General features: G+C 46.8%; 1 protein-coding gene across 1 annotated transcript; it reads right to left on the minus strand.

The window, feature by feature from the left end:
- Positions 1–8,137: 8,137 nt before the first annotated feature.
- Positions 8,138–21,289, minus strand: LOC141164040 (securin-like). The gene is made up of 5 exons (XM_073649205.1): positions 21,265–21,289; positions 12,187–12,356; positions 11,625–11,700; positions 9,468–9,626; positions 8,138–8,211 (listed from the first exon to the last, which is right to left on the minus strand). Exons 1-5 carry the CDS (start codon positions 21,287–21,289, stop codon positions 8,138–8,140), a joined length of 504 nt encoding a protein of 167 aa, XP_073505306.1.
- Between the last annotated feature and the right edge of the window lie 50,800 nt (positions 21,290–72,089).

Raw genomic sequence — 72,089 nt, forward strand, 5'->3', positions numbered from 1 at the left:
TAACTTATAAATAATGTAAAATACTATTTGTTGAATTCTAATAGCGGGCGCACGTCTCATGAAATCACATCCACTTTGCTTGGACAGTTAAACATAGCAGAATTATTGTGCAACCTGGTGGTGGGATGTACGTTACCCCAACGCGCGTTTTGCGTCGGCTTCCTCGGGGGGTACCTACATCCCGCCACCAGGTTGTATATGATTACACACTATGTATGCATTTTGTTTCCCCTGAGAATTACTTGTCATCTTTACTGGACTTATGAAATCATTCCTTTTGTCCCTCTTGATACTATAGCTGTTTCATCAGGTTATATATGTTTACATTTAGGTGATAGGTCTAATCGTATATCTGATGGTCTATATATAAAAATTACCTTTTTCTAACTTGAAGCATAGTTCATACCGTCTGATACTGATTGGCCTGCCTTTTATACCTCTGTATTTTCTCTATTTGTTGGAGCGGTTTATGCCCTGATTACTGAGTGAGGAGTGCATGAATTTGGGGCTGTTTTACCATTGGATCGCTGTCCTATAATTATTGTTTGCTGCTTGTGGGAACCTGTATACCTGTGGTGGTGTGGCACTCTGTCACTTCTCCTTTATATCAATTTTATATTGCTAATGTTTCAATAAAGAATCAGATTTTATTTGGATTAATCCTTAGACGCATCTCTCTGCTCCCCTTTCTTTCTTTCGGGTAGATCTATTCGGAAGGGCGTATTATAGTGGACGGCATCATTTGTGTTGGGATACTTACTGATCACACAGGATGGCGCACTGCTGAAAATGACTTTTGTGCTGCTCAGATCATTTCACCCCATTGAGCGTTTTGCTCCTTGCTTGGCAGCCTGTTTGCAGGATTAGTCTGCAAGATTGTGTGTGAAAAGCTTAAAAGGGTTCTCCAAGAAATGTAATAAAACATTTACAAACTATTCCTATTTCTGAATACCTTCATTTAGCAGAGGTTTGCTTTATCTACTGCACACTCAGGATTTTAAACATGGCAACTGCCAGGACACGAAGTAGGACCGACACAGTAAAACGGTCAGGCTGACTGAACGGGGGCATGTGCGATCATAATGCCGTTGCTCTGCCCTTGGTCTTGTGCCTGACAGCCTTTCCTACTCAGAGCGCGTGTCCTCAGATCTAGGACAGGTTGTAATTGATGGTAGCCGCCATCTTGGAATCCTGAGTGCAGTAGACAAAGCAAAAAGGTATTTAGAAAAGTGTTTACTATGTAACCCCTTCATGACCTTGTGATTTTCTGCTTTTGTTTTTCCCTCCCCTTATTACAAGAGCCATAACCCTTTAATTTTTCTGTCCCCAGAGTCATATGAGGGCTTTTTTTACCCCATGTTCACTATATGGTAAGACTGACCTTGTTATATTATTCTCCAGGTCAGTATGAGTACACAGATACCAAACATGTATAGGGTTTGTTAGTTTTTCCCTCAGATTACTTGTTTTTATATTTAGATAAATAGGACATTTCTGAACGCTGATACCAAATGTGCACTTTTTCAAATGGTTTTTAATGGAGCAAAAGGAAGAGGGTTTAAACGTAGGTTTTAAAAGTATGAAAAATAGAACACATCGACTTAATAGTCCCCTTAGGGGACTTGAAGCTGGGATCGTCTGATCGCCTGTGCCATGTATAGCAGAAGTCACGATCTGCTATATACTGTACGCCGGCTACGGGCTGGTGTTCACAGGAGGATTGTAATGACTGGCATGGAGGGGGGGGGGGTTTGCAGACCCTCAGTTGTCATAACAAACCATCAGCACCCCATAATCACGTGACAGGGAGACCAATGATGCAATTTCTGCCAGCACATGTTAAATCCTGCCATCAGTGATTGACAGACATTTAACCAGTTAATAGCTGCAAGTGGATAAACTGCTCCACTCATGGCTGTTAAGGCACATGATGACTGATTAGATCAGCCATCATGTGCAAGGAAAGGTGTGGGCTCGGTGTGCAAGTCCACATTAACACCTTTACCCCCAAGGTTGTTTGCACATTAATGACCAGGCCACTTTAAGGTAATACCTCTGGAACGCTTCAACGGATCCCACTGATTGAAATTGTTTTTTCGTGACATCTCGTACTTCATGATACTGGTAAAATTTGATATGACTGGCTTTTTTTGTGAAAAAAAGAGAAAAAAAAATCAGAAATTTGGTGAAAATTTTGCAATTTTCAAACTTTGAATTTTCATGTCCTTAAATCAGAGAGATATGTCACACAAAAGTAGTTAATAAATAACATTTCTCACATGTCTACTTTACATCAAAAATATTTTGGTTCCGAAATTGTGCTGGTTAGGAAGTTATAAGGGTTAAAAGGTGACCAGCGATTTCTCATTTTTCCAACAAAATTTACAAAACCATTTTTTTTTTTTCGAGACCACATCACATTTGAAGTGACTTTAAGAGGCCTTTATGACAGAAAATGCCCAAAAGTGACACCATTCTAAAAAATGCACCCCTCAAGGTGCTTAACACCACATTCAAGAAGTTTATTAACCCTTCAGGTGCTTCATAGGAATTTTTGGAATATGGAACAATTAACATTTAACTTTTTTTCACAAAAATTGTACACATTTTTAATTTTTTTTTTTTTTCGCAAGGATAACAGGAAAAAAAATAGACCCCAAAATTTGTTGTGCAATTCCTCCTGAGCACTCCGATACCCCATATGTGGGGGAAAACCACTGCTTGGGCACAGAAGGGAAGGAGCGCTATTTGACTTTTTGAATGTAAAATTTGGTTGAATAATTAGTGGACGCTTTGTCGCATTTAGGTGCATCAGAGGCTTCCCAAACAGTGGAAACCGCCCACCAGTGACACCATTTTGGAAACTACACCCCTCAAGGATTTTATCAAGGGGTACAGTGAACATTTTGAACCCAGAGGTACGACACAGAATTTGATAACTGTCAGGAATTCCAACACACACAGAGGGACGACACCGGGGAGATCACGCAATATCTCACCGTGCCGTCATGCTGTGTGTATTTTGTTCGGAGTCGTGAGCACGCGATCCAGACTACTCTTTACGTTGGTATCGGTAAGCAACCAGTGAGTGTATGACGCAACACCCTGGGTTCCACAGCCTTGAATTCGTGTTTAACGCCCTCCGTACGGTCATTGTCAGCTTCAAGATAGCCCAATTATTAATTCTCTCTGCCACCACCGGCCGAGTTTGAAATATCATACAGTCCGGACGCCTACATTTTGGTAGCGTATATGGCTTCGGGGAAGGGAACTATTACAGAACAAAAGGAACAGGACTATTAAATTTTATATTTAATCCAAAAGGGAGGCAGTGTTTAGGAAAAATATATACAAGGATGTTACAAAGGGGACATTAAAATACATATGCAGTTACATAAAATAAACAGGAGGAAAGAAGAAAACTTACACTATACGATCGCTGAGACGATTCAATAAAGGTGGAGGAGGGGCTCTCCAGTTAGATTATGCTGTTATTGAAAATAATTCTTATTCCGCCCCTGGCAATGAGTGCTACTGTCTTCTCCATGGATTGTCTTATACCTAAGGGGAGATCTGCCCACACGCTCCTTGTGGTGACCTCATGTGGGCCGGTCTCCAGCCTGTACATTTTTATTAAAAACGCTAACTTCTGTGATAACTCATCGCTCGTTGATCGCAGAAGCTTGCAAACTACGCCATTTTTTCCCTTATGATTTTATCTTTATTTAGATATCACACATCACATAGCTGCAGTCTGCTATTCTGGTGTTTTTGCGCTACAGCTCCCTGATTTTGGTTACAGCCCTGGAAAACTACCTATACATTCCTGGGCTGATTTGGTCACTACACATATGGGTCTCATTACTGTCGGACGTATGGAACTCATAATATTTCATATCGGAGTCGATCTGGCTATGGCTGGTGGCCGGGAATTGTTTGTGAGTGCCTTTGAACTTAACGAACCATTTCCTCTTTCCTCCAAACTCTGGCCTGGGAGAAGGTGTCAATCTATCTCAGGTCTGTGTTTTAATTACCTCCTGCGTCTTTCAGAGACAAGATGCTTGCTTCCTAACAAAGTTATAACACTCCTTGCCTGGCATCGTTTGCATTAGCTATTTCTCAGGCGTGTGCTAATTGGGGCTTTTGTGCTGAGCACAAGGGGAATAAGGGAGGGGGGTGAACATCTATGTCAGGCAGATATGGAAGAACATTTTCCTGATACTAATATTTTCCTGACAATAACATTAGGTCATCATGTTGAATAAGTTGTCATTAGTTTTGCGCGCAAGTGCTCGTTACTTGAGTTTGCATCGGGTACTCGGATATGCACCAAGTATAGCGGGTGCTCGAGTGAGATGCTCGAATCCAAGCATTTTCACTGTTAGACACCCCCCAAAAAGAAAAGTGTGGGGGATTGCTCGTGTATGGCAGGCAATCTCCCGTGTTTTTTTTTTTTTTTGGCTGTATAACAGACGCAAAACATGTGGGGCGGAGACTTTTTTTTTTAAAGTCCTAATACAACCCTAACTCCAGGGATCCATTCACTCTAATGAGGCAGCAGGGTTAGTCTGGACTCCGTCTGGCCTCTGTTTAGTGGTGTCCTTTTTTCTTTTTTTTAAATAAAGGAGGTTCACAAAACTGTGGCCGAAGGCACTTTTATGCATGCCTAATGAAAAGACGGACACCGTGGGATCACAGGCCAGAGGGCGTCTCCATTTGCCTCCTTACAGGGAATCTTCCGCCGAGGGTTCCATCTGAAGCACGTATTTCAGAGATTTACACGGATACCCCGGCATAAGCGTTCAGAGCAGGATAAATGTGAGCCCAGCTATACTGCGATCTTTGGGAGGCTTTTTTTTTCCGCAGAGACTAGTTTTTGCATCGCCATATTTTGAGAGCTATAACTTTTTTCCATATTTTGGCTGACAGTCATGTAAGGACTTGTTTTTTTGCTGGACAAGTTGACATTTTTATTGGTACCATTATTGGGCACATGACTTTTTATCGCTTTTGTGACCACACAGCTTCTAATCTTAATTAGCCAGACTTCTAAATTTGTTAAGCCAAGAGAAATACACTATTATCTTTGTGTTGACAATATTGACTACTCTTGGTTTGGAAACAATGTTTGTTAATATGCTGATTATCAATTGTACTAAAGTCAGCTAGTTTATTTACAAGAGCAGGGGATTTAGCTCAACCAATGAGACCTGAGCACTGTACCCCCCCTCCCCACGTGACTGATGACCTTAGCCACATATATAAATATAAAAAGGGGTTTTCTATCCTGCTGAAAAGGGAATCATGGAGAATCAGATAGACATTCTTCAGGACAGCAGATGGATAGCATGGCTCAATCCAGATTTGCATTCTACATGATTCCGGCCTAAGGGTATACGACCATGACTGGAAGGATATAGATCTGCTCCATTGACCATCAGAGAACCCATGGATACATTTGGGGGAACCAGGTTGGGACGATGAAGTCATCTAGCCCCATGGATATGTTGTTTGGAGTTGCCAGGTGGGACCCTCTGGTCACCTGGAACCCATGGAGACGTTCGGAGAAGCCAGATTGGGACCAGCCGGTCATCTGACCCCATTGAAGCTCTTGGAGAAGCCCAGGTGGGACCATCGGGTCTCCTGCCCTGTACCTCGGTGGACTGTCAGCTTCCTAAGCTTGCTGCTACCTCCTCTCTGTGGCAGCCCGCCAAAAGTGGGGAGCCACTAGTGAGGTAGCTGGCCCTGGAAGTCCCGAAGTTGCAGCTGATCTATTCTAGGCGGGCCAGCGGCCGGGTGAGACTGTGCAATGTTGTGGCATCTTGGGTGTTTGCTGGGACTGTTCTATATGTTTGGTGGTTCAATAAAGTATTGCCACACTGTTTTACCCTCACCCTGCGTTGTCTGAATAGTGTTATGCCCATGGAAGACTCAAGATCTTCACAGCATTTAGGGGGTTAAAGTGCGGAGAGCGGTGCAGGCACTGCTCCTGGCACAGAGTGCCAGCTGTCAGAATCAGCTGACACCTGGCGGCTATCACATCCGCACAACCTGTGTGCGATCGCCATGTCGTAATACCTCCCTGGTCAATAAAGCCAAGGGCACAGGAATGTATTACCATGTCAGAAAGGGGTTAAAGGCAGGGAACTTTACCTGTGATTAAAATATACTGCAAGAGAGGAAGGTGTTAAATGTGTATTCATCTACATTTCTCAGAGATCACCTTTAACAATGCTCAAGCACAATTAGCTTGTAGTGAAGTGCAGTCATCGTTCTAAATTAGAGATATACAGTGCTGGCCAAAAGTATTGGCACCCCTGCAATTCTCTCAGATAATACTCAGTTTCTTCCTGAAAATGATTGCAATCACAAATTCTTTGGTCTTATTATCTTCATTTAATTTGCTTGCAAGGAAAAAACGCAAAAGAGAATGAAGCAAAAATCAAATCATTGATCATTTCACACAAAACTCCAACAATGGGCCCGACAAAAGTATTGGCACCCTCAGCCTAATACTTGGTTGCACAACCTTTAGCCAAAATAACTGTGAACAACCGCTTCTGGTAACCATCAATGAGTTTCTTACAATGCTCTGCTGGAATTGTAGACCATTCTTCTTTGGCAAACTGCTCCAGGTCCCTGATATTTGAAGGGTGCCTTCTCCAAACTGCCATTTTGAGATCTCTCCACAGGTGTTCTATGGGATTTAGGTCTGGACTCATTGCTGGCCACCTTAGAAGTCTCCAGTGCTTTCTCTCAAACCATTTTATAGTGCTTTTGGAAGTGTGTTTTGGGTCATTGTCCTGCTGGAAGACCCATGACCTCTGAGGGAGACCCAGCTTTCTCACACTGGGCCCTACATTATGCTGCAAAATTTGTTGGTAGTCTTCAGACTTCATAATGCCATGCACACGGTCAAGCAGTCCAGTGCCAGAGGCAGCAAAGCAACCCCAAAACATCAGGGAACCTCCGCCATGTTTGACTGCAGGGACCGTTTTCTTTTCTTTGAATGCCTCTTTTTTTCCTGTACACTCTATGTTGATGCTTTTTACCAAAAGCTCTACTTTTGTCTCATCTGACCAGAGAACATTCTTCCAAAACGTTTTAGGCTTTCTCAGGTAAGTTTTGGCAAACTCCAGCCTGGCTTTTTTATGTCTCAAGGTAAGAAGTGGGGTCTTCCTGGGTATCCTACCATACAGTTCCTTTTCATTCAGACGTCGATGGATAGTACGGGTTGACACTGTTGTATCCTTGGACTGCAGGGCAGCTTGAACTTGTTTGGATGTTAGTCAAGGTTCTTTATCCACCATCCGCATAATCTTGCGTTGAAATCTCTCGTCAATTTTTCTTTTCCGTCCACATCTAGGGAGGTTAGCCACAGTGCCATGGGCTTTAAACTTCTTGATGACACTGCGCACGGAAGACACAGGGACATTCAGGTCTTTGGAGATGGACTTGTAGCCTTGAGATTGCTCATGCTTCCTCACAATTTGGTTTCTCAAGTCCTCAGACAGTTCTTTGGTCTTCTTTCTTTTCTCCATGCTCAATGTGGTACACACAAGGACACAGGACAGAGGTTGAGTCAACTTTAATCCATGTTAACTGGCTGCAAGTGTGATTTAGTTATTGCCAACACCTGTTAGGTGCCACAGGTAAGTTACAGGTGCTGTTAATTACACGAATTAGAGAAGAATCACATGATTTTTTCAAAGGGTGCCAATACTTTTGTCCACCCCCTTTTTTAGGTTTGGTGTGGAATTATATCCAATTTGGCTTTAGGACAATTCTTTTTGTGTTTTTTTCATTGAAGACAAATTAAATGAAGAGAATAATACCAAAGAATTTGTGATTGCAATCATTTTCAGGAAGAAACTGAGTATTATCTGACAGAATTGCAGGGGTGCCAATACTTTTGGCCAGCACTGTATACACGGCTCCGGAAAAGCTACATTCCTCCAACACATGGTGAATTTACACTTTAGCAGAAGTAGAGTAGAAATTCCCAACTGTAATGCCATCCTTCAATATATGTAACAAGCAATACATTCATTAAAACATTTTTTTTTATTATTTAAGAACAAGCGCACTAACAAAATGGAGGACAAATAAATAAGTGACGTTTCACTGTTTAATCTGTTCAGTCAGTCAGGGGCATCTCCACAGCGATCTCTTCCAGCATGGCAAGGAAAGATGGAAGACTGTCAGCAGCATCTGGAATACAAAGTTATTTTGACTAGTGTAGAAAACCTATTTGACCTGCTATATAGCAATTCAGTGGTGTCCAATGACCCACATTAAGCATATAACGGCAGTTAAAGATCCGGTGCCCCCACCGTTATAGGAGGTATACTTAATGAGTACCCCTGGATGTGACCCCATCAGGTATTCTCCCATCACCTCTAGCTTCAAGCGCCCTCTAACCGGCAGTATCATTTTCTCTCAAGCTTCCCACCCATCTACACATCCAGATCTGCTGTTCTTTGCAGGGTTCTTCACAAGTCACCATCTGGAGACCTGCTCTTTATGGCTGTTCGCTAGACCTGATGTAAATGCACCCAGCTGTAAGGCACACGGGGGGTCTGAGCCCCAGAATGCGGACCCCTGCTGTAGGGAATGAGGCTAGTGACACTGGATAACAGTTATATGGGGAGAGTGAGGAGAACAAGGAAGCTAATGGTCAAGTCACTCAAAACCCAGCCCACCAGTCTAGACATGGATGAGGATTGTAGCCTGTTACCAACATGGCCGAGATTACTACTTAAATGGAATCTGCCATCAGGATTTTGGGACCTAATCTGAGCGACCGATTCCAGCGATGTGACACTTATCGGACTGCTTAGTGTAGTGCTGATAAATATCAATAATTATCAGTAGGAGACCACCACTAGAGGACTAGTAAACCTGCTGCCATGTAGTCCTACAGAGCTCATCCTCATCACTGATTAGCAGCTTTGACCATGGGTACAATTAATGGTGGGGTTACACAGAGCTCAGCATTCAGAGAACTGCTAGACAGAGAAAAGTGATGTCGCTTACTGTCATTTTTATGACCACAGGAATCAGGGTCTCTGCTACCCCATCTGAGTGCAGCATAATGTAGGGGCAATCACCTGGTGACAATTTTAACCCCATCAGCTGTACTCCTTCCCCTGCTGCTAGTTATAGGCTGCAGCAGTGACAGTGCAGGGGAAAGGGAGCGAGCTGTAAACCCTGCATGGCAAGACAGCGGGGCTCTGATTCATCCAGACTGGTGTTATTAAAGTATTTGCACCATAATTCTGGCGTCATATCTAACTGCTGGCAGTCACTGTTTTCACCAAATGGTTTTAGGCTTTTACAGTGCTTGGTATGAAGGTGTCAGAACTGCAGTCACCCGTATTGATGACAGTACCATGATGTGTAGTGATCTCTGCAGAGTAAGGCTGGCTTTCACCATCTTATCTGCCATTTCAATTATAATCACCTACCTGACACCCAACTAAGTGCAGGGATGTCCATGAGGGCCGGCTCTAGGCTTAGTAGAGACGCAAACCTTTTAGCATCATTCACATTAGCTATAAGACCGACACCAGCCAGGGAGAGGTGACTCAGTTTATGTTCTTCTGGGACATCAAAGGTCTCAAAATCTACAAGGCAAAAAAATATATAATATAGTTTTAGCATAGGTTGATCTTTGGTAAAGGAATAAGCAACTGGCTGCTCAAAGATACCCAGCAATCTTGCTGCAAGTCCACTCATATCTTATGGTTTAAAAGGGCTTTAATGTGGTGCTTAAGATTAGGAGGCATTCCTAGATTGTAGTAAGATACGGCACTAAAATCTCTGTAAATACTACACCAACATGTGTGCTAGTTAGAAATTCACACATTCACCAGACATGTGGACAGGACAGTTTGGAAGAAATTACAAAGAACCAATCAAGAACCGAATATAGAAAATGTATGCATAAATAGGAAAAAACCTTTAATGAATACACGGTTAGGTAAGAGAGTGACACTAGAGACCGGCGCTCACACCAATGTACATACAATAGTTAAAATACAAAAATATAGAATAGATCTCACAGACACAGGGCAAAGTGTGTGGTATGGAATCCAATATATAATGTATCTGAGCAAAGATTATAGATCTAACCATGCAATAGCTCTGTCCAAGAGTAATTGAATAAATCTACTATATGACGAGATAAGAGTGCTTGTGCATAATCTAAATAGGGATTCCCAACACTTGGGTGGGCTCCACACAAGTCTCTGGACCACACAGGTATTAATGCTTTATTCACTACCGACCTTGAGATGCACTAAGCACCTTTACATACTTCCTGTGTTGGGAATCCCTATTTGGATTATGCACAAGCACTCTTATCTTGTCATATAGTAGATTTATTCAATTACTCTTGGACAGAGCTATTGCATGGTTAGATCTATAATCTTTGCTCTGATACATTATATATTGGATTCCATACCACACACTTTGCCCTGTGTCTGTGAGATCTAGTCTATATTTTTGTATTTTAACTATTGTATGTACACTGGTGTGAGCGCCTGTCTCTATGGTGTCACTCTAAAAAACCTTTAATGAATACACGGTTAAGTAGATTTCCTATTTATGCAGAATTTGACTATTTTGTTCAGTTGTTTTTGATTGGTTCTTTGGCATTCCTAGTTTACCTTTGGGCTCAATGCACCAAAATGGGTCATCTAGCATCAATGAGCTTGAACCACCTTCACTGCACACGTCAGTGTTGTGCCCTCCTCTCCCCACCCCCAAATAGCTGCAGAGTCCCACCTGTATAGTGGAGCCCAAGACCACACTCTGGATCTCTGGCACTCCTGATGTCACGTGCAGGGGCCCCAGGAGCCTCCGAACACCACACTGACATCTGTCTGCTCTCCTCCACAACTGAGCAGCAGCAGAAGCCCAGCTAACAGACATTGCTGTCACTGCAAACACTCATTGGATTAACTGACACGATGTCAGCGAGTTTCTGAAGATCCGGATACTGCAGCCATGAGATCTGTGGCTGCATTAGACAGATGGGACATTGCAGCTAATAGAGAGTAAGAGTGTAACAGAGATGGCCCTAAACTGCATTTAAAGGGAATCTGTCACCAGGTTTATTGCCACCTGATCTGAGAGCAGCACAACGTGGGGACAAAGATCCCCAATTCCAGAGACGTGTTGCTTTCTGGGCTGACTGCTGTAGTTTTGATAAGTGATCCTCCACCAGCAGGAGACTGCCACCACAGGACTAGTAAAGCTGCTGCCATGTAGTCCAACCCTGTCCCCACAACTGATGGATAGCTCTATACACCGTGCATAGGCAGAAAGCTACCAATCAGTGGTGTGGGTGGGGTTATACAGAGCCCAGCATTCAGAGCATTTGTAGATCTGCAGCAGACACAGTTACTCTGAACTGCACCAAGCGATCCATCACTGTAATCAGGGTCTCTGCCCCTAAATCATGCTGCTCTCAGATGGGGCAGCAAAATCCTGGTGACAAATTCACTAACCCCATCCAGCTTCAGGTGCAAATATTAGAATTGATTCTGATGCTCAAAATTAAATGTAAAGGCAAGTGGCTAATGGCAGGCAATAGGTACAGCAAGGTGTGGAAGAGTTACCTGCAGGATTGTAGGGAACAAACTTCTCAATGTCGGGGTACTGCTGCTCATCTGTCTTATCAGAAGTGTCAGAAACCTAGTGGGGAACGGGAACCAGGTCACAAGCTTCATTTATCCAGTATTTACCATTAGGTTCTCCATATATGATCTGAAAAGGAGTCAGCCAAGCCCTTGTGGCCTAGCTGTGGTCTGGCCATACACTGTTTGGCTAGCAGCCATCTCTCCCAACATACAGATGAGCTCTCATGTGTTCTGTGGGGAGGAGGGTAATCTGCTGCCTCTAAGCAATGTGTGCCTAGAGAACAAGGAGCGGGTATTTGAACTGAACATTTGTTAGGGCAGCCAGGAGACCCCCATACACATTACACAACTAGATTAGCCAGATATTAGCCCACTTTAATCCAACAGATAATAATGGGACTTGTAATAGTAGAAAATGCCATGTGATCTTCTTGCAGATGTTCCTGTGGCATTTTAGGATTATGTAGATACAAGTTTGTACACCAGTACAGGGCAGAACACAAGAGCGGTGTATGATCAGAGCTGCGGTAATACATTATACCTGTATAACAGCTGGCGCAGGCTTTGGCACTTTCCGGTCTCCTTTCAGAGGCTGCCCGTTCTTCTGGGTCATTACTTGCTTGTTGATATTTCCTAGAGCTTTTCTTGATGTTTTCCCACATGATACAGAACCGTGCACTTTGTCCTGGAGGCTTTTGACAAGCGACTTTCCTTTTTTTTAAAAAAAAATCAGATACCTTTTATTAAAAGGACTTTTTTAACATTGCACATAAACATTGAGGCATCACCCAACTGGCAATGCCCTTCAAAACCCACCCGTTCCCCCTCCCCCCGCCCATTACACCCCCAAAAACCATATGGCAAAGACAAATTTAATTACAGACGGCATATTATCATATAGCTTATCTAACTGTTAAAGCATTGATAATTTGATCCATGGATACAGAGCATAATATCTAATAGTCAGTGATTAGTTAAGTAGAACCTGAGAGACCACAACATTTCAGACTCAATTGATATTTAAAATGGACATAATATGATAACCATGAAACGTGCTCCATCTACCCCAGATTTGATCAAATTTCCGTATAGCCTTCCGCTTTTTGTACACTCCCTCTTCTAATCTTAATAAAAGACGCAATCTATCCAAGAATTCCTGGAACCTGAGAGGGATCCAACCAATGTGCAGCTATAAGCTTTCTGATCTGATATAGAGTCCTCTTAACGGCTATTATTTCATCCTCGTCACATCCTATTATTTCTACATGGCCCAACACACACTTTAGGATATAAGGGTAGATTACACTCAAACACATTATTAATGTACTACACACACATTCCAGAATACCGCGACCCTCCTACACGTCCACATCATATGCATAAGATCTGCTCCTTCCTCTCCACATTTTGGACACACACTGTCATTCCTTGCTCCAATGCGCTGTAGAAATTTGGGAGTTCTATATACCCTATGCAATAAGTACAACTGTGAGAGTCTATGTGCCGCACATGTAGATAGTATCGGAACGCTCCCCACCACATCTTCCCATTCTTCCGAGGTTATAGTACCAATGTCATGCTCCCACCTCTCCTTAACATTTAAGGGTCTGTCCCACTGAAATTGCTGCATAAGTATCCCGTAGATTCTGGAAATCAATCCCTTCCCACCTCTATGGCATAATAATGTGTTAAACAGTAGATGATGTTGGATTTTACTCTGCATATGTCGCGGCTGTACAAACCATGCATGCCTTATTTGGAGATAAAAGTAGAAACTAGTTTGTGGAATACAGTATTCTTCTTTCAGCTGATGGAACGATTTAAATATTTCCCCCTCTAATATTTGTGCCACATTAGTTATTCCCAATTTTTCCCATATTCCGAATCCTTTCAATTTATGGATCTCTGGAAGGCCCGCATTATGCCACAATGGGGTAAAACCCTCTATTCCCAACAACAGTTTGATTTTCTGCCACGTTTTCCCCATAAGTGCTAGGGTCGGAAGATGCCGCCTAGCATCCCACCCCGAGATTCCCGTTTCTAGAAAGGAGGTAATTGGCAAATTGTGTTTGAGTAGACGTATCAGTTTATCTAGGTTCCCCTGAATTAACCAGAGTTGTTGAGTCTGAGAGGCTAGAAAATATATCCATGGATTAGGTGCGGCTAGTCCCCCCTGATCTTTGGGCCTTTGAAGTGTATCCAACCCCTTTTTTCCAGATCAATTCCTGAAATAGTGCTTGAAATTTATAAAATTTTCTCATGGGGACCCAGACAGGTGAATTATGAAGGATATATAATAATTGGGGCATTAACACCATTTTAATGAAGTTAGTTCGACCTACTACTGATAGGGGGAGTTTGCTCCAAGTATTGGCCTTTTGTTGAAATCTGGTAAGCAGTTCAAGTAAGTTTAAAGGAATGTAATCTCCGATAGATGTGGTCACTCTAACTCCGAGATATTTAAATTCTCGCACAATCTTCAATCAAGTATTCCCTGCCCTAGTATTCAGAGACAAACCATCCACCGGCATAAGAACGGATTTATCCCAATCAATCTGTAGGCCAGAATGATCTCCAAACTCCCTTATTAAATTCATAGCCGTCGTCAGAGATTGCTCCGTGTCGCCCAAAAACAACAGAAGGTCGTCGGCATATAGGGCTACCCGCTCCTCCAGTGTTCTATAGCGGAACCCCTGTATTTCGCTGCTGGAGCGAAGCTTAACAGCCAACGGCTCCATAGCCAGGGCGAACAGTAAGGGAGACAACGGGCAGCCCTGACGCGTGCCTCTGCCCATTTCAATGCTACCAGAAAGATTGCCATTAATTTGAATCTGAGCTACCGGATTGTTATACAGAAGCCGCGGCCAGGCCCGAAATCCAGTACCAAACCCCATCTTTCTCAAAACAGCCCATAAATACTCCCATTCGACACTATCAAAAGCCTTAGCGGCATCAAGTGATAGCACTGCCCTACCACCCGCATTTTGTGACTGCATTTGCAGATTAAGAATTAATTGCCGTCGACTTGGCCGGTATAAACCCAGTCTGGTCTTCTGCAACCAAATGTGTGATAACCGCCACCAGTCTGGTAGCCAAGACCTTAGCTAAAAATTTTTACATCTACCGAGAGTAAGGATATTGGCCTATATGATTCAGGGTTTAATGCATCCTTTCCAGGTTTTGTCAAAAGAACTATGCTAGCCTCCCTCATTGAAGTCGGCAAAGCCCCCCCCCTCCCTCGCCCCCTTAAGCCCTTCCAGTAACCCGGGAAGCAAAACCCCCCCAGCTTCCTTATAAATTTCCGCGAGGATCCCATCAGTACCAGGGGCCTTGTTATTTTGAAAATCTTTTAAAGCTTCCTGCATCTCCTCCAGTGTAATTAATTGGTGCATCTAGTTGCTCTCTCTGGCCATCTGTCAGACATGGTATTTGCATATCATGAAGATAGAGATCTATGTCCCTTTGCGCCTTAGTCAGTTTGGAGGAGTATAATTGTCTGTAAAACTTCCAATGAATCAGTAACTACCACACCCTTAGTATCCCTGATAGGTGCAATCATAGGAGCCCCAGTCTGGACCTTGGCTATGGTGGCCAGCAAGTGCCCTGTACTCTCTCCCTCCACATAAAATTGCTGTTTAAGAAAGAACCGTTTATGCTCCGCTTGTTTCAATATATGATCATTTAGTGTAGCCTGTGCCCGTGTCCAGTGTTCCCTATTCTCTATGCTTGGGGACCCAACATACCTCTGTTCCAATATGTCTACTTCCCTCCGCAGCTCCTGAAGACGGGCCCTGTTTTTGGATTTGATCATGGAAATTTCCTTAATCAGGATCCCCGGTAAAAATGCCTTCATGGCTTCCCATACCGTATTTAAAGGGGCAGAGCCTATGTTGTCTTTAAAGAAATGATCTAATTTACCTGCTAAGTCCATCTGTTCCCCAAATACATCCAGCCAGTAGGGGTTAAACCCCCACAGTGCCCTTCTGTTTATGGTGCCAGGATCGACCCCCAAAACAACCAATAATGGTGAATGATCAGATAACAATCTCGTGCAGTATTCTACTTTAGTAACTAGAGGGACTAGATGACTATTTCCCAGAGCCAGGTCAATTCTGGACAGAGGAATAGGATGGCGAGTAACACGAATACTGCTTAACATTTGGGAATCGAGCCCGCCACACATCTACCAAGCTAATTTCCTGCAAGACCCTTGCCAACGACGTCTCTTGATGAGCCCATCCCTCCACATTACCCCTATACTTATCAAGCTCAGTGTGTAGGTACATATTAAAATCACCGATGACTAACAGGGGTATGGTAGCAAATTCCGTTATCCACGGGAATAGCTGGCGCACAGTCTGTATAGAGAAAGGTGGAGGAACATACAGAGCAATTAGACAAGTTCTAAGCCCAGCCACTCTGCACACTAGACATACATACCTTCCCTCCCTGTCACAAATACTTCCTTCACATTCAAAGGGTAAATTCGGATGAATCAATATACTAACCCCCCTAGAATAAGTACTATGTGTAGAATGATAGTCCGGCCCCCTCCAAAGCTTGCTCAGTGCCGCAGCGGCCCCCGTATCGCAATCCGTCTCCTGTAAATCTTTAGTTGTGATCTCCCATACCTCTAATATTCCAGGATACTACATTAACCTGCTTAACCATATTTTAACGATTGAAAATGAACTGTCACATGCCCCCCTCTGTACCCACTCCTGCGTCTGACCATCAACATTATAACATTGTACTAATACACAGTCTGTATTAATCAAAGTAGATTTTGTTCTTTTACCGCCATCACTCCCTCATTTAACATCCCCCCCCCTTAATTAAATGAATACCAACAGCCGTAACATGAAGAGCCGGATATTTAGCCTCATGCAACCTAACACGCCTTAGCACACGAGGCGCCGTGGCATAAGGTGCATCACAGACTCCCCCATTTTTCCCCCACACAGTGACTTTCCTTTAGGGAAATCTAGATCATGTGAGGACGGTTCCTGAGCCAACCATGTGGACCATCAATGGGCATGAAAGTGAAAGATTGCCAACACCAAAGCTGCAGAGGCAAAAGTCTTCCAATACACAAGGAACAGAATTATGCCCACCTGGATGTCAGGTGTACTAGTAATCCCAGCACCCAGCCCTCATGCCCAAAAGGACTACGTCATTTCTACACTAAAAGGATTTCACGTGACAAAACCCCACTGGAGTGGCACTTTAACCTCTTACCAACATGATTTGCCGTTACATCATATGCCAGATGTGACTTCACGCCTGGAAGATGATGGCTGTGATATTTAGCCATCATCTGCCTTTAATAGCCACATGTAGGCCAGAGCTCCACCTGTTAGAGATGGACAGCAGCATTACCAGCGAACTGAGAAGGGAGTCATGCCATGTGCCCATCTGTGCCCCTGTAACACGATCATGGGATGCCATCACTGCCAGGAAGGAGTCTGCTGAAAAGACCCATGCCTGTCATGACAGATCTGTGAATGCTGGCTATATACTGCAGTATTGCTGTACATAACACAAGAAATCAGATGATTGCATGTTCAAGTCCCCTAAGGGGACAAAAAGGAAAAAGTAGAATCTGAACATTCAAATCACCCCTACCCCTCTATGACCCATTTTAAAATAAAACATATGGGCGTTACTTCTGTAAAAGTCCAATCAAAATATAAAAATAATTTACCTGATCAGTGAACGGCATAAAAACAAAAACCCTCATATGGCTGTATTGACAGAAAAATAAAGTTACTGCTCTTAGAAGAGTAAGAAAAATGCAGAGACGGGAAATAACATGGTCAGGAAGGGGTTAAATTCTGCCACTTCTATAGAAAACTGAACCCATTTCGCTGACTGCCTTCAATGGCAGCCAAATAAGGCAGGGGGTTAGAGGAACACCGACCTTATATTGTAGAGATCAGGGGTGGTCTTGTAGACTTCTAGGATGCTTAAGAAGTGGACATTCCCTTTAAGCTACATTGTGCAGACAAAGCCATGGCAGTGTAGAAGGCCGACAAGATCTCAGAGGAAAGGCTGCAGGTTTGCGTCTGCATTAGGCAAGTTATAGAGGTAGAAGTGATGGGACCTTGTTGCTGTGCAGGTAGAATCTGGAGCCTCGGCACCGTGCTGCGTAGCCCATACTACAGGGAGGAGGAGCAGCGCCATGTGTAGTAATCTGAGCAGCATAGTCAGTGTTCAGCCAGCACTGATGGAGACTGACACCCCAACTCATTACCCAATACATGACAGGCTTAAAGACCCTCTCCCATCAGAGCTTATCCTCTTAGTATATTGTAATCAGATTATACAGCACTGTACTTACAGCTGCTCATTATACCTTTCTACTGGGCTAATTATTCTCTTTTCTCTGCTCTATGTAGAATTAGGAAGACTCTTCCCTGCAAAAATCATTCCCCTCCTGACCCAGCTGCTCTCATCCCCCTGCCAGGGACTTTTGCAGTGACTTATGACTCATACAAGGAAAACTGACCTCCTGTTTCTACATACAGCTTATAAATATTATCAAAAATGTCCAATCACATTGTAAATATAACGACATCCAAAAATGGGTGTGTCGCAATGGACACATGGACAGTGTAGAGCAGGGGTCCTCAAACTACGGCCCGTGGGGCTTTTATCCGGCCCGCCTGGCTATGGGCGGAGGAGAGGAGAGCGGTGCCATTGCCCGCCTTTCCGCCCGCTTGCTCAGGGCCCCGGCAGGCGGATACTTACCTCTTCCCGTGCCTCCGCAGATCCGCTGTCTTCCTGCTGTGCGCTTCCTGTGACGTCTCAGGTCAGAGGGCGCGGTGACGTCTTTACACCGCACTCTCCCGAGTGCTGTCACAGGGAGAGCAGAGCGGGACGACGCCGCCGCGACGCTGGAGTCCAGACCAGACCAGAGCAGCGGCAGCAGGTGAGGAGGAGTGAGGTGAGTATTGGATTTTTTTTTTTTTAATGTATGGAGGCATAGGTCATTATATGGGGGGTGACATCCTGCATGGGGAATGATATGGGGGGTGACATCCTGCATGGGGCATTATATGGGGGGGTGACATGCTGCATGTGGCATTATATGGGGGGGTGACATGCTGCATGGGGCATTATATGGGGGGGTGACATGCTGCATGGGGCATTATATGGGTGGTGACATGCTGCATAGGGCATTATATGGGGGGGTGACATGCTGCATGTGGCATTATATGGGGGGTGACATGCTGCATGGGGCATTATATGGGGAGTGACATGCTGCATATGGCATTATATGGGGGGTGACATGCTGCATGGGGCATTATATGGGGGGTGACATCCTGCATGGGGCATTATATGGGGGGGGGGGGACATCCTGCATGGGGCATTATATGGGGGGTGACATCCTGCATGGGGCATTATATGGGGAGGGAAGGGACATCCTGCATGGGGCATAATATGGGGGGGTTGACATGCTGCATGGGGCATTATATGGTGGGGGTGACATGCTGCATGGGGCATTATATGGGGGGCGGTGACATGCTGCATGGGGCATTATAAGGGGTGGAACAGCCTGCATATGGCATTATAAGGGGGAAACAGCCTGCCTATTGGGAACATTTACCTGCCCATTGAGGACCTATGCTGCCTATTGGGGATATTTACCTGCCTATTGGGGACATTTGCCTGCCTATTGGGGACATTTACCTGCCTATTGAGGACCTATGCTGCCTATTGGGTACAGTTACCTACCTATTGAAATACCGGTTGATTTAACTTTACTTGTTCTTCATTTTAAATATTGTATTTGTTACTGTATTGTTTTTTTAAACTACAAAATAAGATATGTGCAGTGTGCATAGTAATTTGTTCATAGTTGTTTTTAAAAACTATATTCCGGCCCTCCAATGGTCTGAGGGACCGTGAACTGGCCCCCTATTTAAAAAGTTTGAGGACCCCTGGTGTAGAGGGTTATGTAAAAGAATAGGAAGCCACTAGGCGGCAGCACAACCTCACATAACAGGATTTTTGATCCAGATGGCTGTGAATCTACTAGTCATTAGGTTACCTGACTCAGGGTCCTTCTAAGAATGAAATAATCATTCATAGATCCCAACAGCCAAATGTAGATGTATTGAAGTACAACAGTGAGACATAATACCTGTGTAGGATTGCATTGCCAAACCCAGGAAAAAAAAACCCAACTCAGACGTACATTTCGCCTTCTGCCTTCTAAAATTTTAAGTGCTATACAATATGATGATTGCAATATATTGAGAATAAAAACTTTGATTATTGCTTCTGTAAAGATGGGTGGGCAGTAGAAACCAAATTCATTATGAAGTGGACCCCCAATTAACACTTGTGGGGAGGCGCAATTAATTTGTAAAAAACCAAAACACTGGAGGGGTGCTTTTTTTTACTGCATTGCTGGAGTGGCACATTATATACAATTGCCCGGTCTCATACTCACTTGCTGCCGCCTTTGTTTTCCAGAGTTGCTCCCATCGTTGTCCGGTGAAGAGTGACCTGTTGGCTGCTCCAGTGTTTCATGGAGCTGCGGAGGTCACTTTCCCATACAAGTCTATGAGAGCCTTGTTCTGGCTTCCATAGAGTTGCATTGAGATCTTGTGTCGTAGCTTCTGACTTATGCCCAGTCAGCTGCGCTCACAAGATAGTGCCATAGGAACAGAACAGTGCCGAAAAACAGTGAAGACGCCGGAGGGCGAGTATATGACCAGAGGCCCTACATTTAAAAGAGCCATCCCAGCGCTGAAAACCAAACAAAAAAGCTGGAGTGGTGCTGTAAGTCCCAACTTTCCATGAGTATCAGGCGGCTCCACCATGCCCTGTCCATGCTCCACCTACTTGGCAGAGCTGGCTGACCTGGCATGAAAGTGCTAAAAAGGTCACAATTTTTAATCATTAAGTTGCATAAAAGTTTTGACTTGTCAGAGTTCTGCTAGAAATCTATTAAACCCCTTGATGAATTGGGGCCAGATCGGCCGTTACCTTTAGAAACCACTTACCGGCACCTGATAGTTGTGCACGATCTCTGGACAACAGCGCAGCATTAACATCACCGTTCTCCTGGTCAGTGTAGATCACGGTCGCCATTATAGTCAGATTCTGCAGGCAAAATATAAGAATGAGCCACGTTTCATTGTACAACACACAAACAAGTAGTGTCCTCCTCACCAACCCCTGGACAATCTCCTCACACCACAACTCAGGAATATTAGAGGAGCCCTTCATTATGATGGTCCTTGTCAGGAGGAATATAGCATAAGCTCAGAAGAGGAAGCCATTCCTGGTAAGCAGGTGCCCAGTGTTATAGCGATGATCCTCCTACAGATGCCAGGACCAGAGAATAGAGGCCTGTACCTCCAACCACAGCAACAACCCATTACAGGGACCGGACAGATCCTTAGTGCTATGAGCAGCACTGATCAGCCGCCATGTCTACACTGCAGCAATTACCCATTACAGGGTCCTGACAGATCCATAGTGCTATGAGCAGCACTGATCAGCAGCCATGTCTACACTGCAGCAATTACTCATTACAGGGTCCTGACAGATCCATAGTGCTATGAGCAGCACTGATCAGCCGCCATATCTACACTGCAGCATTTACCAATTACAGGGACCTGAAGATCCATAGTGCTATGAGCAGCACTGATCAGCAGCCATGTCTACACTGCAGCAGCTATCCATTACAGGGTCCTGAAAGATCCATAGAGCTATGAGCAGCACTGATCAGCAGCCACGTCTACACTGCAGCAATTACCCATTACAGGGACCTGACAGATCCATAGTGCTATGAGCAGCACTGATCAGCAGCCATGTCTACACTGCAGCAATTACCCATTACAGGGACCTAACAGATCCATAGTGCTATGAGCAGCACTGATCAGCAGCCATGTCTACACTGCAGCAATTACCCATTTCAGGGACCTGACAGATCCCTATGAGCAGCACTGATCAGCAGCCATGTCTACACTGCAGCAATTACCCATTACAGGGTCCTGACAGATCCATAGTGCTATGAGCAGCACTGATCAGCAGCCATGTCTACACTGCAGCAATTACCCATTACAGGGTCCTGACATCCATAGTGCTATGAGCAGCACTGATCAGCAGCCATGTCTACACTGCAGCAATTACCCATTGCAGGGTCCTGACAGATCCATAGTGCTATGAGCAGCACTGATCAGCAGCCATGTCTACACTGCAGCAATTACCCATTACAGGGTCCTGACAGATCCATAGTGCTATGAGCAGCACTGATCAGCAGCCATGTCTACACTGCATCAATTACCCATTACAGGGTCCTGACATCCATAGTGCTATGAGCAGCACTGATCAGCAGCCATGTCTACACTGCAGCAATTACCTATTACAGGGTCCTGACAGATCCATAGTGCTATGAGCAACACTGATCAGCAGCCATGTCTACACTGCAGCAATTACCCATTACAGGGTCCTGACATCCATAGTGCTATGAGCAGCACTGATCAGCAGCCATGTCTACACTGCAGCAATTACCCATTACAGGGTCCTGAGAGATCCATAGTGCTATGAGCAGCACTGATCAGCAGCCATGTCTACACTGCAATAACCTATTACAGGGTCCTGACAGATCCATAGTGCTATGAGCAGCACTGATCAGCAGCCATGTCTACACTGCAGCAATTACCCATTACAGGGTCCTGACAGATCCATAGTGCTATGAGCAGCACTCATCAGCCGCCATGTCTACACTGCAGCAATTACCCATTACAGGGTCCTGACAGATCCATAGTGCTATGAGCAGCACTGATCAGCAGCCATGTCTACACTGCAGCAAATACACATTAGAGGGACCTGAGAGATCCATAGTGCTATGAGCAGCACTGATCAGCAGCCATGTCTACACTGCAGCAATTACACATTACAGGGACCTGACAGATCCATAGTGCTATCAGCAGCACTGATCAGCAGCCATGTTTACACTGCAGCAATTACCCATTACAGGGTCCTGACAGATCCATAGTGCTATGAGCAGCACTGATCAGCCGCCATGTCTACACTGCAGCAATTACCCATTACAAGGTCCTGACAGATCCATAGTGCTATGAGCAGCACTGATCAGCAGCCACGTCTACACTGCAGCAATTACCCATTACAGGGACCTGACAGATCCATAGAGCTATGAGCAGCAGTGATCAGCAGCCATGTCTACACTGCAGCAATTACCCATTACAGGGTCCTGACAGATCCATAGTGCTATGAGCAGCACTGATCAGCAGCCATGTCTACACTGCAGCAATTACCCATTACAGGAACCTGACAGATACATAGTGCTATGAGCAGCACTGATCAGCTGCCATGTCTACACTGCAGCAATTACCCATTACAGGGTCCTGACAGATCCATAGTGCTATGAGAAGCACTGATGAGCAGCCATGTCTACACTGCAGCAATTACCCATTACAAGGTCCTGACAGATGCATAGTGCTATGAGCAGCACTGATCAGCAGCCATGTCTACCCTGCAGCAATTACCCATTACAGGGACCTGACAGATCCATAGTGCTATGAGCAGCACTGATCAGCAGCCATGTCTACACTGCAGCAATTACCCATTACAGGGTCCTGACAGATCCATAGTGCTATGAGCAGCACTGATCAGCAGCCATGTCTACACTGCAGCAATTACCCATTACAGGGTCCTGACATCCATAGTGCTATGAGCAGCACTGATCAGCAGCCATGTCTACACTGCAGCAATTACCCATTGCAGGGTCCTGACAGATCCATAGTGCTAAGAGCAGCACTGATCAGCAGCCAAGTCTACACTGCAGCAATTACCCATTACAGGGTCCTGGCAGATCCATAGTGCTATGAGCAGCACTGATCAGCAGCCATGTCTACACTGCATCAATTACCCATTACAGGGTCCTTACATCCATAGTGCTATGAGCAGCACTGATCAGCAGCCATGTCTACACTGCAGCAATTACCTATTACAGGGTCCTGACAGATCCATAGTGCTATGAGCAACACTGATCAGCAGCCTTGTCTACACTGCAGCAATTACCCATTACAGGGTCCTGACAGATCCATAGTGCTAAGAGCAGCACTGATCAGCAGCCATGTCTAGACTGCAGCAATTACCCATTACAGGGTCCTGACATCCATAGTGCTATGAGCAGCAATGATCAGCAGCCATGTCTACACTGCAGCAATTACCCATTACAGGGTCCTGAGAGATCCATAGTGCTTTGAGCAGCACTGATCAGCAGCCATGTCTACACTGCAGCAATTACCTATTACAGGGTCCTGACAGATCCATAGTGCTATGAGCAGCACTGATCAGCAGCCATGTCTACACTGCAGCAATTACCCATTACAGGGTCCTGACAGATCCATAGTGCTATGAGCAGCACTGATCAGCCGCCATGTCTACACTGCAGCAATTACCCATTACAGGGTCCTGACAGATCCATAGTGCTATGAGCAGCACTGATCAGCAGCCATGTCTACACTGCAGCAATTACACATTAGAGGGACCTGACAGATCCATAGTGCTATGAGCAGCACTGATCAGCCGCCATGTCTACACTGCAGCAATTACCCATTACAGGGACCTGAAAGATCCATAGTGCTATGAGCAGCACTGATCAGCAGACATGTTTACACTGCAGCAATTACCCATTACAGGGTCCTGACAGATCCATAGTGCTATGAGCAGCACTGATCAGCCGCCATGTTTACACTGCAGCAATTACCCATTACAAGGTCCTTACAGAGCCATAGTGCTATGAGCAGCACTGATCAGCAGCCATGTCTACACTGCAGCAATTACCCATTACAGGGACCTGACAGATCCATAGAGCTATGAGCAGCACTGATCAGCAGCCATGTCTACACTGCAGCAATTACCCATTACAGGGTCCTGACAGATGCATAGTGCTATGAGCAGCACTGATCAGCAGCCATGTCTACACTGCTGCAATTACCCATTACAGGGCCCTGACAGATCCATAGTGCTATGAGCAGCACTGATAAGCAGCCATGTCTACACTGCAGCAATTACCCATTACAGAGTCCTGACAGATAAATAGTGCTATGAGCAGCACTGATCAGCAGCCATGTCTACACTGCAGCAATTACCCATTACAGGGTCCTGACAGATCCATAGTGCTATGAGCAGCACTGATCAGCCGCCATGTCTACACTGCAGCAATTACCCATTACAGGGTCCTGACAGATCCATAGTGCTATGAGCAGCACTGATCAGCAGCCATGTCTACACTGCAGCAATTACACATTAGAGGGACCTGACAGATCCATAGTGCTATGAGCAGCACTGATCAGCCGCCATGTCTACACTGCAGCAATTACCCATTACAGGGACCTGACAGATCCATAGTGCTATGAGCAGCACTGATCAGCAGCCATGTTTATACTGCAGCAATTACCCATTACAGGGTCCTGAAAGATCCATAGTGCTATGAGCAGCACTGATCAGCCGCCATGTTTACACTGCAGCAATTACCCATTACAAGGTCCTGACAGATCCATAATGCTATGAGCAGCACTGATCAGCAGCCATGTCTACACTGCAGCAATTACCCATTACAGGGACCTGACAGATCCATAGAGCTATGAGCAGCACTGATCAGCAGCCATGTCTACACTGCAGCAATTACCCATTACAGGGTCCTGACAGATGCATAGTGCTATGAGCAGCACTGATCAGCAGCCATGTCTACACTGCAGCAATTACCCATTACAGGAACCTGACAGATCCATAGTGCTATGAGCAGCACTGATCAGCTGCCATGTCTACACTGCAGCAATTACCCATTACAAGGCCCTGACAGATCCATAGTGCTATGAGCAGCACTGATAAGCAGCCATGTCTACACTGCAGCAATTACCCATTACAAGGTACTGACAGATCCATAGTGCTATGAGCAGCACTGATCAGCCATCATGTCTACACTGCAGCAATTACCCATTACAGGGTCCTGACAGATGCATAGTGCTATGAGCAGCACTGATCAGCAGCCATGTCTACACTGCAGCAATTACCCATTACAGGGACCTGACAGATCCATAGTGCTATGAGCAGCACTGATCAGCAGCCATGTCTACACTGCAGCAATTACCCATTACAGGGACCTGACAGATCCATAGTGCTATGAGCAGCACTGATCAGCAGCCATGTCTGCACTGCAGCAATTACCCATTACAGGGACCTGACAGATCCATAGTGCTATGAGCAGCACTGATCAGCAGCCATGTCTACACTGCAGCAATTACCTATTACAGGGTCCTGACAGATCCATAGTGCTATGAGCAGCACTGATCAGCAGCCATGTCTACACTGCAGCAATTACCCATTACAGGGACCTGACAGCTCCATAGTGCTATGAGCAGCACTGTTCTGCCGCCATGTCTACACTGCAGCAATTACCCATTACAGGGTCCTGACAGATCCATAGAGCAATGAGCAGCACTGATCAGCAGCCATGTCTACACTGCAGCAATTACACATTACAGGGTCCTGACAGATCCATAGAGCAATGAGCAGCACTGATCAGCAGCCATGTCTACACTGCAGCAATTACCCATTACAGGGACCTGACAGATCCATAGTGCTATGAGCAGCACTGATCAGCAGCCATGTCTACACTGCAGCAATTACCTATTACAGGGTCCTGACAGATCCATAGTGCTATGAGCAGCACTGATCAGCAGTCATGTCTACACTGCAGCAATTACCCATTACAGGGACCTGACAGATCCATAGTGCTATGAGCAGCACTGTTCAGCAGCCATGTCTACACTGCAGCAATTACCCATTAGAGGGTCCTGACAGATCCATAGAGCAATGAGCAGCACTGATCAGCAGCCATGTCTACACTGCAGCAATTACCCATTACAGGGTCCTGACAGATCCATAGTGCTATGAACAGCACTGATAAGCCGCCATGTATACACTGCAGCAATTACCCATTACAGGGACCTGACAGATCCATAGTGCTATGAACAGCACTGATCAGCAGCCATGTCTACACTGCAGCAATTACCCATTACAGGGTCCTGACAGATCCATAGTGCTATGAGCAGCACTGATCAGCAGCCATGTCTACAATGTAGCAATTACCCATTACAGGGTCCTGACAGATCCATAATGCTATGAGCAGCACTGATCAGCAGCCATGTCTACACTGCAGCAATAAAACATTACAGGGACCTGACAGATCCATAGTGCTATGAGCAGCACTGATCAGCAGCCATGTATACACTGCAGCAATTAAACATTACAGGGACCTGACAGATCGAAAGTGCTATGAGCAGTATTGATCAGCAGCCATGTCTACACTGTAGCAATTACTCATTACAGGAACCTGACAGATCCATAGTGCCATGAGCAGCACTGATCAGCAGCCATGTCTACACTGCAGCAACTACACATTACAGGGTCCTGACAGATACATAGTGCTATGAGCAGTATTGATCAGCAGCCATGTCTACACTGTAGCAATTACTCATTACAGGAACCTGACAGATCCATAGTGCCATGAGCAGCACTGATCAGCAGCCATGTCTACACTGCAGCAAATACCCATTACAGGGTCCTGACAGATACATAGTGCTATGAGCAGCACTTATCAGCTGCCATGTCTACACTGTAGCAATTACCCAATACAGGGTCCTGACAGTTCCATAGTGCTATGAACAGCACTGATCAGCCGCCATGTCTACACTGTAGCAATTACCCAATACAGGGTCCTGACAGATCCATAGTGCTATGAGCAGCACTAATTAGCAGCCATGTCTACACTGCAGCAATTACCCAATACATTGTCCTGACAGATCCATAGTGCTATGAGCAGCACTGATCAGCAGCCATGTCTACACTGCAGCAATTACCCAATACAGGGTCCTGACAGATCCATAGTGCTATAAGCAGCAATGATCAGCAGCCATGTCTACACTGCAGCAATTACCCAATACAGGGTCCTGACAGATCCATAGTGCTATGAGCAGCACTGATCAGCAGCCATGTCTACACTGCAGCAATTACTCATTACAGGGTCCTGACAGATCGATAGTGCTATGAGCAGCACTGATCAGCCAGCATGTGTACACTGCAGCAATTACCCATTACAGGGTCCTGACAGATCCATAGTGCTATGAGCAGCACTGATCAGCCGCCATGTCTACACTGCAGCAATTACCAATTACACGGACCTGACAGATCCATAGTGCTATGAGCAGCACTGATCAGCCGCCATGTCTACACTGCAGCAATTACCCATTACACGGACCTGAGAGATCCATAGTGCTATGAGCAGCACTGATCAACAGCCATGTCTACACTGCAGCAATTACCCATTACAGGGTCCTGAATGATCCATAGTGTTATGAGCAGCACTAATCAGCAGCCATGTCTACACTGCAGCAATTACCCATTACAGGGTCCTGACATCCATAGTGCTATGAGCAGCACTGATCAGCAGCCATGTCTATACTGCAGCAATTACCCATTACAGGGTCCTGACAGATCCATAGTGCTATGAGCAGCAATGATCAGCAGCCATGTCTACACTGCAGCAATTACCCAATACAGGGTCCTGACAGATCCATAATGTTATGAGCAGCAATGATCAGCAGCCATGTCTACACTGCAGCAATTACCCAATACAGGGTCCTGACAGATCCATAGTGCTATAAGCAGCAATGATCAGCCAGCATGTGTACACTGCAGCAATTACCCATTACAGGTTCCTGACAGATCCATAGTGCTATGAGCAGCACTGATCAGCTGCCATGTCTACACTGCAGCAATTACCCATTACAGGGTCCTGACATCCATAGTGCTGTGAGCAGCACTGATCAGCCGCCATGTCTACACTGCAGCAATTACCCATTACAGGGTCCTGACAGAACCATAGTGCTATGAGCAGCACTGATCAGGAGCCATGTCTACACTGACTGCAGCAATTACCCATTACAGGGTCCTGACACCCATAGAGCTATGAGCAGCACTGATCAGCAGCCATGTCTACACTGCAGCAATTACCCATTACAGGGACCTGACAGATCCATAGTGCTATGAGCAGCACTAATCAGCAGCCATGTCTACACTGCAGCAATTACTCATTACAGGTTCCTGACAGATCCATAGTGCTATGAGCAGCACTGATCAGCCAGCATGTCTACACTGCAGCAATTACCCATTACAGGGTCCTGACATCCATAGTGCTATGAGCAGCACTGATCAGCAGCCATGTCTACACTGCAGCAATTACCCATTACAGGGACCCGACAGATCCATAGTTCTATCAGCAGCACTGATCAGCAGCCATGTCTACACTGTAGCAATTACCCATTACAGGGTCCTGACAGATCCATAGTGCTATGAGTAGCACTGATCAGCCGCCATGTCTACACTGCAGCAATTACCCATTACAGGGTCCTGACAGATCCATAGAGCAATGAGCAGCACTGATCAGCAGCCATGTCTACACTGCAGCAATTACCCATTACAGGGTCCTGACAGATCCATAGTGCTATGAACAGCACTGATCAGCCAGCAAGTGTACACCGCAGCAATTACCCATTACAGGGTCCTGACAGATCCATAGTGCTATGAGCAGCACTGATCAGCCGCCATGTCTACACTGCAGCAATTACCCATTACAGGGTCCTGACATCCATAGTGCTGTGAGCAGCACTGATCAGCCGCCATGTCTACACTGCAGCAATTACCCATAACAGGGTCCTGACATCCTTAGAGATATGAGCAGCACTGATCAGCCGCCATGTCTACACTGCAGCAATTACCCATTACACGGACCTGACAGATCCATAGTGCTATGAGCAGCACTGATCAGCAGCCATGTCTACACTGCAGCAATTACCCATTACAGGGTCCTGACTGATCCATAGTGCTGTGAGCAGCACTGATCAGCCGCCATGTCTACACTGCAGCAATTACCCATTACAGGGTCCTGACAGATCCATAGTGCTATGAGCAGCACTGATCAGGAGCCATGTCTACACTGCAGCAATTACCCATTACAGGGTCCTGACATCCATAGAGCTATGAGCAGCACTGATCAGAAGCCATGTCTACACTGCAGCAATTACCCATTACAGGGACCTGACAGATCCATAGTGCTATGAGCAGCGCTGATCAGCAGCCATGTCTACACTGCAGCAATTACCCAATACAGGGTCCTGACAGATCCATAATGCTATGAGCAGCACTGATCAGCAGCCATGTCTACACTGCAGCAATTACTCATGACAGGGTCCTGACAGATCCATAGTGCTATGAGCAGCACTGATCAGCCAGCATGTGTACACTGCAGCAATTACCCATTACAGGTTCCTGACAGATCCATAGAGCTATGAGCAGCACTGATCAGCCGCCATGTCTACACTGCAGCAATTACCCATTACAGGGTCCTGACATCCATAGTGCTGTGAGCAGCACTGATCAGCCGCCATGTCTACACTGCAGCAATTACCCATTACAGGGTCCTGACAGATCCATAGTGCTATGAGCAGCACTGATCAGGAGCCATGTATACACTGCAGCAATTACCCATTACAGGGTCCTGACATCCATAGAGCTATGAGCAGCACTGATCAGCCGCCATGTCTACACTGCAGCAATTACCCATTACAGGGACCTGACAGATCCATAGTGCTATGAGCAGCAATGATCAGCAGCCATGTCTACACTGCAGCAATTACCCATTACAGGGCCCTGACAGATCCATAGTGCTATGAGCAGCACTGATCAGCCGCCATGTCTACACTGCAGCAATTAAACATTACAGGGACCTGACAGATACATAGTCCTTTGAGCAGTATTGATCAGCAGCCATGTCTTCACTGCAGCAACTACACATTACAGGGTCCTGACAGATCCATAGTGCTATGAGCAGCACTGATCAGCTATGTCTACACTGCAGCAAATACCCATTACAGGGTCCTGACAGATACATAGTGCTATGAGCAGCACTGATCAGCTGCCATGTCTACACTGTAGCAATTACCCAATACAGGGTCCTGACAGTTCCATAGTGCTATGAGCAGCACTGATCAGCCGCCATGTCTACACTGTAGCAATTACCCAATACAGGGTCCTGACAGATCCATAGTGCTATGAGCAGCACTGATCAGCAGCCATGTCTACACTACAGCAATTACCCAATACAGGGTCCTGACAGATCCATAGTGCTATGAGCAGCACTGATCAGCAGCCATGTCTACACTGCAGCAATTACCCAATACAGGGTCCTGACATATCCATAGTGCTATAAGCAGCACTGATCAGCAGCCATGTCTACACTGCAGCAATTACCCAACATAGGGTCCTGACAGATCCATAGTGCTATGAGCAGCACTGATCAGCAGCCATGTCTACACTGCAGCAATTACTCATTACAGGGTCCTGACAGATCCATAGTGCTATGAGCAGCACTGATCAGCCAGCATGTGTACACTGCAGCAATTACCCATTACAGGGTCCTGACATCCATAGTGCTATGAGCAGCACTGATCAGCCGCCATGTCTACACTGCAGCAATTACCCATTACAGGGTCCTGACATCCATAGTGCTGTGAGCAGCACTGATCAGCCGCCATGTCTACACTGCAGCAATTACCCATTACAGGGTCCTGACATCCATAGAGCTATGAGCAGCACTGATCAGCCGCCATGTCTACACTGCAGCAATTACCCATTACACGGACCTGACAGATCCATAGTGCTGTGAGCAGCACTGATCAGCAGCCATGTCTACACTGCAGCAATTACCCATTACAGGGTCCTGACTGATCCATAGTGTTATGAGCAGCACTGATCAGCAGCCATGTCTACACTGCAGCAATTACCAATTACAGGGTCCTGACAGATCCATAGTGCTATGAGCAGCAGTGATCAGCAGCCATGTCTACACTGCAGCAATTTCCCATTACAGAGTCCTGACATCCATAGTGCTATGAGCAGCACTGATCAGCCGCCATGTCTACACTGCAGCAATTACCCATTACAGGGACCCGAGAGATCCATAGTTCTATGAGCAGCACTGATCAGCAGCCATGTCTACACTGTAGCAATTACCCATTACAGGGTCCTGACAGATCCATAGTGCTATGAGTAGCACTGATCAGCCGCCATGTCTACACTGCAGCAATTACCCATTACAGGGTCCTGACAGATCCATAGAGCAATGAGCAGCACTGATCAGCAGCCATGTCTACACTGCAGCAATTACCCAACATAGGGTCCTGACAGATCCATAGTGCTATGAGCAGCACTGATCAGCAGCCATGTCTACACTGCAGCAATTACTCATTACAGGGTCCTGACAGATCCATAGTGCTATGAGCAGCACTGATCAGCCAGCATGTGTACACTGCAGCAATTACCCATTACAGGGTCCTGACAGATCCATAGTGCTATGAGCAGCACTGATCAGCCGCCATGTCTACACTGCAGCAATTACCCATTACAGGGTCCTGACATCCATAGTGCTGTGAGCAGCACTGATCAGCCGCCATGTCTACACTGCAGCAATTACCCATTACAGGGTCCTGACATCCATAGAGCTATGAGCAGCACTATCAGCCGCCATGTCTACACTGCAGCAATTACCCATTACACGGACCAGACAGATCCATAGTGCTGTGAGCAGCACTGATCAGCAGCCATGTCTACACTGCAGCAATTACCCATTACAGGGTCCTGACTGATCCATAGTGTTATGAGCAGCACTGATCAGCAGCCATGTCTACACTGCAGCAATTACCAATTACAGGGTCCTGACAGATCCATAGTGCTATGAGCAGCAGTGATCAGCAGCCATGTCTACACTGCAGCAATTACCCATTACAGAGTCCTGACATCCATAGTGCTATGAGCAGCACTGATCAGCCGCCATGTCTACACTGCAGCAATTACCCATTACAGGGACCCGAGAGATCCATAGTTCTATGAGCAGCACTGATCAGCAGCCATGTCTACACTGCAGCAATTACCCATTACAGGGTCCTGACAGATCCATAGTGCTATGAGTAGCACTGATCAGCCGCCATGTCTACACTGCAGCAATTACCCATTACAGGGTCCTGACAGATCCATAGAGCAATGAGCAGCACTGATCAGCAGCCATGTCTACACTGCAGCAATTACCCATTACAGGGTCCTGACAGATCCATAGTGCTATGAACAGCACTGATCAGCCGCCATGTATACACTGCAGCAATTACCCATTACAGGGACCTGACAGATCCATAGTGCTATGAGCAGCACTGATCAGCAGCCATGTCTACACTGCAGCAATTACCCATTACAGGGTCCTGACAGATCCATAGTGCTATGAGCAGCACTGATCAGCACCCATGTCTACAATGTAGCAATTACCCATTACAGGGTCCGGACAGATCCATAATGCTATGAGCAGTACTGATCAGCAGCGATGTCTACACTGCAGCAATAAAACATTACAGGGACCTGACAGATCCATAGTGCTATGAGCAGCACTGATCAGCAGCCATGTCTACACTGCAGCAATTACCCATTACAGGAACCTGACAGATCGAAAGTGCTATGAGCAGTATTGATCAGCAGCCATGTCTACACTGTAGCAATTACTCATTACAGGAACCTGACAGATCCATAGTGCCATGAGCAGCACTGATCAGCAGCCATGTCTACACTGCAGCAACTACACATTACAGGGTCCTGACAGATCCATAGTGCTATGAGCAGCACTGATCAGCAGCTATGTCTACACTGCAGCAAATACCCATTACAGGGTCCTGACAGATACATAGTGCTATGAGCAGCACTGATCAGCTGCCATGTCTACACTGTAGCAATTACCCAATACAGGGTCCTGACAGTTCCATAGTGCTATGAGCAGCACTGATCAGCCGCCATGTCTACACTGTAGCACTTACCCAATACAGGGTCCTGACAGATCCATAGTGCTATGAGCAGCACTGATCAGCAGCCATGTCTACACTGCAGCAATTACCCAATACAGGGTCCTGACAGATCCATAGTGCTATGAGCAGCACTGATCAGCAGTCATGTCTACACTGCAGGAATTACTCATTACAGGGTCCTGACAGATCCATAGTGCTATGAGCAGCACTGATCAGCCAGCATGTGTACACTGCAGCAATTACCCATTACAGGGTCCTGACAGATCCATAGTGCTATGAGCAGCACTGATCAGCCGCCATGTCTACACTGCAGCAATTACCCATTACAGGGTCCTGACATCCATAGTGCTGTGAGCAGCACTGATCAGCCGCCATGTCTACACTGCAGCAATTACCCATTACAGGGTCCTGACATCCATAGAGCTATGAGCAGCACTGATCAGCCGCCATGTCTACACTGCAGCAATTACCCATTACACGGACCTGACAGATCCATAGTGCTGTGAGCAGCACTGATCAGCAGCCATGTCTACACTGCAGCAATTACCCATTACAGGGTCCTGACTGATCCATAGTGTTATGAGCAGCACTGATCAGCAGCCATGTCTACACTGCAGCAATTACCAATTACAGGGTCCTGACAGATCCATAGTGCTATGAGCAGCAGTGATCAGCAGCCATGTCTACACTGCAGCAATTACCCATTACAGAGTCCTGACATCCATAGTGCTATGAGCAGCACTGATCAGCCGCCATGTCTACACTGCAGCAATTACCCATTACAGGGACCCGAGAGATCCATAGTTCTATGAGCAGCACTGATCAGCAGCCATGTCTACACTGCAGCAATTACCCATTACAGGGTCCTGACAGATCCATAGTGCTATGAGAAGCACTGATCAGCACCCATGTCTACAATGTAGCAATTACCCATTACAGGGTCCTGACAGATCCATAATGCTATGAGCAGCACTGATCAGCAGCCATGTCTACACTGCAGCAATAAAACATTACAGGGACCTGACAGATCCATAGTTCTATGAGCAGCACTGATCAGCAGCCATGTCTACACTGCAGCAATTACCCATTACAGGAAACTGACAGATCGAAAGTGCTATGAGCAGTATTGATCAGCAGCCATGTCTACACTGTAGCAATTACTCATTACAGGAACCTGACAGATCCATAGTGCCATGAGCAGCACTGATCAGCAGCCATGTCTACACTGCAGCAACTACACATTACAGGGTCCTGACAGATCCATAGTGCTATGAGCAGCACTGATCAGCAGCCATGTCTACACTGCAGCAATTACCCAATATAGGGTCCTGACAGATACATAGTGCTATGAGCAGCACTGATCAGCAGCCATGTCTACACTGCAGCAATTACCCAATACAGGGTCCTGACAGATCCATAGTGCTATAAGCAGCACTGATCAGCAGCCATGTCTACACTGCAGCAATTACCCAATATAGGGTCCTGACAGATCCATAGTGCTATGAGCAGCACTGATCAGCAGCCATGTCTACACTGCAACAATTATTCATTACAGGGTCCTGACAGTTCCATAGTGCTATGAGCAGCACTGATCAGCCAGCATGTGTACACTGCAGCAATTACCCATTACAGGGTCCTGACAGATCCATAGTGCTATGAGGAGCACTGATCAGCCGCCATGTCTACACTGCAGCAATTACCCATTACAGGGTCCTAACATCCATAGTGCTGTGAGCAGCACTGATCAGCCGCCATGTCTACACTGCAGCAATTACCCATTACAGGGTCCTGACATCCATAGAGCTATGAGCAGCACTGATCAGCCGCCATGTCTACACTGCAGCAATTACCCATTACAGGGTCCTGACAGATCCATAGTGCTATGAGCAGCAATGATCAGCAGCCATGTCTACACTGCAGCAATTACCCAATACAGGGTCCTGACAGATCCATAGTGCTATGAGCAGCACTGATCAGCAGCCATGTCTACACTGCAGCAATTACTCATTACAGGGTCCTGACAGATCCATAGTGCTATGAGCAGCACTGATCAGCCAGCATGTGTACACTGCAGCAATTACCCATTACAGGTTCCTGACAGATCCATAGTGCTATGAGCAGCACTGATCAGCCGCCATGTCTACACTGCAGCAATTACCCATTACAGGGTCCTGACATCCATAGTGCTGTGAGCAGCACTGATCAGCCGCCATGTCTACACTGCAGCAATTACCCATTACAGGGTCCTGACAGATCCATAGTGCTATGAGCAGCACTGATCAGGAGCCATGTCTACACTGCAGCAATTACCCATTACAGGGTCCTGACATCCACAGAGCTATGAGCAGCACTGATCAGCAGCCATGTCTACACTGCAGCAATTACCCATTACAGGGACATGACAGATCCATAGTGCTAGGAGCAGCACTGATCAGCAGCCATGTCTACACTGCAGCAATTACTCATTACAGGGTCCTGACAGATCCATAGTGCTATGAGCAGCACTGATCAGCCAGCATGTCTACACTGCAGCAATTACCCATTACAGGGTCCTGACTGATCCATAGAGTTATGAGCAGCACTAATCAGCAGCCATGTCTACACTGCAGCAATTACCCATTACAGGGTCCTGACATCCATAGTGCTATGAGCAGCACTGATCAGCAGCCATGTCTACACTGCAGCAATTACTCATTACAGGGTCCTGACAGATCCATAGTGCTATGAGCAGCACTGATCAGCCAGCATGTCTACACTGCAGCAATTACCCATTACAGGGTCCTGACTGATCCATAGTGTTATGAGCAGCACTAATCAGCAGCCATGTCTACACTGCAGCAATTACCCATTACAGGGTCCTAACATCCATAGTGCTATGAGCAGCACTGATCAGCAGCCATGTCTACACTGCAGCAATTACCCATTACAGGGACCCGACAGATCCATAGTTCTATGAGCAGCACTGATCAGCAGCCATGTCTACACTGCAGCAATTACCCATTACAGGGTCCTGATAGATCCATAGTGCTATGAGTAGCACTGATCAGCCGCCATGTCTACACTGCAGCAATTACCCATTACAGGGTCCTGACAGATCCATAGTGCTATGAGCAGCACTGATCAGCCGCCATGTCTACACTGCAGCAATTACCCATTACAGGGTCCTGACAGATCCATAGTGCTATGAGCATCACTGATCAGCCGCCATGTCTACACTGCAGCAATTACCTATTACAGGGTCGTGACAGATCCATAGTGCTATGAGTAGCACTGATCAGCCGCCATGTCTACGCTGCAGCAATTACCCATTACAGGGTCCTGACAGATCCATAGTGCTATGAGCAGCACTGATCAGCCGCCATGTCTACACTGCAGCAATTACCCAATACAGGGTCCTGACAGATCCATAGTGCTATGAGCAGCACTGATCAGCAGCCATGTCTACACTGCAGCAATTACCCATTACAGGGTCCTGACAGATCCATAGTGCTATGAGCAGCACTGATCAGCAGCCATGTCTACACAGCACCAATTACCCATTACAGGGTCCTGACAGATCCATAGTGCTATGAGCAGCACAGATCAGCTGCCATGTCTACACTGCAGCAATTACCCATTACAAGGTCCTGACAGATGCATAGAGCTATGAGCAGCACTGATCAGCAGCCATGTCTACACTGCAGCAATTACCCATTACAGGGTCCTGACAGATCCATAGTGCTATGAGCAGCACTGATCAGCAGCCATGTCTACACTGCAGCAATTACCCATTACAGAGTCCTGACATCCATAGTGCTATGAGCAGCACTGATCAGCCGCCATGTCTACACTGCAGCAATTACCCATTACAGGGTCCTGACATCCATAGTGCTATGAGCAGTACTGATCAGCAGCCATGTCTACACTGCAGCAATTACCCATTACAGGGACCCGACAGATCCATAGTTCTATGAGCAGCACTGATCAGCAGCCATGTCTACACTGCAGCAATTACCCATTACAGGGTCCTGACAGATCCATAGTGCTATGAGCAGCACTGATCAGCCGCCATGTCTACACTGTAGCAATTACCCAATACAGGGTCCTGACAGATCCATAGTGCTATGAGCAGCACTGATCAGCAGCCATGTCTACACTGCAGCAATTACCCATTACAGGGTCCTGACAGATCCATAGTGCTATGAGCAGCACTGATCAGCAGCCATGTCTACACTGCAGCAATTACCCATTACAGGGTCCTGACAGATCCATAGTGCTATGAGCAGCACTGATCAGACGCCATGTCTACACTGCAGCAATTACCCAATACAGGGTCCTGACAGATCCATAGTGCTATGAGCAGCACTGATCAGCAGCCATGTCTACACTGCAGCAATTACCCAATACAGGGTCCTGACAGATCTATAGTGCTATAAGCAGCACTGATCAGCAGCCATGTCTACACTGCAGCAATTACCCAACATAGGGTCCTGACAGATCCATAGTGCTATGAGCAGCACTGATCAGCCAGCATGTGTACACTGCAGCAATTACCCATTACAGGGTCCTGACAGATCCATAGTGCTATGAGCAGCACTGATCAGCCGCCATGTCTACACTGCAGCAATTACCCATTACAGGGTCCTGACATCCATAGTGCTGTGAGCAGCACTGATCAGCCGCCATGTCTACACTGCAGCAATTACCCATTACAGGGTCCTGACATCCATAGAGCTATGAGCAGCACTGATCAGCCGCCATGTCTACACTGCAGCAATTACCCATTACACGGACCTGACAGATCCATAGTGCTATGAGCAGCAGTGATCAGCAGCCATGTCTACACTGCAGCAATTACCCATTACAGAGTCCTGACATCCATAGTGCTATGAGCAGCACTGATCAGCCGCCATGTCTACACTGCAGCAATTACCCATTACAGGGACCCGAGAGATCCATAGTTCTATGAGCAGCACTGATCAGCAGCCATGTCTACACTGTAGCAATTACCCATTACAGGGTCCTGACAGATCCATAGTGCTATGAGTAGCACTGATCAGCCGCCATGTCTACACTGCAGCAATTACCCATTACAGGGTCCTGACAGATCCATAGAGCAATGAGCAGCACTAATCAGCAGCCATGTCTACACTGCAGCAATTACCCATTACAGGGTCCTGACAGATCCATAGTGCTATGAACAGCACTGATCAGCCGCCATGTATACACTGCAGCAATTACCCATTACAGGGACCTGACAGATCCATAGTGCTATGAGCAGCACTGATCAGCAGCCATGTCTACACTGCAGCAATTACCCATTACAGGGTCCTGACAGATCCATAGTGCTATGAGCAGCACTGATCAGCACCCATGTCTACAATGTAGCAATTACCCATTACAGGGTCCTGACAGATCCATAATGCTATGAGCAGCACTGATCAGCAGCCATGTCTACACTGCAGCAAAAAAACATTACAGGGACCTGACAGATCCATAGTGCTATGAGCAGCACTGATCAGCAGCCATGTCTACACTGCAGCAATTACCCATTACAGGGCCCTGGCAGATCCATAGTGCTATGAGCAGCACTGATCAGCCGCCATGTCTACACTGCAGCAATTAAACATTACAGGGACCTGACAGATACATAGTCCTATGAGCAGCACTGATCCGCAGCTATGTCTACACTGCAGCAAATACCCATTACAGGGTCCTGACAGATACATAGTGCTATGAGCAACACTGATCAGCTGCCATGTCTACACTGTAGCAATTACCCAATACAGGGTCCTGACAGTTCCATAGTGCTATGAGCAGCACTGATCAGCCGCCATGTCTACACTGTAGCAATTACCCAATACAGGGTCCTGACAGATCCATAGTGCTATGAGCAGCACTGATCAGCAGCCATGTCTACACTGCAGCAATTACCCAATATAGGGTCCTGACAGATCCATAGTGCTATGAGCAGCACTGATCAGCAGCCATGTCTACACTGCAGCAATTACTCATTACAGGGTCCTGACAGATCCATAGTGCTATGAGCAGCACTGATCAGCCAGCATGTGTACACTGCAGCAATTACCCATTACAGGGTCCTGACAGATCCATAGTGCTATGAGCAGCACTGATCAGCCGCCATGTCTACACTGCAGCAATTACCCATTACAGGGTCCTGACATCCATAGTGCTGTGAGCAGCACTGATCAGCCGCCATGTCTACACTGCAGCAATTACCCATTACAGGGTCCTGACATCCATAGAGCTATGAGCAGCACTGATCAGCCGCCATGTCTACACTGCAGCAATTACCCATTACACGGACCTGACAGATCCATAGTGCTATGAGCAGCACTGATCAGCAGCCATGTCTACACTGCAGCAATTACCCATTACAGGGTCCTGACTGATCCATAGTGTTATGAGCAGCACTAATCAGCAGCCATGTCTACACTGGAGAAATTACCCAATACAGGGTCCTGACAGATCCATAGTGATATGAGCAGCACTGATCAGCAGCCATGTCTACACTGCAGCAATTACCCATTACAGGGTCCTGACATCCATAGTGCTGTGAGCAGCACTGATCAGCCGCCATGTCTACACTGCAGCAATTACCCATTACAGGGTCCTGACAGATCCATAGTGCTATGAGCAGCACTGATCAGGAGCCATGTCTACATTGCAGCAATTACCCATTACAGGGTCCTGACATCAATAGAGCTATGAGCAGCACTGATCAGCCGCCATGTCTACACTGCAGCAATTACCCATTACAGGGACATGACAGATCCATAGTGCTATGAGCAGCACTGATCAGCAGCCATGTCTACACTGCAGCAATTACTCATTACAGGGTCCTGACAGATCCATAGTGCTATGAGCAGCACTGATCAGCCAGCATGTCTACACTGCAGCAATTACCCATTACAGGGTCCTGACTGATCCATAGTGTTATGAGCAGCACTAATCAGCAGCCATGTCTACACTGCAGCAATTACCCATTACAGGGTCCTGACATCCATAGTGCTATGAGCAGCACTGATCAGCAGCCATGTCTACACTGCAGCAATTACTCATTACAGGGTCCTGACAGATCCATAGTGCTATGAGCAGCACTGATCAGCCAGCATGTCTACACTGCAGCAATTACCCATTACAGGGTCCTGACTGATCCATAGTGTTATGAGCAGCACTAATCAGCAGCCATGTCTACACTGCAGCAATTACCCATTACAGCGTCCTAACATCCATAGTGCTATGAGCAGCACTGATCAGCAGCCATGTCTACACTGCAGCAATTACCCATTACAGGGACCCGACAGATCCATAGTTCTATGAGCAGCACTGATCAGCAGCCATGTCTATACTGCAGCAATTACCCATTACAGGGTCCTGACAGATCCATAGTGCTATGAGTAGCACTGATCATCCGCCATGTCTACACTGCAGCAATTACCCATTACAGGGTCCTGACAGATCCATAGTGCTTTGAGCAGCACTGATCAGCCGCCATGTCTACACTGCAGCAATTACCCATTACAGGGTCCTGACAGATCCATAGTGCTATGAGCAGCACTGATCAGCCGCCATGTCTACACTGCAGCAATTACCTATTACAGGGTCCTGACAGATCCATAGTGCTATGAGTAGCACTGATCAGCCGCCATGTCTACACTGCAGCAATTACCCATTACAGGGTCCTGACAGATCCATAGTGCTATGAGCAGCACTGATCAGCAGACAGGTCTACACTGCAGCAATTACCCATTACAGGGTCCTGACAGATCCATAGTGCTATGAGCAGCACTGATCAGCAGACAGGTCTACACTGCAGCAATTACCCATTACAGGGACCTGACATCCATAGTGCTATGAGCAGCACTGATCAGCAGCCATGTCTACACTGCAGCAATTACCCATTACAGGGACCTGACAGATCCATAGTGCTATGAGCAGCACTGATCAGCAGCCATGTCTACACTGCAGCAATTACCCATTACAGGGACCTGACAGATCCAAAGTGCTATGAGCAGCACTGATTAGTAGACAGGTCTACACTGCAGCAATTACCCATTACAGGGTCCTGACAGATCCATAGTGCTATGAGCAGCATTGATCAGCAGCCATGTCTACACTGTAGCAATTACTCATTACAGGAACCTGACAGATCCATAGTGCTATGAGCAGCACTGATCAGCAGCCATGTCTACACTGCAGCAATTACACATTACAGGGTCCTGACAGATCCATAGTGCTATGAGCAGCATTGATCAGCAGCCATGTCTACACTGTAGCAATTACTCATTACAGGAACCTGACAGATCCATAGTGCTATGAGCAGCACTGATCAGCAGCCATGTCTACACTGCAGCAATTACACATTACAGGGTCCTGACAGATCCATAGTGCTATGAGCAGCACTGATCAGCCGCCATGTCTACACTGCAGCAATTACCCATTACAGGGTCCTGACATCCATAGTGCTATGAGCAGCACTGATCAGCAGCCATGTCTACACTGCAGCAATTACCCATTACAGGGACCCGACAGATCCATAGTTCTATGAGCAGCACTGATCAGCCGCCATGTCTACACTGCAGCAATTACCCATTACAGGGTCCTGACAGATCCATAGTGCTATGAGCAGCACTGATCAGCCGCCATGTCTACACTGCAGCAATTACCCATTACAGGGTCCTGACAGATCCATAGTGCTATGAGCAGCACTGATCAGCCGCCATGTCTACACTGCAGTTATTACCTATTACAGGGTCCTGACAGATCCATAGTGCTATGAGTAGCACTGATCAGCCGACATGTCTACACTGCAGCAATTACTCATTACAGGGTCCTGACAGATCCATAGTGCTATGAGCAGCACTGATCAGCCAGCATGTCTACACTGCAGCAATTACCCATTACAGGGTCCTGACTGATCCATAGTGTTATGAGCAGCACTAATCAGCAGCCATGTCTACACTGCAGCAATTACCCATTACTGGGTCCTGACATCCATAGTGCTATGAGCAGCACTGATCAGCAGCCATGTCTACACTGCAGCAATTACTCATTACAGGGTCCTGACAGATCCATAGTGCTATGAGCAGCACTGATCAGCCAGCATGTCTACACTGCAGCAATTACCCATTACAGGGTCCTGACTGATCCATAGTGTTATGAGCAGCACTAATCAGCAGCCATGTCTACACTGCAGCAATTACCCATTACAGGGTCCTAACATCCATAGTGCTATGAGCAGCACTGATCAGCAGCCATGTCTACACTGCAGCAATTACCCATTACAGGGACCCGACAGATCCATAGTTCTATGAGCAGCACTGATCAGCAGCCATGTCTACACTGCAGCAATTACCCATTACAGGGTCCTGACAGATCCATAGTGCTATGAGTAGCAGTGATCATCCGCCATGTCTACACTGCAGCAATTACCCATTACAGGGTCCTGACAGATCCATAGTGCTATGAGCAGCACTGATCAGCCGCCATGTCTACACTGCAGCAATTACCCATTACAGGGTCCTGACAGATCCATAGTGCTATGAGCAGCACTGATCAGCCGCCATGTCTACACTGCAGCAATTACCTATTACAGGGTCCTGACAGATCCATAGTGCTATGAGTAGCACTGATCAGAAGCCATGTCTACACTGCAGCAATTACCCATTACAGGGTCCTGACAGATCCATAGTGCTATGAGCAGCACTGATCAGCCGCCATGTCTACACTGCAGCAATTACCCAATACAGGGTCCTGACAGATCCATAGTGCTATGAGCAGCACTGATCAGCAGCCATGTCTACACTGCAGCAATTACCCATTACAGGGTCCTGACAGATCCATAGTGCTATGAGCAGCACTGATCAGCAGACAGGTCTACACTGCAGCAATTACCCATTACAGGGACCTGACATCCATAGTGCTATGAGCAGCACTGATCAGCAGCCATGTCTACACTGCAGCAATTACCCATTACAGGGACCTGACAGATCCATAGTGCTATGAGCAGCACTGATCAGCAGCCATGTCTACACTGCAGCAATTACCCATTACAGGGACCTGACAGATCCAAAGTGCTATGAGCAGCACTGATCAGTAGACAGGTCTACACTGCAGCAATTACCCATTACAGGGTCCTGACAGATCCATAGTGCTATGAGCAGCATTGATCAGCAGCCATGTCTACACTGTAGCAATTACTCATTACAGGAACCTGACAGATCCATAGTGCTATGAGCAGCACTGATCAGCAGCCATGTCTACACTGCAGCAATTAAACATTACAGGGTCCTGACAGATCCATAGTGCTATGAGCAGCATTGATCAGCAGCCATGTCTACACTGTAGCAATTACTCATTACAGGAACCTGACAGATCCATAGTGCTATGAGCAGCACTGATCAGCAGCCATGTCTACACTGCAGCAATTACACATTACAGGGTCCTGACAGATCCATAGTGCTATGAGCAGCACTGATCAGCCGCCATGTCTACACTGCAGCAATTACCCATTACAGGGACCCGACAGATCCATAGTTCTATGAGCAGCACTGATCAGCCGCCATGTCTACACTGCAGCAATTACCCATTACAGGGTCCTGACAGATCCATAGTGCTATGAGCAGCACTGATCAGCCGCCATGTCTACACTGCAGCAATTACCCATTACAGGGTCCTGACAGATCCATAGTGCTATGAGCAGCACTGATCAGCCGCCATGTCTACACTGCAGCAATTACCAATTACAGGGTCCTGACAGATCCATAGTGCTATGAGTAGCACTGATCAGCCGACATGTCTACACTGCAGCAATTACCCATTACAGGGTCCTGACAGATCCAGTGCTATGAGCAGCACTGATCAGCCGCAATGTCTACACTGCAGCAATTACCCAATACAGGGTCCAGACAGATCCATAGTGCTATGAGCAGCACTGATCAGCAGCCATGTCTACACTGCAGCAATTACCCATTACAGGGTCCTGACAGATCCATAGTGCTATGAGCAGCACTGATCAGCAGACAGGTCTACACTGCAGCAATTACCCATTACAGGGACCTGACATCCATAGTGCTATGAGCAGCACTGATCAGCAGCCATGTCTACACTGCAGCAATTACCCATTACAGGGACCTGACAGATCCATAGTGCTATGAGCAGCACTGATCAGCAGCCATGTCTACACTGCAGCAATTACCCATTACAGGGACCTGACAGATCCAAAGTGCTATGAGCAGCACTGATCAGTAGACAGGTCTACACTGCAATTACCCATTACAGGGTCCTGACAGATCCATAGTGCTATGAGCAGCATTGATCAGCAGCCATGTCTACACTGTAGCAATTACTCATTACAGGAACCTGACAGATCCATAGTGCTATGAGCAGCACTGATCAGCAGCCATGTCTACACTGCAGCAATTACACATTACAGGGTCCTGACAGATCCATAGTGCTATGAGCAGCACTGATCAGCCGCCATGTCTACACTGCAGCAATTACCCATTACAGGGTCCTGACATCCATAGTGCTATGAGCAGCACTGATCAGCAGCCATGTCTACACTGCAGCAATTACCCATTACAGGGATCCGACAGATCCATAGTTCTATGAGCAGCACTGATCAGCAGCCATGTCTACACTGTAGCAATTACCCATTACAGGGTCCTGACAGATCCATAGTGTTATGAGTAGCACTGATCAGCCGCCATGTCTACACTGCAGCAATTACCCATTACAGGGTCCTGACAGATCCATAGTGCTATGAGCAGCACTGATCAGCCGCCATGTCTACACTGCAGCAATTACCCAATACAGGGTCCTGACAGATCCATAGTGCTATGAGCAGCACTGATCAGCAGCCATGTCTACACAGCACCAATTACCCATTACAGGGTCCTGACAGATCCATAGTGCTATGAGCAGCACTGATCAGTAGCCATGTCTACACTGCAGCAATTACCCATTACAGAGTCCTGACATCCATAGTGCTATGAGCAGCACTGATCAGCCGCCATGTCTACACTGCAGCAATTACCCATTACAGGGTCCTGACAGATCCATAGTGCTATGAGCAGCATAGATCAGCTGCCATGTCTACACTGCAGCAATTACCCATTACAAGGTCCTGACAGATGCATAGAGCTATGAGCAGCACTGAGCAGCAGCCATGTCTACACTGCAGCAATTACCCATTACAGGGTCCTGACAGATCCATAGTGCTATGAGCAGCACTGATCAGCAGCCATGTCTACACTGCAGCAATTACCCATTACAGAGTCCTGACATCCATAGTGCTATGAGCAGCACTGATCAGCCGCCATGTCTACACTGCAGCAATTACCCATTACAGGGTCCTGACATATACATAGTGCTATGAGCAGCACTGATCAGCCGCCATGTCTACACTGCAGCAATTACCCAATACAGGGTCCTGACAGATCCATAGTGCTATGAGCAGCACTGATCAGCAGCCATGTCTACACAGCACCAATTACCCATTACAGGGTCCTGACAGATCCATAGTGCTATGAGCAGCACTGATCAGCCGCCATGTCTACACTGTAGCAATTACCCAATACAGGGTCCTGACAGATCCATAGTGCTATGAGCAGCACTGATCAGCAGCCATGTCTACACTGCAGCAATTACCCATTACAGGGTCCTGACAGATCCATAGTGCTATGAGCAGCACTGATCAGCAGACAGGTCTACATTGCAGCAATTACCCATTACAGGGTCCTGACAGATCCATAGTGCTATGAGCAGCACTGATCAGCAGCCATGTCTACACTGCAGCAATTACCCATTACAGGGTCCTGACAGATCCATAGTGCTATGAGCAGCACTGATCAGCAGACAGGTCTACACTGCAGCAATTACCCATTACAGGGTCCTGACAGATCCATAGTGCTATGAGCAGCATTGATCAGCAGCCATGTCTACACTGTAGCAATTACTCATTACAGGAACCTGACAGATCCATAGTGCTATGAGCAGCACTGATCAGCAGCCAAGTCTACACTGCAGCAATTACCCATTACAGGGACCTGACAGATCCATAGTGCTATGAGCAGCATTGATCAGCCGCCATGTCTACACTGCAGCAATTACCCATTACAGGGACCTGACAGATCCATAGTGCTATGAGCAGCACTGATCAGCAGCCATGTCTACACTGCAGCAGCTCAAAACCATTTGACAAGGAGCAAGGTGGTGGATGTGACTGGTCTGACACCGGGGCCTACTTCTAGTCACCATGTGATTGGTCTGTAGATCAGGAGAGACCGGCCACATCTGTCATGGGACCAGTCAGGTCTCTTTCTATAGTCCATAAACTAAATTTTCTCTGAAGTGCCAGGATAAAACACATCTGGCTCCATTTCATGCTGTCTGTGGTTTGGGCAACATGAACCTAGTGACAGGTTCCCTCTAAATGCCGTAGACATTGTTTGACAGCAGCTTTATCATGATCCGGATGGCAACAGTTTAGAGCACCCATCGGTTCCCCCTGAAATGCAATGTAGGGTACTAACGGGTAGGCATGTGGGAACCATCACAGGCTCTGGCACAGCCATAAAAGACCAATTAAAATGTGACCCTTCTGGGTAGAAAGTAGAAACCAGCTCTGATTGTTCAGGTCAGCTTTAGTGATGCCAATCAGTGCCAAAAATAGAAAGAAAAAAAACAAACAAAAAAACAAAAACCTGGATTAAATTGTGTGCATGGGGGAGGGTGTTTCTTGCCTTTTCACTGCACCTGGAGATTCCCGATTTATGGGGTAAAATGAATGGTGTCATTCAAAATTACTACCCAACTCATGAGAACGAGCCCTTACATGGCTGTGTGCACAGAAAACTAAAGCACAAAGTGGAACAGTTCATGAACATGGTGCGGCCAGAAATGCCACAATAAGTGATCCCCGGATCAGCGGCCCATAGACCAGGAGCAGTGCGTGGCCTCAGCTCCTCCGCCAGGCAGCACAGGGCTGCATCACAGCTCAGGATAGGAGGTGCCGCAGCAGTGTAAGAAGTTATTGCCCTAGGAAGGCAACAACCAGCACAGGTGAGGAGCACAGAGACTGCAGAGTCCTGGTGTCTGCGCAGCGCAGGGAATGGGTTTAGGATACAGCAGCAAACACCATCACAGCACAAGAGCGACAGATCAGAGCTTTTACTCCAGAAGAGGCATAAGACAGGAATAAGACAAGAAGTCTTTTTTACATAATGCAAATTTGCACAGTGTGACGGCAGCAAGACACAGAAGAAGCTTCATTCAGCGACGTGCACCTCTTAATGATCATCCTCCAGTAAGATCGGCTCATGCACAACTCCAGTCTTATCAGCCCAAATGATTGCTGTGTGGATACTCCCAATCCAAGTCACTGTCTAGGGGACGTCCTGCCAAACACATCACCAGACCACTGTACCGGATACAAGAGTCTTCAGTCACCAGACTCCTCAATGGCCCCACATCCATTACTGCAATGAAGTAAAGGAATCTGTCACCAGGCTTTTACCACCTAATCTAAGAGCAGCATAATGTACAAACAGAGCAGGATTCCAGCAATGTGTCACTTACTGGGCTGCTTGCTGTAGTTATAAAGTCAGTTTTATCAGCAGGAGATTATCTAGATATATAAATCTGCACCAGGTAGTCCAACACCACCACCGATTATAAGATTTCTGTGTACACTGCATACTCTGAAATCTGCCAACCAGCGGTGTTATACAGAGCTCAGCAGTCATAGAAATGCCGCAGGTAGAATTTTTTAATCAAAATCGCAGCAAGTGACATCACTGGAATCAGGGTCTCTGCACCTACATTATGTCACTCTCCGATGGGGTAGCAAAAACCTGGTGAGATTCCCTTTAAGGGTGCAGTTATCAAGGAGGGCTTTAAAGAGAACCTGTCACCAGATTGAGCCCATGAACAAATGCCACCACTTTTACTGCATCCCACAAACGTGTCTATCAGCTCCTGACTCCCCCTGTGTACCCCAAATAATAGCATTTGATCTGCTCCCACACTATGTAAATGAGGGTGGTCCAGTCTTATGATCGTCCTCGCTGCGGCCTCTGTCCCTCTCTGCTCCTAATCAGCAGTGCGCCTAGCAGCATCGGAATAAGCTACTGCACAGGCCAGCGATATCAGCTCGCTGCTCACATGAAACAAAGCTATGCGCGGTGCTGTTGTATGCGCTGCTCACAGTAGGGCACAGCAGAGTGCGCCAGTGCGGTGCCGTGAAGCTACTGCGCAGGCGCGAGCTCTCGGTTCACTATGTGGATGACACGTCACATCTATCATAGGAGGAGGATGCGTTTAGGAGCGGAGAGAGGGACAGACACCGCAGCGAGGACACCCATCAGACCGGACCACCCTCATTTACATACAGAGCAGATCAAGTGGTATTATTTGGGGTATATAAGGGGAGTCAGGAGCTGACATGTTTGTGAGATGCAGCACAGGAGCAGTAAAGGTGGTGGCATTTGTTCATAGACTCACACTGGTGACAGGTTCCCTTTAATAGCTGGAATCCCACAGATGTAAATGGTACGGGCTGATGCAGCAAAGCTTTCACCAGAAATCTGACAAAAGCTGCAAAGTTTAAGCCCAACTCAGTTGAGCCATCATGTCAGTTTCTCCCAGGGTCAACAAAATGGGCAGAGGTGGCACAGGGGCATGGTGGCCGCTGCTCATCGTACAGACAAGCAGAGACGTTCACTATAAGTCTTACGCCAACATGGGGTGGATTAGGATTATGGGCACAGGTGTACAACATCATCCGACACTCCTGACTCATGAAGAGGTTTGCCTGACGAGCTAGGACTCCAGGACAGCCGCTCATCAAGACCAGCACCAACAACACTGGTCTTCATTAGTGATGGGCGAGCACTAAAATGCTCGGGTCGAGCACATTGGAATACTCGGGTGCTCGACCCGAGCAACGAGCTCAAAGTAAGTCTATGGGAAACTCGAGGATTTTTCAGGCGGCTCCCCCTGGCGGTCTGCAGAGGGCCTAAAAATTGCCCAAATCAATGGGAAATGTGCTCAAATGACATGGGAACAACATGGGGAAGACCCTTGGCAGCATCTCTGACTCCCAGGTCACTGCTGTCAACAATGTTGTCAGAGGTATTACGCCACTTTTACGGACTCACAATAAAACATACAAAAACGAAACCATAATGGATTTTCCTGGGAAATATGTTAAGGAACATCCTTTCCAGGGTAATGACTTGTATATAAGGCAAAATAAATAACCAAAAACAAAAATACTCCTCCACACCTTGGGCTATGTTCAAACTTAGCGTTTTTGCATTGCTTTCACCCGTGACAAATGCATTCACCGGGAAATGTCATTTTAACATTTTACAACCTTATCTGGCCATGTGGTGTAGGACACATCAGACACATCCTGTTTTATTTATGATGGAGGGACTCTGAAAGCCGCAAACCTATTTTTAGGGCCATCATGCGGCCTTTACTATTCTTAGAGAGCCATCAGCTGGCTAGGCTTTGTTGTTCCCATTACTAAAGAGTGGGTCTCCTATACTGTTATTGCGTATGCAGTGAGTGGCTGGGCTGCCAAAAATTGGGAGGCACTCCAATGCCCCTTGGAAGAGACGTGGAGGAGGGCCTCATTAAAAAAAAAAAGGTTCCCATTAGAAAGGAGCGGGTCTCCTATACTTGTAATGCCCATGCACTAAGTGTATAGGCTGACAAACATTTACCCCTGGGGGGTATACATGAACATACGGCATAAAAAAAAAAAAATTTTAACGGCATCATAAACACCCTTTAAAAAAATTATGTGGGTGTTGCATCACGGAGCACGGTCACACTGGTGATATGGTGGTGGAGGATGAGGAGAAGGAGGAGGACAAGAGCAAATAGCCAAAATCAGGAAGCATATACCCATGTGTGGGTGTGAAAAGGTGCATGGGAATACACCTCCCAAGAAAAGACACTGGCTTTCAGTTTATGTTACACTGCTATCATTCGGTGGTGTTGAGAAGTCTGGCCCAATCCAGTCCTTGTTCATTTTTATAACAGTCAGCCTGTCAGCATTTTCAGTTGACAGGCGGATGCGCTCATCAGTTATAATTCCACCAGCGACACTAAAAACCCGCTCTGACAAAATGCTAGCGGCAGGGCAGGTCAGGACCTCCGAGGTGTAGAGAGCCAGTTCACTCCACGTATCCAGCTTGAATACCCAATAATTATAAGGCACAGAGGAATTACAGAGGATGTTGGTACGGTCGGCAAGGTACTCCCTCAGCATCTTCCCAAACTTTGCAGTCCTTTTGAGATTACCCCGAGCCTCAGGACCTGTGCGATGGGAGGGGCTGAGAAAATTCTCCCAGAACCAGAAATTTTGAGAACGCGAGGGTCATGGGAAAGGCAGCGTAACAAACTCAGCCATGCGTGCCAGACTGCTAACAGGCAAGACTTCCGTGTCCTCACCAAGAGGACGACTGACCATGCTCTCCTCCTTCTCCTCTCTGTCCTCAGGTCATCCACGCTGAACAGACGGTATGACAGTAGTGCAGGTAGTACCATCTATAGCGCATGAAACTAGCTCCTGTCATTCCTCCTCCTCATTGTCACCCAATCCAAGTTGGGATGAGATGAGGCTGGGCTGTGTGTAATCACCCTGTATGGTTCCTTGCTCCATCTCATCGTGCTCCGCCTGCAATGCACCCTCTTTTATTGTGAGCAGAGAGCGTTTCAGAAGACAGAGAAGCGGGATGGTGACGCTAATTATGGCATCATCGCCACTCACCATCTTGGTTGAGTCCTCAAAGTTTTGGAGGATATGTCTGACATCCTTGTCCACTCCTGAGGTCTTATGTGTGGAGTCTGAACTGAATACCGACGGCTTTGTTGATGCTGGTAGTCAATAACTGCTCTCTTCTGCTCACAAATCCTTCCCAACATCTGCAGTGTAGAGTTCCAACACATGGGGACATCACATACCAGTCTGAGCCGGAAGCTGCAAATGCTGCTGAAACACAAGGGTGGCGGAAGCTGTAGGCGATTTTCTAAAATGGGCACACAGGCGGCGTACTTTAACAAGCAGATCCGGCAGCTCCGGGTAGGATTTGAGAAACCGCTGAACCACGAGGTTAAGCACAGGGGCCAGGAATGGTACATATGTGAGCTCGCCTCGCCTCAGAGCCGCCACCATGTTCCGGCCATTGTCTGGCTTTAGGTTCGGCGGTGTGAGCCACACATCTGCCTGCTCTTTCAGAGCTGTTCACAACTCTTCAGCATTGTGCGCTTTGTCACATAAGCATATTAGCTTCAGCACAGCCAGTTGCCGCTTGGCCGAGGCAGTGCTTCCAGCTTGTGACTGATGTGGTCATTTCGGAGATGGAGGAGGCTGAGGTGCAGGAGCTGTAGACTGTGGGGGCAACCCTGATTGACCTAGGGTCCGCAATCCTTAACCCAGTGTGCCGTGATTGAGATGTACCGTCCCTGCCCACAAGCACTTGTCCACGTGTCGGTGGTTAGGTGGACTTTCCCAGTAACTGCGTTGTTGAAGGCACGGCTAATGTTTTGGGACACGTGCTTGTGTAATGCGGCACACGGGGAGAAATAGTGGGTGCAGGGGACCGAGTATCAAGGGACGGCGGCCGCCGCCATCAGGTTGCGGAATGCTTCCACCTCCATGAGCCTAAAAGGCAACATTTCAAGTGTAAGCAGTCGTGAAATGTGGGAATTTAGTAGTGTGGCCTGTGGGGCGTTGGCTGCGTATTTGCGCTTGCGTTCCAAGGTCTGGGGTATGGACAACTGGACGCTGCGCTGGGACAAGGACGTGCTTCCTAATGCTGCTAGTTGATAGAGTGTGCAACGACTGGTGCAGGGAAGGAGGCATCTTCGCATGCATTATGGACAGGGGATTGGCCTGCATGCACAACAGCGGAAGAAGCAGTGGTGCCACCTGCAGACACTGTTCCTGGACCCTGGGGTTTGGCCCACAAAGTCGGGTGCTTTGCTGCCAAGTGCCTGATCATGCTGGTGGTGGTCAGGCTGCTAGTTTTGTCACCACTGCTGATGCTGGCCTGGCAGGTGGTGCAAATGGCCTTTTTGGGGTTATCAGCAGAGTCTTTAAAAAACAACCAGACTCGGGAAGACCTAACAGTTGCACTGGCAACTTCCTTTGTGTTGGTGTTACGGGGAACGGTTGCCTGCCTTCTGTCTGCGGCCACCACACTGCTTTTTCTTGCCTCTTGGGGTGTTCTGCCTCCCTCCCCGTGTGCTGCTCTCTTCTCTCTGCATCTCCTCCTGCCAGGTTGGGTCAGGTACTATATCATCCACCACCTCGTCTTCCACTTCTGCACCCTGGTCCTCCTGACTTTCTGGCAATTGTGTCTCATCATCGTCCACCTCTTGTGACAGTTTCCCACCGTCGCCTTCGTGTGACCGTGGCTGCTCAAATATTTGGGCATCGCTACATGCGTTCTCCTCTTGCCCCGCTTCAAGTCGACCGGGCGAGAGGCCCGAATCTATAAATTGAAAAGTGAACAACTCTTCAGAGTGTTCAAGTGTGGGATCAGTTGTCTCCGGGCACGCGGCATGGTGGGAGGAAGGAGGTTCAGGGTGAGGAATATGCGGTCCAGACTCACTGGCCACTGAGACTTGACCGTTTGGAAGACAGGGTGGTGGTGGCTAAGTGACTGGAAGCATTATCTGCTATCCAACCAATGACCTTTTCACACTGCTCTGTGTTCAATAGTGGTGTTCTGCAGTCCCCTATTAATTGGGAGAGGAAGGTGGAGCGAGAAGATGTGGGTGTTTGTTGCGGCACAATTTCAGCTTGCCCATGGCCTTGGCCTCTGCATGCACCATCACCATCACATCCAGTTGCCCCTTCCCTTGCTCATTTTAGCAAACTGGTGTCAATTGCAACAAAATTTTAATGGAGGCCAGAAATGGCAATATTTTCAGAGCAATTATATGTGATCCGTGTGACGGACAAACAGTTTTAAATAGCTGGACTTTTAGCGCTGTAATATGAAAAGGACCTGGCTGTATTCTGCAGTGCCAACAAGCAAATGGCGCAGATAAATGGTGTTCTCAGACTTGCTTTTTAAGCAAATAATGAGGATTAAGATCCAAAAAAAAATTATTCCTGGCCCCTGAGACCTGGGGCTATGTCTAGAATTGTCTAACAGCAGCAGACAGAACTGGAATGGAGCCTCTTGTGCTATTTGCATTGCAGTCTGCTATATACCCAGCTTGACTGATATCTCTGCAGATGGATTAGTCCTCAGAAGGACTGTTTGTTGAGATGGATATGTGTAACATACTTCTGTTCTCCCTACACTACCTAATAAACAAGCAAATCTCTCCCTAGCTCAGCAGCACCTCTCCCTACACTGTCTGATTCCGGAGTGACTGACGAGCGCAGCGGCCCCAGGTCTGATATAGACCTGATGACTCTGTGCTGCCAGCCAATCACTGTTATGCCACAACCAACATGGCTGCGGCATTACAATGAGTGGCAGGCAATCCCTGCATGTTCATTAGCTCGGTAAAGAGCAACAAACATGCAGGGAGGGGACTCGAGCTCCCGCCGAGCAACCCCGGAAATACTCAGCGAGCACCACCGAGCATGCTCGCTCATCACTAGTCTTCATGCATCAGGTCCATGTATTTAGCAGTACATGATTCATCTGCACTACCACAGACTGTAGAGACAAGGAGAAGAGGAAACCCCAGAAAATTAGTAGGGAGGTTTCCCCTCTAACTACAGAAGCCGGGCGAAGAGCAGCTCATCATTCAGCCCCATGCTATACCTGCATCCACCACCAGGGGGAGCCTAGGGAACAGACTTGGGTTATAGAGCCCATATATGAAATCCTATGCACAGGGCTCCCCCTACTGGTGGCTAGCAGCAGCGCAAGACTAGAGTAAGCCACAGGAGCGCCAACATCGCGACATTACAGCTCCCAGCACGACAGCACCATCAGGACATAGGCGGGCATGCTGGGAGTTGTAGTTTCACGGCAGCCGACAAGCCAGCGCTTGTCATGTAACGGAGGTAATAAGACGCCATACCACAAACCGCCCTCCACCAGCAGCGTAACAGGCAGGGAAGCCGGGAACGTATTCACAGACGGTTACTAGACACAGCCTGACAGCCGCTCCTGAGAGCGGACCGGGCACCGATAAAGAGCATGGCCGGGAAGCCGGAACCGCCGATACAGAACGCGGCTGTCATCAGCGCGTCCTGATTGGTCGCTGCCCCGGCACCTCTGTAATCTGATTGGATAATGGACGGGCCGCTCTTATTGGCTGGAGACACGTTACCTACTCGCCTGTAATAGCGCTATAATAGTCCTGTTATCACTGTACAGGGGAGGAGCTTGGCTGCGCTTTATAGGGGGGGTTATAGGATTTCATCCCTGGTGGGTCTCATCTGTTTTATCTTATGTAACGTAAATCTGTAGGCTCCAAGATACATAAAAGCACGGGGTTTCCTGTGTCCCTGCTGGGCTCTTGTGGTTATTCTCAGCTGGGGATACCCGTGTTGCATTGTGGGGTCCAGCACAGAGTCTCGCAGTGTGTGCCAGTAAGGCTGTGTTCACACTGCGCCTCTCACAGGCGGATTCCGCCACAGAAAGCCCCTGAGGAAGCCGGAGGCCGCTGCCAGGAATAGACGGCGTCTCTGTACTCCCTCGCGGGCCCATGGCGGCTCAGACACGTCTCTTATCAAACCGCAGAGAAGTGTCCGCTCCGTCCTCCGCTCCGTCCTCCCCTCTGTTTCGTCCTCAGCTCCGTCCTCTGTTTCGTCCTCCCCTCCGCTCCGTCCTCAGCTCCGTCCTCCGTTTCGTCCTCCGCTCCGTCCTCAGCTCCATCCTCTGTTTCGTCCTCCCCTCCGCTCCTCTGTCCTCCGCTCCGGCCTCCGCTCCGTCCTCCGCTCCATCCTCCGCTCTGTCCTCCGCTCCTCTGTCCTCCGCTCCGTCCTCTGCACCTCTGTCCTCTGCTCCTCTGTCCTCCGCTCCGTCCTCTGCTCCGTCCTCTGCTCGTCCTCCGCTCTCTCCTCCGCTCCTCCGTCCTCCGCTCTGTCCTCCGCTCCTCCGTCCTCCGCTCCGTCCTCTGCTCCGTCCTCTGCTCGTCCTCCGCTCTGCTCCTCCGTCCTCCGCTCTGTCCTCCGCTCCTCTGTCCTCCGCTCCGGCCTATACGGGACAAGGCAGGAGAAGGAGCAGAAGATGTCGGGGGGGTCTGGGCTTTTCCCATTGTTAATAAACCACAAGTGTCTCTTCATTATTTAGTGGAACAAGACCGAAAAACCACAATAAAGAAAACGCCGCAAAAACCGTGAGAAAGGCTGTGTGACCACTATGCGTTTTTTAAGCATTTCCACAGCGGCAATTCCGCTGCAGAAACGCTTAAAAAAAACGCTTGGTAGAAGGTCTGCCATGTTCCCCAATGATGATCCGCATGTGCTGTGCACATGTTGTGGAAATTTCCGCTGTGGATTATCATTGCGAAAAAATCCGCAGCACAACCAATTATTTTGCGGAATCGAGGCGTTTTCGCCGCCATTGACTTGCATGGAATCCGCATCACTGCATCTGCACATGCGTATATGACGCACCCCTGGGCCTGTGTCGCGCAGCGTTGCGCACGCGGGAGCTTACCCGGAGCCGGATCTGTTGAGGGTTGTAGTCTCGTGGCGGTGACCCGGTCCGTGCCCAGGGAGTCAGACTAAGTGGCGCTGTATTAGCGGTAGATGTTGGACGACTACGCCACCCGTTGAATGCAGCGAAGGAGCTGCCGCTGCAGGGCAGACCGCTGAGGCTGGTGGTAGGATTGTGCAGCGTGATAGTATCACCCCCAACGGGAGGGGTATGGCCTCAGGGCAGCCGACGTGGATGATGGGGTAGCAGGAATCACTCAGAGACGATGCGGTGTAATTCAGGGTCTTTACTGGTGATAAAGATAGACCCTCCCGGAGTACTGGCTAGCGATCGGGGCCTGGTCAGTCCTTGAGCAGATGGGATTTCCCCTGGCCAGGCGGAGTTGTAGGCCTCCCAAACTGACTGTACTCTTCTGGCTACCTTGCTAGAGGCGGGTATAAGTAGCCCACGTCCCTGAGTCTACCGTGTGGTGCTCACCCGTATGGCCGGTGACTCAGGGCCTTCTAGTGGCGTCCGCTCCACGACGGCGGTGCTGGTCCCACGCGTGTGACCGTGCCTTCGGGTTTCTTGGCCAGAGGACCTGAAATCCCCTGCCGGGCGGTTTCTGCTGCTGGGTAAAGATTAGTCCCCACAGCCTCGGACTCCGGGTCCGGTGATAGCTTCTCAGTCAGGGCGAGCTCTGCAGCTGCCAGCCCCTGACTCCTTATAGCACTGCTCCCACAGAGCTCCTGATGTTCTTTTCCTATATCTGCTTCTCTTCTCTGTCTCTACTTCTTCTCTACTCACTAACCCTGCCTCAGCCCTAGGTTTATATAGGGGAAGTTCTTCCCCTCCCAGGACTGGGCAGGAGGTGTGGCATGCATAGGATTCCTGACCAAGAGACCTCCCACCTGCTCTCAGACATAACATTGCTGTTACTGTGGAAACCAGACCCCTGGGGTGCCACATATATCATGCGGTTCAATGCGCGGATGGTACCAGGGTTTGGAGAAGAGGAGACTCTCCTCCGGAATCGGGTACCATAGTATCTGTAAAAAAAAGAATAAAATCAAAAATATACATTATACTTACCTTCTGATGGCCCCCCGGTGTCCTTGTCCTGGCTTGCCGGCAGCTTGTGGTGGATTAAAAGGACCTGCGGTGACATCATTTAGTCATGTGACGGGTCACTCAACCTCTGACGTCGGCGGTCGCGTGACCCGTCACATGAGTGAATGACGTCATGGCAGGTCCTTTTAGTCCACCGTGAGCTGCCGGCAAGCCAGGACAAGGACACCGGGGGCCATCAGAAGGTAAGTATAATATTTATTTTTTACCATTCTTTAAGGTCACACTATATAAATCCATGCCGGTTGCATGGATTTATATAGTGTGACCAAGTTGTCAAGCACTTTCTAAGTGATGCTAAAATCGCTTGGAAAGCGCTTGTCAACCCGCATGCGGAAATGCATGTGAAGAACGTTTCACATCCGCATCTCCCTGGCAGGAAAATGCATGTACAATCCGCATGTACAATCCGCATGTACAATCCGCATGCGGTTTTTCTGCCAAGGAGATGCAGAAACGCTCAGGAAAAAATCCGGAGCATTTCTGCATCGTGGGCACATAGCCAAAAACTATAAAAAAAAGTCCTGGAAAAACACTAAAGGGAAAATGCTCAGGAGACGACAGAAAAACACCCAAAAGAAGATTCAGGTAACATGTCAGAGAGTCTAAGGAACGTGGTGTGAACATAGACCTGAGGCCGGAGACACTGAGGATTATACTGGGCTCTTCCAGCTAAACTCACTGCAGCAAAATCCACATAAACCTGCACTTCAGCTCTGCTTGTATACAGCTTATATATATCCTGTATACAGCTTGTATGTATCCTGTATACAGCTTGTGTATATCCTGTATACAGCATGTATGTATCCTGTATACAGCTTGTGTGTATCCTGTATACAGCTTGTGTGTATCCTGTATATAGCTTGTATGTATCCTGTATACAGCTTGTGTGTATCCTGTATACAGCTTGTATGTATCCTGTATACAGCTTGTGTGTATCCTGTATACAGCTTGTGTGTATCCTGTATACAGCTTGTGTGTATCCTGTATACAGCTTGTTTGTATCCTGTATACAGCTTGTGTGTATCCTGTATACAGCTTGTATGTATCCTGTATGCAGCTTGTGTGTATCCTGTATACAGCTTGTATGTGTCTTGTATGTATCCTGTATACAGCTTGTATGTATCCTGTATACAGCTTATATATATCCTGTATACAGCTTGTATGTATCCTGTATACAGCTTGTGTATATCCTGTATACAGCTTGTATGTATCCTGTATACAGCTTGTGTATATCCTGTATACAGCATGTATGTATCCTGTATACAGCTTGTGTGTATCCTGTATACAGCTTGTATGTATCCTGTATACAGCTTGTATGTATCCTGTATGCAGCTTGTGTGTATCCTGTATACAGCTTTTGTGTATCCTGTATACAGCTTGTGTGTATCCTGTATACAGCTTGCATGTGTCTTGTATGTATCCTGTATACAGCTTGTATGTATCCTGTATGCAGCTTGTGTGTATCCTGTATACAGCTTGTATGTGTCTTGTATGTATCCTGTATACAGCTTGTGTGTATCCTGTATACAGCTTGTATGTATCCTGTATGCAGCTTGTGTGTATCCTGTATACAGCTTGTATGTGTCTTGTATGTATCCTGTATACACCTTGTGTGTATCCTGTATACAGCTTGTGTGTATCCTGTATACAGCTTGTGTTTATCCTGTATACAGCTTGTATATATCCTGTATACAGCTTGTGTGTATCCTGTATACAGCTTGTATGTATCCTGTATACAGCTTGTATGTGTCTTGTATGTATCCTGTATACAGCTTGTGTGTATCCTGTATACAGCTTGTATGTATCCTGTATACAGCTTGTGTGTATCCTGTATACAGCTTGTATGTATCCTGTATACAGCTCGTGTGTATCCTGTATACAGCTTGTGTATATCCTGTATACAGCTTGTATGTATCCTGTATACAGCTTATATGTATCCTGTATACAGCTTGTATGTATCCTGTATACAGCTTGTATGTGTCTTTTATGTATCCTGTATACAGCTTGTATGTATCCTGTATACAGCTTGTGTGTATCATGTATACAGATTCTGTGTATCCTGTATACAGCTTATGTGTATCCTGTATACAGCTTGTATGTATCCTGTATACAGCTTGTATGTATCTTGTATACAGCTTGTGTGTATCCTGTATACAGCTTGTATGTATCCTGTGTACAGCTTGTATGTATCCTGTATACAGCTTGTGTGTATCCTGTATATAGCTTGTATGTATCCTGTATACAGCTTGTATGTATCCTGTATGCAGCGTGTGTGTATCCTGTATACAGCTTGTATGTGTCTTGTATGTATCTTGTATGCAGCGTGTGTGTATCCTGTATACAGCTTGTATGTGTCTTGTATGTATCCTGTATGCAGCTTGTGTGTATCCTGTATACAGCTTGTATGTGTCTTGTATGTATCCTGTATACAGCTTGTGTGTATCCTGTATACAGCTTGTGTGTATCCTGTATACAGCTTGTATGTATCCTGTATACAGCTCTTGTGTATCCTGTATACAGCTTGTATGCAGCTTATATGTGAATTGTAGGCAGATTCTGTGCCTCTTATATGTATCTTGTGTGCATCTTGTATGCTGCTTGTATGTAATGTCGTGGGAGCCCTTCCAAGAAGAGCTAATTTGGATTGAGATAACAAATTCTCTCTAAATCTGTCTGCCATTTTTGGTTCAAATTAGAGAAATAGAATCAATACGAAGCATCGGAGATAAGAGAATAACTCACAGCCAGTGTCTGAGTGCACAATTCTTGTCTGAGTCTCAGAAGCCCAGTCACATATATTTATTACAACAGAGATATGAAAAGGGGAATGTCTTTACAGGCTTTACATCACCTAATGCTGCAGATATTTTAATTGGGGAAAGAAAGCATTTTAATTGGAAATAACAAAATCGTAAATTATGGAAACATATGCAGTTGTCCTTGAAACTAAAATTAGCTCTATCCAATTAACTATACTTAAAAAAAAACAGAGGAAAGTGTAACAGAAACACAGCTCTACTGTTATGATCTGCAACATGAGCTGGGGAAAGCTGTCCCTACAGTAAGACTAAGCTGAATCCCTACGATTTAGCGGGCTGCCTGTTCCTAGCGAACAGACCCGCCTTAGTCCTCGGCTAGTCTGATCGAAGACCTATAGCATTAGGGGAGGGGTCCCTAAAAGAACTAAGTACTGGGACAAAAATTGGACACCTCCTAAACAGAGAAGTTGTTGCAGAACACAAAAGACAAACTGACAAAATGGTACTAAAGGTCCCAGAAGGACCAAGCGAACTGACAGAGAAAGGCACCGAAGTACCTGGCTAGAGAAACAGTCAAACACTGAAGTCCAGCACAGCCAAAGGGGCGGAGCTGGAATATAAAGGCAGATGGTCATGTCACCGCAAAACACAAGATGGAAAAAACAAACAGGAGGGTTCTAACAGTACCCCCTATTTTATGAGAATCCTCCGGATCCTCCAGGTCCAGGCCTATCCGGAAACCTCCTGTGGAAAGCTCTGACTAGCCTAGGGGCAGAGACATCATCTGCCCTTACCCAGAAGTTATCCTCGGGACCGAAACCTTTCCATGAGACAAGATACTGCAATCTCCCTCTATGCCATCTAGAATTCAAGATATGAGAAATTTCATATTCTCCGTCTTCCACCACAGGTGGAACTGTGACAGTGGCATCCCTATCTGATACATCAGCCTTTTTCAACAAGGAAACATGAAACACAGGATTAATCTTCCAGGAAGTAGGGATATCCAACCTAACAGCAGACGGGTTAACAACCTGAAGCACTTTAATTGGCCCCTCAAACTTAGGACCCAATTTTTTAGAGGGAATCCTCAACCGCAGGTTCTTTGAGGACAACCAAACCATGTCACCCACAGTAAACAAAACCTCCTTACGTTTCCTGTCAAAATACTTCTTGGACTTCTTGTTAGCCTCTTGAAGGTTGCAACGTACATTAGTCCAAACTCTCTCCAAATCACCAGAAAAATTCTCCTCCTCCGGCACCGCCGACCCCAATTTGGAGAGTGAACCAAAAGACGGATGTCTCCCAGTACAACAAAAAAAGGAGAACACTCAGCAGAGGAGGATGTATGATTGTTAAGAGCAAATTCTGCGAGAGGCAGAAACTCAGACCACGCCTATTGATTGTCCGCCACAAAACAACGCAAAAACTGTTCAACATTCTGGTTCTTTCTTTCAGTCTGTCCATTAGACTCAGGATGATACCCAGATGAAAATGACAAATGGACTTCCAACCTGTCACAAAAAGCACGCCAAAAGCGAGCCACAAACTGAGGCCCTCTATCAGAAACAATATCCGTGGGAACGCCATGGAGCTTGACAATCTCCTTAACAAACGCCTTAGCGAGTGTCTTGGCGCAGGGCAACTTAATGAATGGAACCAAATAACACATCTTACTAAAATGGTCCACGACCACCCAGATGACAGTAAAACCCTCAGACACAGGAAGATCAGTAATGAAATCGATTGTGAGATGCGTCCAAGGCGCACTAGGAACCTCCAGAGTGCAAAGCAACCCCGCAGCAGGGGTATGTGAAGCCTTTGACCTAGCACACACAGTTCATTTACGCACCCACTTGATGACTTCCTTCTGCCATCCAGGCCACCAAAAACTGTGACTGATAAGTCTCTTAGTCTCCGAAATTCCTGGATGACCTGCCAACCGAGACTCATGACACTCCACAAACAAATCTCTCCTAAAGGCTTTAGGCACGAACAATCTCCCATGGGGAGTGTTAGATGGAGCATCATCTTGAGCTTTCAGAATCCCAGTCTCCAAAACGGAGTTCAATGCCGCCACCACAACTCCTTTCTGTAAAATGCTCTCCTGCTCCTCGGCACCAACCATAGGAGAAAAACTGCGAGATAAAGCATTGGCTTTAACATTCTTAGTACCAGGGATATAGGAAACAGAAAAATGAAACAGAGAAAAAAAAAAGCCCACCTAGCTTGACGGGCATTCAAGCGCTTGGCAGCATCCAGATAGATCAAATTCTTATGAACTGTGAAAACCTGAATAGCGCCTTCCAAAAAATGACGCCAATGTTCAAACGCGAGTTTAATAGCCAGCAACTCATAACTCAGTTCAGTTTCCGAAAAAATTTTCGAAAAGAAGGCACATGGATGTACTCCATCCTTGTTTTCCTGAGACAAAACTGCTCCGACCCCCACCGATGAAGCATCGACCTCGACCAAAAAAGGCTTGGTCTCATCAGGCTGCATAAGGATAGGGGCAGAACTGAACCTCTCTTTGAGATACTCAAACGTTTCAATGGCCTCAGTAGTCCACTGGACCGTATTCGCACCTTTCCTGGTGAGATCGGTCAGAGGCTTAACAATTATAGAAAAATTCTTAATGAATTTCCTGTAATAATTGGCAAAACCCAAAAATCTCTGTATAGATTTCAAACCAATAGGCCTAGGCCATTCCTGCACAGCCTGAACCTTCACCGGGTCCATCTCAAAGCCCTCGCTGGAGACAATGTAGCCCAAAAAACTAATTTTCTGCACAGCGAACTCACATTTCTCCAGCTTAGCAAAGAGTGAATTATCACTCAACAACTGCAAAACTTCACGTACACTCTGCCAGTGGGACTCTAGATCTGGTGAATAAATCAAAATGTCATCCAAATACACAACCACATTCTTACCAATCAAAGGTCTCAGGATGTCATTAATAAGGTTCTGAAAAAATGAAGGTGCATTGGTAAGATCAAAAGGCATCACCAGATTCTCAAAATGACCTACCGGAGTGTTAAAAGCAGTTTTCCATTTATCACCCTCCTTCACTCGTAACAAATTGTATGCCCCCCGGAGATCAATTTTAGAGAACCACTTGGCCCCCACCAACTGGTTAAACAAGTCAGGAATTAACGACAATGGGTAGGAATTGCGTACGGTAATCTTATTAATTTCACGAAAATCCAGACATGGACGTAAACTACCGTCCTTTTTTTTAACAAAGAAAAATTCAACTGCCAGAGGCGACTTAGAAGGTCTAATGTGACCAGCAGCCAGGCTAGTCTATGTACTCCTCCAAGGCCTTTCTTTCAGGAATAGTCAGATTAAATAAGCGACTCTTGGGAAGAGTAGCTCCAGGAACAAACTCAATGGCGCAATCATAATCCCTATGGGGAGGTAAAACTTGCGACTCCTCCTCTGAAAACACCCTCCAAAAATCCTGAATAGGTACAGGTAATTCCCCTTTTTCCACAGCCGCAATGCGCCCATTACAACATCTATCATAGTACTTCGGACTCCCAAGACTTAATAACATTAGTAGACCAGTCCAGTAAAGGATTGTGTAGTTTTAACCAAGGCAAAGCTAAAACGACCGGAGAGGGTAAATTATCTAATACAACCAAGTCCAAATTTTCTTGGTGAACTCCATTGATAGTGAGGGGAAATGCAGCAACCTTGTGAGTAATACATTTCAAGGGAGGGTTATCAATTGCAATCACAGAAATAGGTGATGACAAAGGTTTGGATTCCAATTTAAGGTTTTCCAAAAACCCTTTATCAATCACATTAAGTGTTGAACCACAATCCACAAATACCTGAAATTCAATCAAATTTTCCTGCAAAGTAGTACTCCCTGAAAGAAATACTCCTGCGGAGCGTAAACAAGCAATACGGGTGTAACTGACCATTTTTTTTCTTTACTTAAACAAAGCTTATAATCCTTAATCAAATGGTCAGCTTTATCACAATAAAGACACAATCCCTCCGCGAACCTCCGGTCTCTTTCCTGAGAGCAGAGTGACATCGCCCCAACCTCCATCGGTTCTCTGCCGTCAGAGCAGATTTTCTGGGGACTAGGACCTGACGTTACAGGAGTTTTTACCTCATTAACCCTGGACCTCAGTCTCCTGTCCACACGAACAGCTAATTGCATGGCATCCTGCAGAGTCTCAGGTGCAGGGAATGCAATTAGCAGATCCTTAACCCTTTCACTCAGACCAGCAAGAAATAAACATTTCAGCACAGGATCATTCCATCTGACTTCTAAAGCCCATCTCCTGAAGTGTGTGCAATAATTTTCAACATCACCTGACCCCTGATTCAAACGCCTGAGTTCTGCTTCAGCAGATGAGATTCTATCAGGATCGTCATATAAAAGACCCATAGCAGAAAAAACATTTTCAACAGACCTTAAACATGGATCATTAGGTTGGAGAGAAAAGGCCCACCCCCCCCCCAAGTGACATAATAAAACCAATGCACTGGGATTCATTCCCAGAGGACCTTGGTCTCAAACAAAAAGATAACAAGCATTTTTAAAGGAAAAAAAAAATCTTGCTGTTTACCATAAAAAAACATCAGGTAGGCCTACCTTCGGTTCCACAAAATGCGCTCCAGGACAGCTACTCACGTGTTGCTGTAGCTCGGTCACCTCCAGAGACAATCCCTGCAAGCGTTGAGCCAAATCCTGGACGGAAACCATACTGATCCCCAAATTTCTTTCCTTTTAGTTTTTTGGGCTGGACTTACTGTTATGATCTGCAACATGAACTAAGGAAAGATAGGGGAAAGCTGTCCCTACAGTAAGACTAAGCTGAATGCCTACGATGTAGCGGGCTGCCTGTTCTTAGCGAACAGACCCGCCTTAGTCCTCGGCTAGTCTGATCGAAGACCTATAGCATTAGGGGAGGGGTCCCTAAAAGAACTAAGTACTGGGACAAAAATGGGACACCTCCTAAACAGAGAAGTTGTTGCAGAACACAAAAGACAAACTGACAAAAAGGTACTAAAGGTCCCAGAAGGACCAAGCGAACTGACAGAGAAAGGCACCGAAGTACCTGGCTAGAGAAACAGTCAAACACTGAAGTCCAGCACAGCAAAAAGGGCGGAGCTGGAATATAAAGGCAGATGGTCACGTGACTGCAAAACACAAGATGGAAAAAACAAACAGGAGGGTTCTAACATCTACACCCTGTGTTATCGCTTTTATGAGTAAAACTTATAAAGCTAATATTAAGAATATTAAGTTATTTAGATATATAGGTAGATTTAATTGTCTAAAATAATAATCAACGCAAAGTATAAATATTTACCACAACAATTCCTCCCTTTTTATGATTTACAGACAATTTATCCCTCAGCTATTTCCCCATGCTATGGGAGCATGGAGGGGACAAATCCCATTCACTGACAGATACCTTGTCCGCAAATCTCATCATAACAAATACACCAGTTCTAGCAGTTACATACACTAGTAATACCAACATTCATGTAAAGAAAGGGTAAATGAATATACTTTTATTCCCTATCCCCATTTCCACTATATGAGGTCTACCATTCGGTTGAATTGTCTGCAACTCATGTATATAGGGAATGTTTGTGGACAGCATTTATACCTAGGTCACCATGCAGAAGTCTGAAGATTGCAGGCGTAAGGCGTGCTAAGGTGCAGGTTCCTTCTGCACCTGGGAGAAGCCATTTAGAGGCTTGGTGACCACATACTAGATATAAATCCTTGGCAATATGCAGGGTATGATGTCAGTGAGTCTCCCAAGACAACGTATATAAGTCAAAAGTCCTTGCATCAGAGGTTTCCTCCGTTGTAACGGGCAGTATCAAATGTCTCTTTGTAGAAACAGCTATAGTTGAAAGCCTCATATGGGGTTAGGGGCACTGCGAGATATGGCATAGTATCAGAGGATATTGGGCTGTGGGTGCATATCCAGCAGTTCTTAGGACAGTCTTTAGAAACTATGTCTCGCAGCAGGACTTGGTGATACTTATCAGTTTGTTGTCCCAGTCCTCTCCTAGTACATCATTGAGAGTTAGGGTTAGGGATGCAATTGCCATCAGAATGGTCGAAAGGGGCAGGGTCAGCTCTGCGGCCGGGAATCAGGACCTTTTCCAGTTGCTGGTGTTGATCTTTGCCTTGCAGCTTGACAGAAATAGCAGTGGTCAGTACTTAAAACGACTCACTGTATCTGGGTCCACTGGTCTCTTCATATGTCTCTTGACCATGACCCAGTCTCCTGGTACCAATGTGTGTGTGCCGCTTATACAGTTGGGGTCTGGAGGAAAGAACACGGTTAAAAGTAGCAGTCAGATATTTGTGCAACTCCAAGACATATTCAGTGAGGAAACCATAGGAGGCTGCAGTTGCTGCGGGAAATACAACCGTCTTAGGGACGCCACCAAACAGTATTTCATCGGAGACAGCTTCTGTCTATACCTTGGGGCGGTCCTCACTGAATATAATGCAATGGGCAAGCAATCTACCCAGGACAAGTGTGTTTCCTGCATGCAATTCTGGATTTTTATCTTCAGGGCACTATTAAGGTGTTCCACATTCCCACTACTTTGTGAGTGATAGGGAACATGGAAAACCTGTTCGATCCCCAGAGTGGCCATGATCTGTTCCATCAGTTCTCTAGTGAAGTGTGTCTCTGTCACTCTCTATAGTTTGGCCACCCCATATCTGCAAACCACCTCATTTATCAATTTTCCTTTTTTCTTTTTTGTGTTAACTTTGGTCACGGCCCAAGCTTCAGGCAACCAAGGGAAGAGATTGGTGCATACCAGGACTTATTCATAAGTACCCACCTTAGGTAGCTGTATGTAGTCCTCCTGTAGTCTCTGAAACGGGTAATCTGGTTTTGGCGTGCATTTTGTGGGACCTTCGAATAGATCTACCGGGGTTATATTTTGCACAAGCAAGACACACTTTGTAGCCGCATTCGGAAACCCTGGGGCGCACCGGTTTTGTAGCACCACTGCACACATAACACCATTTGAGTTGTGCACCGGAGGAATGTGCTAGGGCAGGCATCATGGGGAACATGCAGCGTGGGAGGCAAATCCTGGTGTTTACCTGCCATACCACTGACTCTGACCGTACAACACCCGCTTTGGCCCATGCGTTCTGTTCGTGTGGGGGAGCCTGGGTCTGGAAGACCTGCAGCATTTCACGATCAACGGCCACTGAGGCCGGTGCAGTGACAGTCTCCTCTGTGAAAAGGTAGCTTCCCGCACTCTCGGTCACTGAGTCCCCTAGCGGGGCCGTGTCTGCTATGGCCAGTATTTCAGTCAGAGGTAGTTGTGCTGCTTCCTTAGCCGCCTGGTCGGCCAAGGCATTCCCTACAGCAAGGGGCGTTTGTTCCCGTGTGTGCGCCAATAGCTGCCCTTCGGGTAAGGGTGAGTGCTGTGAGTAGCTGCTCTACTGCCTCATAGGATTGCTAGCAGAGGTCAGAAAATTACGACTCCGCCAAATGGCGCCAAAATCATGTGCGACCCTTTAAAACATATCTGAAGTCTGAAAATACATAAATCTCTTTACCTTTTCCCAGATTACACTTTGCAGCGAGCGCCTTCAGCTCAGCCTCTGGCGCAGAGCAGCTGGAGAAGAGTGGTTCATGCCTTACTGCCTTACCATTGTGGACTACTGCATGCCCGGTGATGAACCGTCCTTGTTCACTGTCCTGAGCTCTGGAACCATCTACAAAATACTCAGCAGAGGGGTTAGTGAGGGATACTAACAAGCCCTATGTCTCTGTGTTACACACACGCCGTTAGGTTCAGATAGGGCGAGACGGGTTTCAAAGCCCTATGTCTCTGTGTTACACACACGCCGTTAGGTTCAGATAGGGCGAGACTGGTTTCGTGAATTTGTTGGAATCCTGGGGAGATCGTTACTTTGGGCGACCAGAGGCTGCAGCTTCTCTCAGACACACGATAGATTCAGTTGCTGACCAGACACATCTGACAAGAGTCTTTTTCAACAGTTTAACAGTGGAATTTAATCTGAAGCACGGCCAGTACAATTCAGGAATATTACAACAACAATCTTCATTACAGTACAATTTAATAAAGCAGGCACAGTATCATCAGTCTCTTCAGTAGCATAATTCAGCACAGATTAGATCTCTTAGCAGCACACTTCTGTGCATACATAACCACAGTCTTTTCCTTCACAAGGACTCAAAAGTACACAGCATCCTTTATCCTGCATGGAGATGGAGGGGGGGGGGGGTTTGATGAGGGACACTATCCTTGTGACATGATTCCTTTCAGTCTTATCTTTCTGCCCGATAATACTCTGCACTGTTAGTTCATGGCGTCTATCTGACCTGTGTTTAGCTTCCCTCATGACCTGAATTCTATTTACTTGCCTTCTGTGAGATACAGATTACACACCACCTTTCTCTTCCACTCCAGCCAGAAAGTAAACAACTTCCCCACAATCCCCCTGGGGCACTGCTAAACACTCCCTGTCTCTTGTGACTCTGTTAACCCCTGTAGTTGCTGAATGCTTCTGGAGCACAACACTTACTGTCTCCTGTGCTTGTGTTACTTCTAATAGTTGCTGGATGCTTTTGAAGCAACAGCACTACTTCTGCATGTCACACTCTTCCCTCCTTTTTGAATGTCGTCCTCGACATTAGTCTTAATTGGTCAATCTGACCAATTCTGAGACAGTGGTGAAAGTTGAATAACTTTATATACAAATTGGCATTGTCCAATAGGTATAACATTCATAAACATTGATAACAACCTATTCTTACGACCTTTTTCTTGTAGGATGCCTGTAAGAAATAAACAATTAATACAATTAAAACAATCAGCATCTCTTCAGCTGGAGCTTTTCAAACGTCTTCAACCAGCTCTCTCTAACTAGGCTTTAACAGTTCTTTGTTTCTACAAAGTCTTTTAAGGAAAATCAAAGCATGAAAACAAGTCTTTCCACTACTACAGTATCTTCCATACTGCTTCTCGGTGGTGAATACCACTCAAGTGGGCTTACCTGGTCCGCAGCCAGAGATACTTGTTTCTAGTTGACAGTCCTTGGCACTTGACTTGGTTCACCAAGTGTCTCATACGTCAGCATCACGGGCCTCCTCACTTCTCGAGTCGACATCCTCCTTGTGAGTTGTTCCTCAGACACCCGGGGTTCTTAGGTCACAGGAATTTCTTCCTCCGCACTCCTTTCCCATGCTTCCTCAGATGCTCTTGGACCTGCCTATGTAAGTTCCTGTACTTCTCCTAAATCGCTTGTTTCCGCACGATCTGGTAATTCCACTCCTCATGAGTGTCGATCGTTCTCTTCAGGGGCCGGTGTTCGATCATCAGATCTGAATTGGACTTCATCTGTACTCCTTGGAACGAACTCTGGAACCTCAGGACTTAATTCACTTTCCTGAGGATGGTACATCCCTCTCCTTGCCGGTCCGAGAAATACAACGGTGTGTTCTTCTCCATCGAAACTTTCAAGGTCACTATCCACCTCCGGAGCTTCAGTCTGTGGTGGTCCCTTAGTTGATCGCGGACCATGTCAGTCTACTTCTGGGAAGTCTTGTTGTGGTGGGAGATAATCACAGGGTAATAGTAAATTCCAGTGGACTATTCTGTTTTTCTTTTCTCCCGTTTCCAATCGGATTTCATACACTGAGCTGTCATCAGCTTTCCTCCTTACGACCACATACACCTTGTCTTCCCAGTACGAACGAAGTTTTTCTGGACCACCTTTCTCACGTACGTTCTTGACTAGCACCCGGCTTCCCGGTGCCAATTCTGCTCCATAACATTTTTGATCATAGTACTCCTTACTCCTGCTCTGTCCTTGCATAACCACTTTGGACGCTATGTTGTATGCCTCTGCCATCCGTTCCTTCCATTTCCGAACGTACTCCGGATATGTTCTGTAAGTCTCTTACACCGGAGTTTCGAACATGATGTCGATTGGCAGTCTTGGCGATCGTCCATACAATATGAAAAAGGGTGAGTAACCCGTTGCATCGCTCTTTGTACAGTTATAGGCATGTACCACTTTTGACAGAGAACTCTTCCAGTTTTTCTTCTCATCAGCTGCTAAAGTGCGCAACATCGACAATAATGTCCGGTTAAAACATTCCACTTGTCCATTACCCTCTGGGTGATAGGGCGTTGTGTGGGATCTCTGAATTCTACAGTACTTTCCTAGCTTGTCAAAGAGCTGGTTCTCAAATTCTCTTCCTTGGTCGTGGTATAACCTCGTAAGGAACCCAAACCTCAAAACAAAATCATTGAAGATCTTCTCTGCCGCTGTTCGACCCGATTTATTGGTGGTGGCATATGCTTGAGCAAATCGAGTGAAATGGTCCATCACCACCAAGATGTATTCGTAACCACCCTTGCACATCTCGAGATGTAGAAAGTCTATTGAGACCATCTCAAACAGGTATGTAGTTTGGATGTTCCCATAGGTGCCCGGGTTGATGTGTTGGGGCGTTTATCTTTCAGACACCAACACTCCCTGGTCACGTACGTCTCAATATCTCTCTGCATGTACGGCCAGAAGAAATGTTCACGGATCAAATTTGTTGTCCTTTCCACTCCCAGGTGTCCCATGTTTTCATGGAGCTCTTTGAAGACCAACCTACGGAATACTCTGGGTAGTACCAACTGCCGGTTTTGTCCACCTTTACGATACAGGATACCATCTTCACTGAGGTAGAGCTTCGTCCATTCTGTAATTAAAACAGATACTGCTGGTGACTCATTGTCGCTTTCCTGTTTACTTGCAAATCGATTTTGATCCACATAAAGTAGTATTCTACCAATTATCTGATCTTCCCGTTGTGCTCTACGGATTTTCCCTTTTGGTAGTTTTGAATAGACAAGGGGTGATCTTGTTCTCTCGCTTTTATGGTGATCAACGGACACCACAATGGTGTATCTTCCTCCTGATAAGCTTGTATAGTAGTGCTCTGAATTGCTTCTGTCATGGTTCCACTCCTCACTGTGTGTGGGACGCAGCTGCTCACAGCTCAGCCGTCCAATCTTGTACAGGGGCGTGCTGGAGCTGTCAGTACTGTGATTGACAGCTCGACCGTCAAATGTGGTACAGGGACATGCAATAGCTCAGTGTGGTGATTGACAGCTTGGCTGTCCAATCTTAGACTGGGAAGCACTGGCTATCTTCAGGTGTTCATTATCCCAGGTTAATGTCTAGCTACTTAACTGAGCTGTTTGTCACAGATCTCTGCCAGACGTACATTCAGCTAGTGTGTGGTTTGTTCTCTGTGCCTTGTTCTGTTTATTGATCTTCTACTGCCTGACCTTGGACCTTGTTCTGACCATCCGTCTGTTTAACCCCTTCTGCTCTGATCTGCTGTCCTCGTGGAATTCTGACCAATGGTATGTTACCTGACTAAGCCTTTGCCTCTTCCTTCTGTTTATGACGTACTGTCCTGGCTTTGACTCCGGTCTCCTTGACTATCCCGTCTCACGGCCTGGCCGTGAAAAGTGACTCAGCGTCACATTATGTCTGGCCCATACGTTTTTCTTTTTCGCCAGTATGGAGACTGTCCACACTTTCTGTGATCAGGTGGCGAATCTGAAGCAGATGACTCAGGATCTGGGTAAGGAATGCCAGAGTCTGGAGTCATCACAATGTCAGTTGCAGGGTCAGATAACTAATTTAATGAAGACCTCCCATAGCCCTCCACTGCCGGCAGTGGCTGTGACGTCAGTATCCTCTGATGTACAGTTGGTCTCTCCCGAACCTGTAATAGCCCTCCCTGATAAATTTTCTGGAGAGAAAGGTCAGTTTAGACTTTTTAGAGAGAGCTGTAGGTTATTTTTTACCCTGCTCCCCCGATCATCAGGGGAGGAGTTCCAGCGGTTGGGAATAATCATGTACTGTGAGGGGGCCCTCAGACCTGGGCATTTTCCTTGTCCCCACAAGCCCAGAACGGT

Source organism: Phyllobates terribilis, unplaced genomic scaffold (assembly GCF_046119375.1).
Source record: "Phyllobates terribilis strain yellow unplaced genomic scaffold, ASM4611937v1 Scaffold_10__3_contigs__length_209671492, whole genome shotgun sequence".
NCBI classification, from domain to species: domain Eukaryota; kingdom Metazoa; phylum Chordata; class Amphibia; order Anura; family Dendrobatidae; genus Phyllobates; species Phyllobates terribilis.

What these genes read in the sequence shown, in the direction of transcription:
- LOC141164040 (XM_073649205.1), bottom strand. Translation starts at nt 21,289, where the DNA reads ATGGATCTTCAGGTCCCTGTAATTG. An exon ending in TCTTCAGGTCCCTGTAATTG is followed by an intron (nt 12,357 to 21,264) that starts GTAAATGCTGCA and finishes TTTAAAAAAAAG; the next exon opens with GAAAGTCGCTTGTCAAAAGC. An exon ending in TGTTCCCTACAATCCTGCAG is followed by an intron (nt 9,627 to 11,624) that starts GTAACTCTTCCA and finishes TTTGCCTTGTAG; the next exon opens with ATTTTGAGACCTTTGATGTC.